The sequence below is a fragment of the Ochotona curzoniae genome, unplaced genomic scaffold (assembly GCF_017591425.1).
Source record: "Ochotona curzoniae isolate NIBS_2020 unplaced genomic scaffold, NIBS_Ocur_1.0 contig_1, whole genome shotgun sequence".
NCBI lineage: Eukaryota > Metazoa > Chordata > Mammalia > Lagomorpha > Ochotonidae > Ochotona > Ochotona curzoniae.
The window spans coordinates 43,976,551-44,048,639 of NW_024464918.1; the positions used below are offsets into that span (position 1 = coordinate 43,976,551).

A 72,089-nucleotide genomic window follows, 5' to 3' on the forward strand; every position below is an offset into this window, starting at 1 on the left:
ATTAAGGTTTTAGGCAGCCACAGCGGTGGCAAGAGCCTTGGAATGGATCCCTATGGAGACGGACGGGGGCACTGTACTGACTCATACATTTGTCTCCCTCCACCCCCAGACCTTTATTGCTCCAAGGCAGGAACTACAAAATCTTCACAGTTCCTGCCACAGACCTAGCTCCTTGTGCTCATGTATCCTCTCTAGTAGGAAGGATAAACAGCATTTTTTCCCACCAGGAATAATAAATTAGAGATCTAATGTGCCTCCTACGAAACCCAAAAATAGAAGGCAGTTTTTCAGGACCTCCCCTTCCCCACCTCTCCACCCTTCTCCCCCCACCTTGCCCAATTCAATCCAACCCTAAGGGTCCTGCTTTGCATGATAAGCAAAGTAAATCCTAAGGCTCACAGAAGTCTTAAAGACTGAACCCCAATTAGGCTGTGGTGTCTGTTAGCGTGCGCAAAGGCCAGGTCTATGGCATGCTGGGATGAGACGTGCCGCAGCACCCGTTGGTTTGCATAAGACATGGGGCTGGGGTGACACTGACCAGGCAACTATAATCACCAGTGTGTGCATAGGCTGGTCTGATGCAGGTGACACACTGAACCGGACCTTGTACTGGCTGGCACATGCAACAGTCAGGTCTAGGGTCACCACAAGGAAGTTTCTTGGGGGGACTTCCCACCTCAAAAATCTGGGCACAGAGAAGATCACAGGATTTCTGGTCCAAGTTGGGACTTCACCACGTGTTGGGACTGGGCGTCTGCAGTTGCTGATGCCTAAGCAGAGGATGGCACGCCAAGGTACATGTGGAGGACAAAGATGACCAGCTCACTTAGGCTCGCAAAGGACATCGAATGCCATGTCAGAAGATGGAGAAAAGAATGGGTTGGGCAACTGTAATGGCTGAGCTTTAGCAGCAAGCGTCTTGATGAGTGGATACACTCACTCTGTCAGCCAATGAAACTTGGAAGGACTGTCTCAGCCAAGGAGCAGTGCAAACAACAGCACGGCAGAGCTATCAAAATCACTCCAGCAAAACTCTCAGATAATTCTACTCCACATCGAGGTTTCTAAGACGACGCTATGTGGATCTCTCCCACCCCAGGCGCTGAGGTAGTTCGACCGCTCGGAGCAGTCCTCTCCCTCTCCTGCTCTCCTCACCCCCAGAAACAGGAGAAAAGGGAAGAACTGGAAAATCAGAGGCATTTGTGCCACCCACCTTCCCTCACGCCTTGATCCTCCCCACTTTAGTGGTCCTCATGGGCATACATTCTTGTCAACTATGTAAACAACATCAAAAACAAAATAAAATTATTTTTTTAAAAAACTGAACCTCCTATCTGCATTTTTCTCCTCTTATTACTGCCAAGATTGAAATCCACAGTGCTGATCTCCAGCTAGCATTTAAAGAATTCTCCTGCGTATATGTAAGAACATACTTTTACACAGTAATGGCAAGTAACTCTAATTTCTGTTTTGCATTTCATTTTTCTTATATCTACTCATCTATAATCAAGCATGACAGTTTTAAAGGTAACTAATAATACTTAAAATGATACTTCTAAGAATAATAGCCTTTGGTTCTCTCCCACATGCAAAACAAGTTATGTCCAGCAGATGGTGCAAAATCCCTAATCCAGAATTAAAACAGCTCTAGAAAGAAAAACAACCCTTACTACCTCAAGAATACCATGAGTAGGGCACCTTTGGAATGAGCCAAAATGGATACTGGTTCCAGAACTTTTCTCTATACTGTACATCTAGTTACTTCATTTTTAATGAAAGCAAAGTCATTCCACAGGGGAGGGGTCTCTGCTACCAGAGACCAACAGAGACAGACCTGGAGAGGCTAAAGCACATGAATCCCCGGGAGGACCCCCTGAGGATGACACATGGATGTCAGTTTGTTGCAGCTCCAGAAAGGGTGCTGGAAATCTAGCCATCCACCAGCTTTAGGAAGGGTTTCTTCCTGTACATCAACTCCAGTATATTAAGCCAAGCAGCATGGAGCTACTTTAACTGCAGCAGGATGGGGAGGGTAGGAGCCACACGGGGCCTTCCCGTTCCTGGCTGGCCCAGCCCTCCGGGAGTTTATCCTAGTCAACATGCATGAGATTCAGAAAATACTTCCAAGAGGTTGCTGGATAAAACCCACCAAAACGCACAGCAAAACTCTCCTCCATGCCACTGAGGGAAGAAAAGCTCAGGGGAGAGCTGCAAATAAAAACACCCAGAAAGATTTTAAACATAATTACTTTTAAAAGAAAACTTCAGTAAGAACAGTTGAAATATTTCTGTAAGGTCACGAACGCTTTTCACAAACATGACATCTAACACAGGAAGTGTCGTGTATTCAGGGGCTAGGGGTTTCACAGCGTGCCTAAGATGCTGCTTTGCAAATGCCCACAGCCCATGTCCAGCACCTGGGTTCGACCTGCATCCCAGCTTCCTGCTGAAGTGCGCCCTGAAAGGCAAAGGGTAATGGCTCACGCCCTTGGGTCCGGGGCCACTCACCTGTGAGGCCTGCCAGGGCATCCTGGCTCCCGACTGATGCCCAGTCCTGGCTGCAATCCACATTTTGAGAGTGAACCAGGGGATCAGGGGATGGGAGGTCTCTATCTTTCAAACAAGTTAAGTTGTAAAATAATTTCCAATGTATAGTTTTCTCATATTAATAACTGACATCCACTCACCTCCATTTTATGGTGGAATATGGTTTACAAATACTGAGAAGCTTGGCAGTTCAGTGAAAGCTAGTTTTCATGTATCAGACAAGCATACTTCTGGGCACTACAATTACATGAAAAAAGTCTCAATCAACAGAAGATCTTTAAAGTGTATTTCCTGTGCCATCTAATTCTTTAAAGGACTTGTTGCTGGAAGGCAGTCACAGGAAGAAACAGATCTTTTGTCCACTGGCTCATTACCTAAATGACCAACATGGCCAGAACAGAGCTAATCTGAAGCCAGGAGCCACTTCCAGGTCTACCGTGAAGGTGGCAGGGGCCCAAGAACCGGCTCCATCCTCCACTCTCCCCAGGCGTGTGGGCAGGGAGCTAGAAGGGAAGTGGAGCAGTTAGCACTGGACCCTGTGGCCACGCGGGATGCTGGCACTTCAGGCTTCAGGCGGAGAATTCCCTGCCCCTGTACAATTTTTTTTTTTTAAAGAGAAATCAGGAATGACAGGAGGCAGTGATCTAACAGGACAAGCCTCACTAAAATGGAGGTGACAACCCAAACTAAGCACACCTTAGTGCGTCTTACAGAAATCACTCCCTAGGAACCCCTAGGGAGGCGAGCCTGCCGGCGATGGCTCGGCCTCAGGCAAGGAAGCGGGGCCTCAGGTGGGAGACGCGGGCGCCCTGCTCAGTCACCAGGGACGGCTCTGCTCAGGCCAGCCACCCGCCTCGGGGACGACCCGCCGCAGGCAGCCTCACGGCCCACTCCGCTGGCCCGGTCACCTCGTGCCTTAGCCTCGGACCTTACACTGACCTGGGTCGCTCGCAGCTACCTCACAGTTCCTGCGTTCCCACGCCGCACTTGGACCCCAGGCACGGGGAAGGACGTGGGCGGGGCTAGCAGGTCTTCCTGTGCCTTACTGCTTCCGCTTCCTGTCCTGGCATCCGCGCGTGGCCGCGGCCGGGATTGGGTTGTTTAGTGCCTTCAGCCGTGGTTGTCAGAGTTGGGTTCGTGTGGCTCCCCCTCAGTGGCCCAGGCGCAGCCTAGCGTGTCCCCCAGAGCCCCTCCTCAAAGGTCTGGCTCCACAGTTCTGTGAACCTCCAGGTTCTGGGACTTGCCAGTCCATCCCACTACCTAGAGGGCTGACCGCAGAGATGGCTGCGTCCCCATACACGGGACGACCTCGAAGGTGATGCGTTCCGTCTTGGTTTTCTTTAACATGGTGAACCAAAGAACTGGTGCAGTTCAACCTGGGACAGGCGTTCACACATTCTGTTTATACTCACGCACAAGTAACACAGCCTTCATGGTGTGTATAACATATATACACAAATATACAAATAACATTTTCACAAAATTAACTTTCCATCAAAGAAACTGTTAGGCTTTTAAGAATTAAGTATAATTAGGAAGTTTCTAATAAGGAAAAAAACGTCTGTGTTACAGTAGCCTCAGCACAGGTTAATCCTCCACCTGCAAGCACTGACATCGCACGTGGACGCCAGTTCGTGTTCCGGATGCTGGCAACCCTCATGGGCTCCACCTCCCATCCAGCTCCTGCTTATGGCCTGGGAAAGCAGCGGAGGATGGCCCAGATTCTTCGACCCCTGCTCTCACATGGGAGAACCAGAAGAAGCTCCTGGCTCCCGTTAAAACTATTGGGAGAGTGAACCAGCTGATGGAAGATCATTCTTCTCTCTATAGAAATCTGCCTCTCAAATAAAAATAAATTTATGTGTACAGATTATATACATTATTTTTGAAATCTTAACATAAGGACCCTTTATTTGAAAAAACAGCACAATATTTACATTTTTTCATTCTGTGCCTGTAAATCTGACTTAGAATTTTAAAGTTCTATTATAGCACCCATGTCATAGTAATTTTTATTCATCTAAATCTTCTCCAGTGAAATAGAGTTAAAGAGGGGTGATGATGTAGAGCTACTCGTTTTTATCATTGCCTTTATTAAGACACTAATATTTAAGAATTTTTGTATCAGGTACTATGTAACATATCACTTATAGACTTACACATCAATTGCCACGGTTAAATTAAATGGAAATATATTATTTAGGTAGTGCTATCATTTAGGTATTATTAGGTAGTACATTTTATTTATAGATATGTAAAGGTCTTCCTCTAAAAAAAACCTTTATGTAAAGTTTTAATGACTTCAGAAGCAAAGATGATATGAACTCACAGAATTTGAGACACTTAATTCAAAGTGTAATGATTTATCTTTATTTTACACTAATGTACTTTCGGATATAAAAGTTTAAAAGTTTTTAGTTCCTCTGATTTAAGATGGAAAATGTTGACTGAAATATAAAATTAAGTCTTTTGGGACTTGTACTTCAACTTTGGGTTTAGTAAAATATTTTATAGGCAACTTAGGCCTGTGCCTTTCACCAACTTTGGGGTGGGGGAAGGTGGTTACATGGCATTCCTGGAGCAGGCCTTCAGCCTCATGGTTAAGACAATGGTGACCCACGTGGAAGAATGTGGATTCAATCCCTGATTTTCCTCTTGACTTCGGTTTCCTGTTAATGCAGATGCAGGGTGGCCAATGGTGACAGCTGAGGCAACTGGATCACCCACTCCCACGCGGGAGACTTGGATTAAAAATCCCAACTCCCAGTTTTGGCCCCAGTAAACCAGCAGCCATTGCACATGTTTAGGGAATGAACAAATAATGCTTGGGAGTGCTTGCTGTCACTCATCATCATCATCATCAATGCATTACAGTTCTGACAACACATAACTTTTTTTTAAGTTTATTTAATTACAAATTTAGAGAAAGTTGGGATTTTTATAATGGCAACTTTTTGTCTTCAATCACTGAGACAACCAGAGCATCTGATATGTGCTGCTGTAATCAAGGTTATCTTCTACATCAATGCAACGTTAACCATCAAAGTCAGAAATTAATGCTGATGCATTCTCAGTATCTGCATCTCAGGCCCCACTTAAGTTTTCCAGTTGCCCCGATAATATTCTTTACAGCACAAGGATCCCATTCAGAATGTTACACTCGTTGTTACTCGTCATTAATGCTTTTCATGTGAGGTAAGCTTCTTCTCTCTTTCTTGAACTTCCACAAGCTTGTCATTCTATCTCATCAATCCGGGGATCTGTTGTTAGCCCACCACGATGATGTCTACACTGACCGTTTGACGGAGGTGATGTGTTCCAGGATTTTCCACTGTAAATTACTAATACACTTTCATTACCAGTCAGGATTCTGTGGGGAAGTACTTTAAAATGATGTAAATACTTTTCTCACCATCAGAATTTGAGTGTATTCACTTTTGGGTAAATAACAATAGACTCCTGGGTTCCTACTTTATTTCTTTATCAATTTTCCCAGAACTGACCCGGGGAGGATAGGGGAGGACTCCAACAAGCTGGTCCTTCTGCCGACCCTCATTCTAGGAAGACTCCCTGGGATATGGATACTAAAGATGATCCATTTCTAGTGGTCTCCTTTCTGCCGCAGCCCTGACACTACGTACTTCTCCAAACTATCTCTCTCCATGAGGAATGGAAGGCAGAGCAATGCTCTGTGTACCAGCTGTACTGAATGTTATTACAGCGGTCTAAGCACTGGCTATTGTAAAAAAAGATCACACAGATGGGGGTTGAGACCCCATACATTTATGTCTCCCATCTTTGGAACCCGGGGAGCCCACTCTACAGATGCATGCTGACTGGTTCCTGGAGAGGGTCCACTACCCGGCTTGACAATAGCTGCCTTCCCGTGGGGACTTCGCTTACTACTGTACGAAAAAGGCATCTGTTCCTTTTCTCACAAGGGCACTAGTCAGATTCAGGGGTCTCCAACCTCACTACCTTACCGGCAAATTTTGGGAGATATAGTGTAGCTCCCAGGCCCTCCTGGTGGCAAAGCCAGGGTCTGTATCTAAGTATGTTTAGAGATCTCAAAACAAATCTACAGGTTCACAGTTACTTATTACATACTTAATTTGTATATGGAGGAAAATGAGTCAACACCAGTACTTCTAGTTCCAACCAGAACAGTTCATTCTAACCCCTTCCTTTTGAATATCTTCATCAACAGGCAGGAACTTGGGTCCTCTTTTCATGGATATATCCTACTCTTTGAACCACAGTCTTACGATAACCAAGATCCCATCTTTACCTTCCTTCTTTCCCAGTGGATGCCCTCTTCACCCCCTTCTGGGTGCCATGCCTCAGGCCACCATCTCCCTGCCAAATCCAGATACCCTCTCTACCCCCAAAGGCCCTGAATGCTCACTCATTCGATGCCCCCTCTTCCTGCGTGGTTCCAGCTCACTGTCACTGGGCTCTGAAGTCCTGAATAAGCTGCTCCTTATTCAGGAAGTTGCTCCTTAATAAGCAGCAACTTCCACGCACATAGGACTGTGGGCTGTTCTCAGCTCACTTCGAGGAGATGCCAAGATGGCTCGAGAATCCAGACATCCTGAAAACATGGTTGGCAACCATGACCTTGTTGAACCTCAGACCACAGCGTGTGTGCTCCACACCAACAAAGGAAAGTCAGGGGACACTTCTGAGCAGGAAAGACACATAGGAGAGTAAGAAAGATGGTCAAATTCTCATTACCAAATTGAAAAAACTGAATGAATACATTGCCCATTTTCTTAGCCACTGGTTTTAGGAGGAATAATATAAATAGCTAAGTATATAAATTTGTCTCAATGTTGGAATGCTGGCAGATAAGCTAACTTCATTAGTGAAAAACCTATCCCAGTGTTTATTGCCTTACTGGTATCATAGCAATCAATTAATAATTACTTCCTTTTATAACAGATATAAGGCATGATATAATAAAATATAATGCTCAGCTGGAGCAAGTTTATCCAAGTAAGATAAAAAGCATGCTATTCAATTTTTTTTAATATTTAGATAAATTAGGAGAAGCTGAATGATGATGGGACTTGAGTTTGCAGCAGGTGTTGCACAGAAACTTGCCTTGTCCTGACACAGTCCTTGGAGTTTGGCATCTCCAGCCCCAGTGTGAGAGCTGCCCACGCCGCGGGCAGAGAAGGTGTGAAAGATGGGCTGGACCAGTGATGCAGCACAGGAAAGCATCTCCACACAGCAGCTGAGGACATGAGGACAGTTCACACCCTAAGAGCTATGTTCCTACATAATACAAATACAGCCTGGGGCCACAGAAAGCTCCTGGGGTTCAAGGCTTCGACTTGGCTCAGCTCCACTGTCATACCATCTGGGGAGTGAACCAGCAGATGGAAGATATCACTTTCTCCTTCTCTCTCTCTGTGATTCTTTAAAATAAATAAATAAATGATCTTTTTAAAAGAATTTTCTTGCGAACTGAGAATAACAGCAAACTTCTGTGCTACATTTTAATTTGTAGCTGCCTTAACTTTTACAAGAAATAGAAAAAAAACTTAAACCACATTGACTTAAGTTCATACGTCTTTAAAGACTTTTCACATCGTTTTTTCTTAATCTGTAAGAGTATCTAAGTAAGTAAACAAGAGATCTTTAGGTTCACCCACATCATACAAAAAGAAAGTGTGAAAGCAGATAGCACGTCAAGTCCGGGGTGGGGGAACAGTTTGCCTAGCTGCCACGCTGACGAGATGTTTCAAGTCAGCCCACGTCACAAGTAGGCTTGATTTGGCAGTGAAATCATGGAAGTAAACCTAAGCACTGAGTGCAAACCTGCAAGAATGATGCTCTGGTTAGCTCTGACCTTGTACTTTCCTTCATTTGGTGATTTCCTTCTGCCCAAAGGGATCTCTAACTGTGACTGGCTTTCGACACCATTATTTTCATTCTGTCATTGGCTGAAAGAGCACCCCCACTCCGCCAGGATGAAAACACATCCAAGACCTTCCGGGCAGAGCCTTCGTCCCCATTTTGGCCATTACAAGGGCACAGCATACAATCACTTAAGAACCATGGAGTACGATGCCAGCAAAACATGATTCAGGTAGCATAGATACAGGAGAAAGAACCAGCCAGACATACTTTCTGCTCTCTGACACTTAATATGACTCATGAGCTTGTCTGCTCTCCCCTCTCTTCCGGTGAATACTCCGTCTGGTTTCTGCTGCTTTCACTATCACGTTACTTTGTCATTGCCATCCCAATACCAAGCTGTGCAAACCCTGAAAACTGCAGACCTATATTTCCCTCAGAAAAGACTGCGCTCTTCAGCAATGCCAATGATTTAATATTCTGGTGGCATTCACAACAGAATAAGCTAGATTTTGTTAGGCAAATTTGCTTTTACAAGACATTCAAAGTAAATCTTGTGGGTTTATTGCCCAATGCCAAGTAAAATCGGCTCCAGAGATCTGGCAGTGCTGAGAGTCCCAGGTGGTGGCTGAGCATGACGCTACAGGAGGGACAGGGCCCTGCTATGTGTGGCTGAAATACAACAATCAACATGTGAAGCGTCCCAGACTCGCAGAGCACCAAAAGAAGGCTGTGAGCAGACTTGATGGTAACACACAGGAGGGGCCAGAAGGAGCCAAGGCCTAGGTGTGCTTCCGTAACCAAGCAGCGATCCTGGCACTCCGCTGTCTGTTTTCCAGGTTTTCGTTCTTTATGGTCTGTAGTTTGGCATGGACTGTGAGCCTCTGGGGCTCCTCCAACATGTCACTGAAAAACTGCTGCAGCTGGAAGGAAGTAGAGAGAAGGCAGATCAAAGTCTGCACCAAAACCCAACAGTGACTGCTGGAACTAGCAGATTGTGTCTGCCCCAATGGATGTGGGGTAGACCAGAAGGCCCATGCTGCATTACCAAAGTATGTGTGGGCAGTTGGTCTCAATGTTTGCTGGATACATACTGGATGTGACAAAAGATTTGCAGACAAAGTTATGGTGAGCATTTTTAAAATCTAAAAATAAACTCTGAAACTATATTTCAAAATCTGTATGTAACATTTGTGTCTTTATAAACATAATTGTTTAGGGACCAATGCAATGGCTCAACAGCTAATCCTCTGCCTGCAATAATCCCATGCGGGAGCCAGTTCATGTCCTGCCTGCTCTACTTCCTACCCAGGTCCCTGTAGATGCACCTGGGAAAAGAGCGGAGATGGCCCAAAACACTGGGACTCTCCCCGCACCCATGTGGGAGACCAGGAAGAAGCTCCTGGCTTTGGATCAGCTCAGCTCCAGCCACTGCAGTATTGTGGGGAGTGAACCAGCAGACGGAAGGTCTTTCTTTCCCTGTCTCTCCTTGTCTCTGTAAATCTGCTTTTCCAATAAATAAATGGATAAATAAAAACTTAATCTAATTTTAAAATAAATATTTAGGGAGTGATTCATCCATTGGCTAAGCTTCTTAATTGGATCATAATAAGCATTCTGTTCTTGGAATATGTGCCAATCATTACACATAAGCTGGATTTCGACAGAAAAATAAGTTACATCTCAAAAGTCTATTAGAACTGAGAACTCATTTCATAATATGTGATTGCATGCCCATAGCAGCTCACCAAAGCTCACAGATGTACCTGAAATCCAACAGTAATACGGCTATCAAGTCTGATTTCAATGTATTCTTTAAAGATTTATACTTATTTGGAATATAAAGTGATAAAGAGGTAAGGCACACACACGTTCCCTCCTCAAATGGCTACAACATCCAGAGCTGAGCCAAGCTGAAGCCAGAAGGCATGCACTCCCCCATGGACATGCGGGTGTGTGCACACAGAGGGAGGAGCCCTGGACTTAGAGGAATGGTTTCTCACAACCCTTCTAGTAATTATTTTGGATACTGTCATGTGAACTGATGTAATATAATAGGGTCACTGGACATTAATACATTGTTGATAAGGCTATTCATCATAGCTGACCTATTTTTACAGTTGGAATAATTTGATAATTGCTAAATTCATTTGTGCATTCTCTAAACTATCAGTGGCTTCAAAATTTTAAAACGGTGAGGTTTACCAAACTTATTCCAACCTTCACTCGTTAACACAACAAAACATGACTGGGTTCAACAGAGGCAAAGATGAACCGATGAGATCACTTGGTCTCCACCCCGAGCCTTCCTCCCAGCAGGCTCTGCGTGTGCCCTCTTCCCCCTTTCCTGACAGCTCAGCCTGACACGGGCCAGAACCCAAACAGGAACAGCACCTCCAAGCTGGCGGTTCTCCTGCTAGCAGCCCCGTGACTGAGTGGCATTTATACGCTGTTCTTGGTTTACTTTGTACAGCTGTGGGTCTTTCTACGGATGTTTGTTCCCTCAGGTTGCTTTCTGGTGTTCCTCTCCTCATTTCCTTCCAGAACGACGCCTCTGCCTGTTCAGTAGCTGAGCGGGTACGGCTGTTTCCCAGTGCTGGTACATGACCTGGCCAGGCCGCCAGAGTGCATGTGCACTACTCAGGCATTGGTGCGTGTGACCCGAGCAGGACCAACCCAAGTCATATTTTCAAGGTGGGAACTTGGAGTTTAGTAAGAAATTTTCCTTCCTTCTGTGGCTCGAATGTCAAGGGTCACGTGGGCCAGGAGGCCATTCCCTCCATGTGGAGAACGCTCAGACTAAAGGAATCTCAGTCCAAAGAGAAACAAAACCAAGAATGTACTACATTCCAGAATACAGGCCTAACTACAACATGGTCACAGTTCACCAGGCGCCCATTGCAGTTCCATGCCATTGACACAGGTCCAAGATAAAGGCAGATATGGGATAATATGGGAACATAAATCAGTTCACTAAAAAATCCCTAGCGTGGGATTTGAAAGGGAAGTTAGGAATCACTTCTAAGGAGGGATGAGGAAGGCGGGTAGTCTCATCCACCAAGGGGATGGGGTGCTGTAGACATAAGGCTAAATGGTCTTGAAACCTAGAAAAGCTGAACTGATGTGAGAGTGAGAAATTGTGCAAGTGGTGCAGCAGAGCTGGCAGGTGCAGGGGAAGGGATGATGAACACGGCTGCGCCTTCTGCTCCCCGGGGCCGGGGGAGAGGGGGGACAACACGAAGCCAGAGCGAGGCTCGGCGCAGGCCACGGGGAGCTGCATGTGCTCATCAACAGATTCTTTCTTTCATCCTTTTTTTCCTTCTCCCCTCCTCCTCCCTCCCTTTCCTTCCTTCCTGAAAGAGAGACAGATGAAAAAGTTTCTATCTGTCAGTTCACTCCCTGACTGCCTCTAACAGCTGGTCTGGGACAGAAGCGGAGACCAGGAATTCATTCTAGGCCACCCTCCTGGGGGCTTCAGCCAGAGCAGGGAACTGAACTGGGCCCTGGGATGGCGGTGTGTGTGGGGGGGGAGGGGGGAGGCCGGGCGGGGATGCAGGCATCTTAACGTCCAGGTGACACACTTGTTCTGAAGCCAAAGACTCTGAAGTCTACACAGAGCTCAGGAAGCCTTGAGAGTGGGGCAGTGGGAAGGTGGGGATGAGCAGGGAGCAGAGAGATAGAGGAGTGTGGCGCCAAAGGATAAAGTCGAGCCTTCAGGAGCAGGACCAGGTGACAAGAAAGCATGGAGGGGAACTGAGTAGGGCTGTAGCAGATGTGACAGTTACGTGTAACTCTCAGCACGTCCAAGCCACACGACAAGCAGTGTGCGGTCTGTCACCGTGCTCCACACCAGTCAGGCACTCACCTCTGTGATCTGTGCGTCTGTACTTATCGTCCTCCCAATCGTGTACATGAGCGCAATCAGTGACTGGGCTCCGTACCTGCAGAGCAGAGGAGGTGATCAGGACGGGTGCCGCTCAGGGACCAGCCCCTGTTCATCCAGTCTCCTTTCTGAGCAAAACATGTAGGAACTAGCTCAGCTCAGCCTTCAAAACAAAAATATGCTGTGTAGGAAAGTCTATTCACACTGAAAAAACATTTATAGTTAAACGCGGATCTGTGTAACTTGTAATATTAAAATTTAATTTGACTGCAAAAGCTCCTCTTTTTAAATGGATTTTTTAAATTATTATTTTTTTATTTTGATGATCTTTACATAGTTGCTTAGGGCACAAAGGGTCAAGGGCTACAGGAAAGTGGGTAAGACCATTATTTCCACATTCTTTCTCTCTCTTTTTTTCTGTATCTGGGGGAAGGTGGGAAGGAGAGTGGATAAAGGGAGAAGCCCTACCCAGCCTCCCACCCATCCCAGGGTCCCCACGTGGGGCATGCTCCAAGGGCACTGCTCAAGTAGCTCTGAGAGTTCAACTCAGCTCCTCTTAAAAGCAAAAATCTACAGAGGTTGGCAAAGTGCTGTAGCAAGCTAATCCTCCACCTGCACACAGCCCCCAGTGACTCCTCTCCATACGGTCCTAACAGGTGTCACGGATTATGCCTAGAATTCCATATTCAAATAAAACTAGGGTTTTCCTGTAGTCTATGAATCCACTTAACAAGGCTGATAAAACAAACAAACAATTCCTACCACATACTATACTACACTTGATCTTAGCCAAAAGGCCAAGAAGCGATTCCTACCACATATTATAAAAGGCCACAGAAATACTCTTGCTTCTCCCTGTTGGTACTCTCACAGGCTCCATCTACAGCAGCATGTCCACTTCCTAAAAGGCCAGTAGAGCCTCCATCGATGGTACCAGTATTCAGAAGATCATCTCTGGCCAACACGGAATAAGTCACAGCAACCACTGCCCAGCACATGGGAATGAGAGGCACAGCCAGGCCAAAAGTGATTTTACTCCACTAAACACCACAGAGCATAACCCTGATTAGGCCTCCTAGGCAGGATTTGGGGCCTGGTAGAGAAAGCAGTGGTCCTCAGATGCACTGGCTGAATACTCAGCTCCACACAGGACCCTGGAATGGGACGGCATCCCCAAGTCCGTGTGTGAGTCACTGTGAGAAGTAACTCCACCAGGGATCTCACAGTAAGGGGTATCTTCAGAGCTGCTGTGTTGTTCATACCATACCTAGGACCAGACCTGAATGGGAGAGGATGTGGACTTTCTTTGTAAGTTTTTTTTTCTTTTCACATTTAGGTGAGCTACCTCTGTCCCTGCCAGACTGTTCCTCACCCACAACCAAGGAACTATCTTCCCAAGGACTAGGTCCCAGCAAGACAGCACCTGATGGGGTATTTCAGAGGCTCTTTGGCCAGGCTCACCCCGGTTCCATTCCCATAGTCAAGCCCCAGCCAAAGCTCAAAGCTCAACACATTTAAACAATGAATCAAAACCTTCTGAAACAGGTAGATGATTCAAGTATTTTCATTAAAAAAAAGAAAGAAAAAAGCTACAGACTGGTGGGGAAAAGGGAAGAACAGACAGGATTCTTAGGGTAGTAGAAAGATTCTCTGCAGGGCACGGTGGAGTAGACACATGCATGCAACAGACCCAGAACGGGTAACACCAAGAGAGAAGCCTAGCCACACCACAGACCTGGGGTGGCAACGATGTGCTGCAGTGGGTTCACCTGGCACAAAATGTTGACAACAGGAGAGGCTATGTCAGAGCAGACAGAGGGTACACAGGAACTCTTTATCCCATGAACTGGTATAAACTTCAAACTGTTCTAAAATTAACTTTTTAAAATCAACTGAAAAGCAAGCTCACTTAACTGCATTAAAATTTTTTTTTCTAGAATTCAGATAAATAGATCACATCACATGATTAGCTTTCCAAACAAGACAAATGGCAAAACTCTAACTTTTGGCAATTCAAATATTTAAGAGATAGAAAGCTATCAAAAATACAGACACTTGGAGTGTCAACAAAGAACATATTCCTGGCTTCCATAGCTTCAGTGGTGTCCTCACAAGAATCAGTGACTAAGACGTTAACACTGCACTATGGCACAGGAACTAGGAAGAGAGCTGAGCTCACAGCCAGCGAGCCAGAGTTCTCCGGTTCCTAGGCACAGACTCTGGGCAAGTTCTTTGCCCTTACTAACAGATAATCACTTCACATGTCATTGTAATTGTTATATATACAAGCACATTGTTCCATTTTACTTGAGAGAGAGAGAAAGAGATTTTCTACCCCAGATCCCGGCAGCAGCTGAAGCTAGGCCAGGCTGAAGCCAGGTTCCTAGAACTTTAGCTGGGTGTACCACCCACATGGATGGCAGAACCCAACTGAGCCCTCACCTGCCACCCCCCAGGGTGCACATTAGCAGCAAGCTGCAACAAGAAAAAGAGTTTTGATTGGAACCAAGCACTCGGATGTGGGATTTTGAGTGTCCCTAGCCAAGCTTAAATCTTGTACCAATCACTCGCCCCTAAACTGTTATTTTAAAGAATCAACCTTTAGGCATATGTATTTTACTTTAAACATAGCATTTCTACACTTCTAGGGACATTATCAGTGTCACAGACTAGAAAGTGAAAAAAATACTGAGAGAAAAAAACAGATTAAGGTAGAGAATAATAAACACATGTACCAATACAGTAAGATAATATTAATAATAATGGGCATTAAGCACTTACCACATCCCCAGCACTGCACTCATTACATGGTTAGATCATGCTAAGCCTTTTATAAACGAGGAAACTGAGGGATCCCAGACTTTAGCCACTAGGCTACTGCTCCAGATCCCTCCACATTTTAAATTAAAATTTACACTTTAGGACGTGATACAATGGCTCAATGGCTAAATCCTCACTTTACAAGTACCAGGATCCCATGTGGGTGCAGGTTCATGTCCCAGCTGCTCCACTTTCCATATAGCTCCCTGCTTATGGCTTGAGAAAGCAGTAGAGTATGGCCCAAGGCCTTAGGGCCCTGTACCCACATGAGAGACCTCAAAGAAGCTCCTGGCTCCTGGCTTCAGACTGACTCAGCTCCAGCTATTGCAGCCATTTGGGAAGTGAATCAGATGGATGGAAGATCTCTCTCTGTCTCTTCATAAATCTGATCTGTTTTCCCAATAAGAATATAAATAAAATCTTTCTTAAAAATCTATGTTTTAACTGAATACTACATACCTTCATTCCACACATAAAAACATGCTTTTTGGTAGTGCAAAGGGATCCAATTAATTTGTAACCATGAAAGAAAGATACTTCATTTTTTTTCTCTACAAGAAAACATATCCAGCCCTGGTTAGGAGCAGACTAGGCTGGGCCAGGCTGTAGTACCTTCTGGCACAAGCAAAAGCCAGGTCCAGGGTTGGGCTGGGCAGGCTGGGGTGGGCTGGGCTGCAGCACCCAGCATCATGCATGAGATCTGGGGCTGGGAGCAAGCCTGGCAGGGGAACATAGGTTCTCCCCTGCTGGGCCACAGCTCCCACTGTGACTCACTGGCAGGTATGTGGGCTGGGTTTGGGGGTGGGCCAAGGTAGACAAGGTTGTAACATTCACTGGCTTGTGGAGCCAGGATGGGGTGTGGGCTGAACCAAGCTAGGCTGCTGCACCTGCTGGCTCACATGAGAGCTGGGAACAGGCCACACTGGGATAGGCTGCAGTACCTGCTGGCCACATCTGGGACTGGGGCCAGGTCATGCCAGGCTGGGTTAAAGTACTAACCAGCAAAGGTCTGGGGCTGGAAGCAGGCCTGGTAGGGGAACTAGGGGAACTCCCCTGCTGGACGGCAGCTTCCACTGGTGAACACGGGAGCTGGAGTAGGAGGCAAATCAGGCTGAACAAGGCTGAGCATCGGCATTTATGTCCTTCTATTGCAAAGGAATGAGCCGGCCTATGGAAACCCTCAGCAATCTAGGCATTCTCAAGCCTTTCGGGTGCTCAGGCCTTAAACGGGCTACTTGGCACCTGCTCCACCTGCAGTTTGTGAGGAGGACTAGGTATTGCGGTGCAGGACACATTCATTCTGGGTTTTCGAGAATCCTTGGTTAAGCAGCGCACTACAAAGACCAGCCAGCAAGGACATGCTCTCTGGTTATCTGATGTTAGTCACACTGTTAGTATGTATTTTATCTGAAAGAAGGAACAGGAAGTGAGCAGATTTAATCTTAAAAGGTGGAAAATACAAAACTTATAGGAATCCAGACTCCAGCTTTGTAAGGAGACCCTGACAAATAAAGAACATCCACTCTGAGGCAGTAATGACTATCGCTCCTAGAGCTACACAACAGATTCCACAGAACAAACAAAGGATCTGTCCAGCAAACACAACTTGCTCTAATCCGTGACTCCTAGGACAAATGCAGGAGTGAGTGCAGTGGAGAAACGGGGGTAGCGCAGTCTCCCACGAGCTCCATGTGCAGACACCAAGCTAGGGCTGGGGTCAGCTAGCTGGTGATGACCGTCAGCGCAGCCGTGACATTCTGCTCAAGTCAAACGACCCCTGGGAGGCACTCGGGCCACAGCTGAGCTTCAGGTCTCACCTTTCACTCACAGCCTGCCAGTGGTTGATTAAAAAGTCCTTGGCGATGTACCGGCCAACTTCGGAGGCAGCCACAGTTTCAATCACATTCGTTTCATTGAAAGCAAGTGGAGATGTAGTGATGGCATATTCCAAATACCTGCAAAAGTACACTGCAAAAACTGAGTGACTAAAAGGAAAATTCCACATAAAGAGTTAACTTCAACGGAATTAAAATCCCACAATTCTCAGTGATGCACAAAAGAACAATGTTTAATTCTCATATTCAGATAAGCACTTTTCTTTTTTAAGGTTATTTATTTGAAAGGCAGAGTGGAAGAGCAGGTGGGAGGGAGAATAGGACAGAGGTCTTCCCACCACCTATTTCACTCATCAAATGGCCACAGTGGCCAGGGCTGCGCCATGCTGAGCCAGGCCAAAGCCAGGAGCCTGGAACTGCCCTTTGAGCCCCCAAGCGGGCAGCAGGGGCCCAGGCACGTGGGCCATCTCCCTCTGTCTCTGCAGCTACGTTAGCAGACAGCTGGAAGGGAAGCTGAGCAGCTAAGGTGTGAACCAGGGCTCTGCTACAGGATGCTAGCTTCTGCAGGCAGTGGCTAACATGCTGCACCACATGCCGGTCCCTTAGCACTCTTCCGTTCTCCCTGCACTTTACTGACCGAATAATTCCTTCCCCAGGCAGGTCCATGGCAGGCTGAGCGCAATCACCTGTTAAGTATCCAAGGGTCTTTACTGCAGCTCAAGGCATAAGCAAACTGCAGCCTTTCTTCTTCCACTGTGTTATTAACATAGGCGCTGAACAGGAAGTCCCATTCTTCATCACTTCCCAAGGCAATGCCATAACACAGAGTCACAGTTTTAATTGGACATGGTATTCTGTAAGATATGACGTGCAATCCTATTCCTCACAGTAAAGATACTGCTTACCCAGGTTGCTCCATATTTAGAAGTTTGCATCTACATTTGAGATCTCAGTCACAGAAGTCAAAAGCAGGGATCTAGAGAAGCAATGGTGTGAACTGTTACTAGCCTTAATATTCTCAGAATAGATCATTGAATTAGTTCAGAAACTTAGCCTTCAGAGAAAGGCCACTCAGGGTCGTACGGTGGGGGTGGATGATGTAGTCTGGTCCCTCATGATCCTATTCCCTACAAATCCTCCAGAGGTGCTGAGTAGTGCTGATGAAGCCAGAAAGACCAGCACAGGCTCTTCTCTGATGAGCTCTACAAGCCCAAGGCAGACACTCCGATGCACTGATAGATACAGACGGGACGCCCCACCCCTGCCAGAGTGGCTGGGAGAACACAGACTCAAATCTGTTGCTACACGCAGACCTACAACAGTCAACTGTTTGAAAAGGTGGGGAGTATTTGAGAAGAATGGACAGGAAAGATTGATTCAGTGGAGGCAGAACTGCCACCCCCCAGGGAGAGCACCCCCAAGGCCAAGAGGTAGAGGCTTTCCTTGTGTCAAGTGGGATGCAACCGAGAGGGATCCCCAATTGACGCTCACTCATCCTGTGGGTGCGTCATCCACTTCCGGAAGAGTTCTCGTGACAGCCCAAGACAGTCTTCAAGGCCCAACCAGCACGCAGTTCCGAAGAGTTTCTCCAGGGATATTCTTCAAGGAAAGGCCAAAGAGAAAGTCATTTCACCACACCTTCATCTTTCGATGGATAGCACCCTTCCAACAACATCAGGTTTCTTAGGGGGAGCAGCTTGTGTAGATGACAAATACGTTTAATACTCAGAGAAATATTTGCTGAAAAGCTCTCCAGCACCAAAAACAAAAAGCCCTTCTGGGTAGCATTTTATATTTTTAAGTGAGACATAAATCACTTTCAGCTTTCACCTCTTTCACTCACACACAGGCGCAATCTACACATCTGCTGTCGAGTTACTTTTTCTCTCTTTTACAATAATGCCTATGGATAAAGAAATGACTTCAGAGTGCCTGATGTAATATGTTTCATCTGAGAAATGGGGAGGGGGTGGTTCATTCTCCCCTTGCGAGGTCATGCTCCCTGCTGGGGCGCTGTCCCTGCCCTACTGCCCACTGGGGCGCTGTCCCTGCCTTACTGCCCACTGGGGCACTGTCCCTGCCTCTTACTGCCCACTGGGGCGCTGTCCCTGCCTCTTACTGCCCGCTGGGGCGCTGTTCCTGCCTTACTGCCCACTGGGGCGCTGTCCCTGCCTCTTACTGCCCGCTGGGGCGCTGTCCCTGCCTTACTGCCCACTGGGGCGCTGTCCCTGCCTCTTACTGCCTGTTAAGGGAAGAATGAAGGCATCTGTTTGCTTTGGCTTTTGACTGGACAGGAGCTCACACTATGGCTCAAAGTAAACTCAGTACCTAAGAATACAATAAAGAAGAAAAGACATCTTGGCAAGTGATGCCTGGCCATGCATGTCTTGAATTCTTTCCATGTCTGGACTCCGAATAAAGGAGCCCAAACTGTCCATCAGCTAGAAAGTGCCGGAGCTGTGCCTCTGTTTCTCCACCCTCCCGCTTGACCTGATCAGTAGACGTGGAATGTTCAGGACAGAGGTCCTCCTGAGACAGTCTGCATGTTTCCACACATGCTCACTCCCTCTCCCCACGCATCCACCCCTGATCCTGGATACATAAAGATGAAGTCCTGTGGAAGCACCGTCTGACTCCCTAAGGCAACTCCCAAGAGAAGAACTGGTCCAAGTGCTGCAAAGTAGAAGCCACTTCAGGGCAACTTAGGAAAGTCAGCTGTCCATCTGGTTAACATGTGTGCTGCCCATGCAGCATGCCTCTGTCTTCCTGTTCACTCACACAGCATGGCTTCCCTTTCTGTGCCAGTATCCTCTCCCGCACCCTCAGCCCCCGGCTTCCATCCACTCTTCTCTCAGCTTTGTCCTTCTGGTCACATGCTCTCAGAAGGCCACTATCTGATAGAACACCTGTATTCTCTCCTGGTCTATTGACCTGCACAGGTTGCATACACATTCCTGCCACTTGTTGGTGATAGGTTCCCTTTCTGCATGTAGAAGCCAAGCGCACACACACACACACACACACACACACACACACACACACACGTGGGCCCAAGGAGGCCAGCCCCACACAACATCTCTCACCAAAAATGTGAAAATCTGTTCCAGTGCTCCCTCCCCTCCTGCTCACACGCAGGCGACTGACACACGTCCCTGTCAACCAGCTTGTTCTCTTTGCATCACAGCAGGATTTCTGTTAGCACTAATGTGCCTGGAGAGTCTCCCCACCTGGCCTTCCCATGGCTTTTCAATCCATTGATCTGTGGTAGCTCTGGCTAGCACAGCTCTTCACCCCAAGGAGGACACACTTGCAGTTCCCACCAACGGCCTATGCTGCGAGAACATCCAGGCTGCTAACGGCTATGTGTACATGTGGTGTTGTGCAGGTCAAGCAGGATCCCAGGGTGTTACCTTCTATGTGGATACACACAGCCCACCTATTCCAGTCACTATGCCCCAACACTATATGACACCTCTCAGGAATTGCTAGGTATTAAGGTTTTATTTTATGAATCCAAAAGCCTGAATGTGAATGAGAATCATTTCATGCAAATATCACTGCTTAAAAATTACTTACAGAGCTAAATAATCATCTTGTAAGACCATCACATTTTCACGGATTATAGTTGAGTAAACAGTCCATATTGACTTGATTCTCTTTAATAGATACTTCTATAAACAACAATATAAACACATTGTTAGTTCCCTCACCACTGAATGTTCACTGCATCTGTACTTATTTACAAAGACATTAGTACGAAAGGCAAAAACAGTTCTTCATAGATTATTTTTGTTAGGCTTGTATTAGTAAATGTCTAATTCAAATGTATAACTGGTCTATTTTTTAACCCATTTAGGTTGTTATCTTCTATATAAAATACCATGTATAATAACAGCAATGTGATCAGGAGGGTTAAACAAAGGACAGTGCATGGAAGGACCCTGCCTGGCAGAGCTAAGTGCTAACTTTCAGCTGTTACTACCAGTTAATATCACTCATTTCCAATTGTCTGAAAAACAGAGAAATCTAACACAAAAAACAATTAACCTCTCCACTTTAGAACTCTCATGCTAAGTATGTATACTGTCAAAGCCAGAGGGAGAACTGGTGTGTGCTCCGGACACCAAGCCTGACACAAAGTTCCTGCAACTGAGCTCCCAGCAGGTAATACAGCTCCAGGAACACACGAGTCCACTTGCTGAAAATTTAAAAATCAAGTCCTTTTCATTTCTTTACACTAGACATGACAAACAGCCAAATTCAACCCCACACATCTCTAAGGGGTTCCTACTGATCGTCACCCCAGTTAACAAGGCTCCCATCAGTTCCTTGGACACAGGAAGGAGGTGCGGCCCTGAGAGGTTGTGATCACACCCTCTGGATGCCCCAGGAACCGCACGCTCTCCTGGCCATTGGTCTTAGCTTGCTCCATTTCTGATCCAGTTTCCTGCTAACGTGCCTGGGAGAGCAGTAGAAGATGGCTCAAGTGAATGGGCCCCTGCACCCATGTGAGAGACCTGGAAGAAATACATCATTCCTGGCTTTAGCGTGGCCCAGCCTTGGCCACTGTGGTCATCTGGGGAGTTAACCAGTAGGTGGAAGATCTCTCTCTTTCTCTCTTTGTAACTCTGACATTCAAATAAGTAAAGGCATCTTTTTTTTTTTTTAATTCCATCTTCATCCACTTCGGTTTCTGAGACACATCTCACATCACCAGGAATGAAACCCTCTTCCAAATTTCATTCACACTCATCTCCCAGTCCAGTTCTGTGACTGATGAATTTTCTTCTAAAAGTAATGGGCTTGGCCCAGTGCAGGAGCCTAGTGGCTGGGGTCCTCGCCTTGCATGCGCCAGGATCCCATGTGGGCTCCTGTTTGTGTTCCAGCAGCTCCACTTTACATCCATCTTGTGGCCCAGGAGGGCAATAGGAGATGACCCAAGGCCTTGGGGCATTACACCCACATGGGAGACCCGGAGGAGGTTCCTGGCTCCTGGCTTTGAATTGGGTCATTCCCAGCCTTTGCAGCCACTTGGGGAGTGAACCAGTGGGTGAGGGATCTTTCTTTCTGTCTCTCCTTCTCTCTGCAAACCTGCATTTCCAATAAAAAGAAATAAATCTTAAAAAATTAAATAAATAAAAGCAATCAGCTGCTCTGGCCACTCAACAATCAGCCACTGCTATTCACCTAACAGACTACCACTTTGGGAAGACCTGTCACAAATGTTGGCTAGAACACGAAGACAGCAAGAGGAGATTCATTGAAAAGCTATGAAACAAAGCATGGGATCACCTTACCTTTAATAACGGGTACATATCATAGTTGCTGGCATCAGAAACAAGATCGCTGGTTACCAAGTTTACCAAGACTGCACGCCATACTATGATTTCATCTTCTTCAGCAAGGTACTTGGTTAAATCAAGTGCCGTTTCGATGCCAATATAATTGTTTCTGTTTGGTTTAAAAAGCACACACTCAAAAAATCTTCAATTGCTAAATGGTTTGCATACTTTCTCTATGTGGCTTCCATCAGGTATGTGTGTAACTCGGGAAGCTGGCAGAGGTGCCACTGAAGGAAAGATGGAGCCCCAGCAACGGTGCTAGAATCTTCATCTCAATTCCATACATTCAAATGCCTACACACTTGGCAACAGAAGAAATATAGGCCAAATGTTGGATTAACTACTAGGCAAGATACGCATTTGCTATGCTTTCCTGCGGGAACACACTTTCCACCTAAGAATGATTCAATCATTCTGTCTGATGTTCTGACAGTGCGAGGTGGGCACACCAACCACCAACTACAAAACTGCTCTGGCCTGCGACTGAGACTCACGCGTGAGAGGTTGTTACTGAAAAGTCTCAGGAAAAGGCAATGAGCATAATACAGCAGCAAAGCAGGAAAGCATGCGCAGGGAAAACAGTGAGAAGGCAGGAGGAAGATGGAAAAGTGTGGGAAGGCCCCATGGAGGAGGGTCCTTGTAAACAGCAATGAAGGATGCGATGGACCAAGATGGGAAGAGGCAGAGGACGCACCCGGGGTTGAGGCAGAGGAAATGGCTGTGACACACACCAAGCCACCGGAGGCAAGGCTTGCTCTGTGTACAGGGACAGATGGGAGCTGACAGGCAGAGGGGCAGGATCAAGTGTTCAGATTCAGCAGCAAGCGCTTTGGGTATTTAAACAACTGGGGTAATATGATGAAAGTGATTCATAAAATTACATTGCAATAGTGCTTCAGAAAACAGAACGAACTTCGAAAGGTCAAAAAGCTGGAGATGAATGCAGTAGGCAGGCAAAAGATGGTGAGAGATTGGCTCAGTGTGAAAGGACTGCAGGTAGTAAGTCCAATGACCTTGCTCAGAATGGGCCTAGCTGAGCTAGAGGGAGGGAGGAAGGGGGAGGGAGGAGGGGGAGGAGGGAGGAAGGGGAGGAGGGAGGAAGGGGAAGAGGGAGGAGGAGGAGGAGGGGGAGGAGGGAGGAGAGGGTCTCTGACAGGAAGGGAAGACAGAAGGGAGCTAGCCCTAGGGATGCTCACAGCAGGAGAGGCGGAGGCTGAGGACAGCAGCAGGTGGCCCAGCAGGAGGCTCCGGGAGCCGCAGAGTACCCAGGAGTGCGGACACAGATGCCGTTGGGGTCACGCAGTGCGTTAGACTGGGGCTTCTGTGAGCACTGGACAGAAAGAGGTGCAGGTCACTGAGGGGAAATGCAGCACGGAAAAAGAGACAAAATAAGGAGGTATTTACTCTAGATATGACAGGCCAAATAAAGGAATAAACGATATAACTGACTATACAACATTATCTCAGAAAGTTTATGGAAAATTAAATGAAACAATGTTTATTTTGCTGAAAAATTATTTTTGGAAATCCATGCAGCTTCTTTATAACACATATCTCTGTGAACTTTTTGAAGATATCTCATACACTTTAATTTTATTGACTGAAAAATTCTGAACACGTATTAATTTACCTGACTAAATAGTTGGCCATGGAGCTTATATTGAAAAAATGTAATCTACACAAAATTGATGATTCTGCAACCTCATGGCAGCTCCATGGAAACCCTCCCCCTCGGCTGACAGACGGCTCAGTCTCCCCACCGATAGCCCTGTTCCTGGAAGCCCTGTTAGTCCATACTGGCATCCATCTGGGAGCAGAAATGCCCCTCTCTTCCCCCGGCTGTGCCAGCACACCCTGAGGATCCATCTGCAGCCAGGAGGCCATGCCCTTCACACAGTTTTGAAGGCACTCGCTAAAAGCGTGAGAAAGAACGTATACTCACTTGGATAAGGAAAAGGCATCATCAATCAGCTGCAGCCTGTGAACCACAGGAATCGCCTGGAGGATTTGAGCCACGTACGTGCAGGAAAAGAAGAGAACATTTTTGGGATTAAAACCTTGAAAATAACAATAACAGCTCAAACATCAGTGCTGCCCACAAAGCACTTGCACATGAACCGTCTCATGTGTGAGAGCAGGCCCCACAGGCCATTCAGCTCACATCTGCTGTGGATACAGTCTCCCTGGACATCAATCACAAGGCTTACACACGCAGGAGGCTCGCCAGCACACTCCCAGAACATGCCACGCTGAAACTAAAAACAGCAACCAGACCCCTGGGCCTCCTCCGAAGCCCAGCAGACGTTCCATGCGTGACAATGGCCAGAGCGAGAGAGGCCCTCACAGGAACACGGAGGGGCTTCACCAATGTCCATGGAAGAAGATGCTTACGAATAAACAATTACACATCACTTCACAACTTCTTGCACCTGAAGAAACTTACAGTGTAAGCTTCATTTTTTCATAATTTTTGCAGTGTTACTTAGCACTATTTCAGTAATGCTGGGGAAGTCTCTTAAGTAGTATCTGACATCTGAGGACTTCATCACTGCGACTCAGCATCACCCACAGAGAAATGGGGGGACAGCGCCAGCCTTGCTCTGCAGACAGCTGTTCAACTGGCATTGCCAGGCGCGAGGCAGCTCATGTCGGCCCTTCACGGCGCCAGCAGTGTGCAAGACCAGCCTCCGGAATCCTCACTCCGCCAGCTGCCTTCCAGGACCCAGCCAGCCGCCCCGCACCCCCTTGGTGGCCCTTGCATTCCTCTTGGCAGCAATCAACCCACATTTTCCACGTCGCCATCACTAGTGACCATGCTCTAGCGCACCTGTTGTGTTATGGAAATAATTTACCTGCTCTTCTCAAAAAGTGAGTCTTACAAGTGGCCTCAATAAATCACTGACACGGTATGGCTCAGAGTGCACTTAGCAACTAGTAAATACTCAGCCACTCGGAAAGAGCCTGAGGAGAAGACAGCACGGCAAGGGCCCAGGAGGTGTTTTGTTCAAAATGTCAGTAGGTTGGACCCGGCGCCGTGGCCTAGCAGCTAAAGTCCTCGCCTTGAACGCCCCGGGATCCCATATGGGCACCGGTTCTAATCCCGGCAGCCCCACTTTCCATCCAGCTCCCTGCCTGTGGCCTGGGAAAGCAGTCGAGGACGGCCCAAAGCCTTGGGATCCTGCACCCGCGTGGGAGACCCGGAAGAGGTTCCTGGTTCCCGGCTTCGGATTGGTGCAGCACTGGGGAGTAAACCATCGGACAGATGATTTTCCTCTCTGTCTCTCCTCCTCTCTGTGTATCTGACTTTGTAATAAAAATAAATAAATCTTAAAAAAAAAAAAAGAAAGAAAAATGTCAATAGGTTTTTGAAGACATCACTGGCCACACACTGCACACAACTCGGGTGATCTGGCCTACAAGACTCCGCAAGACCGAACTGCACGGGGAGTTTCATTGTAGTGTCTGAGCAGCCTGAGGAAGAGGAGCTTAGGGTGCCTTGACGTACGCCAAGGGCCCTCATAAAATAGAATCTATGATTACATTTCCATTTAAAGTGGATAAATGGAAGCAGAACATTTAAGCAATTTGCCCAAGAAAAACAAAACTTATGATTAATAGGGAAATCTCTTCTGCTTCTTACCTGGAAGGTAAGATTGCATGGGGACAGCAGGACTGGCATGAAGAAGCACAGTGCTCGCAGCCCAAATCCTCCCTCGGAAGCAGCTCTCCAGGCCGGGGGCAGCGGGGGCAGTGGGGGCAGCGGGGGCAGCGGGGTGGGGGGGCTCACCCCAGCAGGCCGGCTGGCCCCAGCGGCCAGAGCCTGCTCTGAAAAATGTCTACTGACCAAGATCAAAGACAACCTTACCTTGGGATCTGTTTCAAGCTGTTGTTGTAATTTCTTCCAACCCAAGTTATCATAATTAACTCTGTAATATCCAGTCATGTTTGAATTTAAAATCACCCAGTCATGGTCAGAATCTGTAACTTGCATTTCAGGGAACACTTCTACAAAGAGATGTAGAAATAGTTTTAAATGGTACATTTTTTAAAAAGAGAGAGATTCAGCATTTATACTCTACATGGTTAATGATTAATGCTAAACAATAAGCAAAAAAAAAAAAAACTAAAAACAATTATGAGAATTCTAGGGCAGGAACAGGAGTTGGCCCAGTAGTTAGGACAAGTGGGGGCATCTCACGGGGAAGAGTTTTCGGGGCTCCCGACTCCAGCTTCCTGCCAGGGCAACTGGGAACAAGGCTTCATTCCTGACTCAAGCCCAACCTGAGCCACTGCACGCATTAGGGAGTAAGAACCAGCACATGAGCTTCTTCTAGCTTTCTCTCTCTCTCTCCCTCTCCCCCTTCAAAGAAATAAAACATTTTAACAAATTGGGGCCACCATTATAGTGCAGTGGGTGAAGCTGGCGCCTCAGATCCCACATGCGTCCCAGTTCACTCTGGCCGGTTCCACTCGCGAGCCAGCTCTGGCTGCGACACGGTCCTCCCACAGCAGAGGCGTTTGGGTTTGGGGAGTAAAGCAGCAGGTGGAAGATTCTCTCTCTCCTTCCTCCTTCCCTCCCTCCCTCCTTCCCTCCTTCCTTCTTCCCTCCCTCCCTCCTTCCCTCCTTCCTGGTAACTCTACCTTTCAAATAAATCAATCGATCTTTAAAATATGCATATATCTTTTTAAATTCTACACATATTTTTAATTTTAGGATATAGTTCATAAGCTCTGGGTTTTCCCCTCCCCCTCCTCAAGTCCCCTTCCCACATTGATTTCTCCTAAATTATTACAACAGTATAGTTTATTTTAGATTTAAAAAGAATTCTAAAATGTATAGCTCTAAAGTGTATATATTTTCATATATAATGTATTTTCGTTTTAAATTTTTCTTAAGAGCCTCATGTTCAACAAGAATGACACATTTTAGTTTTAACTGAAGCAACTTTCCAAAAGCTAAACATTACAACCTGTTATTCATTGCCTTTATATATGCATATATGTGAAGATGGCTTTTAAAATTTGTTACTTACTGCTGCTTTTATCTAGCCAGACTAAAGATTGTGCAGTTCCATTTTTTATCCAAAGAATAGGAATAATCCACGTGTCACTTATTGGAAGAAAATAAAACATTTAGTTAATTTCCACACATAACATGCATGCTGAGTCAACATTACAGAGGTGACACAAGAGCAGAAAGCCCTGGGGCCCCTGACCGCAGCCCCACTCCCGGGGCCACACGCTGCTGGGGGCCGGGGTTACCAGGGCTACTGGCCCAAGCCTGCCTCCCGCCAGGCCTGCCTCTCGCTGCATCGTAAGGATCTTCATCTCAGTACATGTCATACTGTCTTCTAACTGAAATCTCCCAGGCCTGTTTACGTCTAATTAGTCACACAACACTCGGTCAGAGGCCGCAGACGGGCCTGAGCTCATCCATGCCCACAGGATGGAAGTCATTTCAGGAGCAGGAGCTTGACAAAGACTTCAAAAATACTTTCCAGCCTTAAGCTTTCTCCCTACCAGGAAAGCATCCCACAGGAGCTGGCTGGGACGTCGGTATTTATTGAATGTCTGTGCTCTCTCCACATTGTGCATGTAACCTGGAGCAAAGAGCTGACCACAGCGGCACATTAGCCACAGGAAGAGGCCCGCCACCCACAGCTTGCACGGCGCCTCCAGTCTTGCACCGACTCCTGCAAGCCGCGGTTCTCAGAGACTGTCAAGTGTGGGTCCATGCTTCCGTGCACAGCTAAGACACAGCTTCATCCCCACTTCACAGGGCGTTACAGGGAGAAGGGAACTTGGAGTCTCCTCTCTCCCCTCCTGAAGGTTCTACATAAACAGGAGGACTGACTGTAAATTTTGGCAACGTCACTTGCAGATTTATTGCTCATTTGTGCTTTGCCTTAAATGCAATGAACAGCAGAAAATTATCTAATAATTGAAGAAATGGAAGGAGAACGTGAGGAAGGAACCCACCATTCCACTTTAATAGCACTCTCCTGGGATGCACGCTACCAGATTACTCTTATAAAAAGGTGACTCAAACTCAGCAAATTTGTTGAATCATGGTGAGGTCAGTATGTGAACCAGGGTCTGACTCAATCTGCTTTGGCTTCAAACACACTCCCACATACCCACATGTGCACGCACACATCCTCATGCTCACAGACACATGCACACACTGCATGTTCACAGGCACACACAGACATGCACACCCCATGCTCACCTCACAGAACTCCCCAAGGACACGGGGCTCTGCCTTCCTGCCTGTCTTACAGTCCTGAAAGCTTATTACTCCTGCCAGAGGGCCAGAGCGGGATTCTTCGGTTGCTCATGAACTGGAACCCAAGGCAGTGGAGAGTGGCACTGCCTTGAACCCCAACTGAAGGCCGCAGGCCCAGCTCAGTATCAGCAGCTTCCCTGCCACCCGCTTAGCCCAAGGTGACGGTCCTGTGGGATCCCTTTGTAAACGGGTGTGTGCCTGGCAAGGGTCCTGCTCCTTGACCACCTCCAACAGAGCCCCACCCAAGGAAGGAGAGTGAGGTAGAGGGCAGAACCACTTACTTATGGGTGACAAGGGTCTGAACCGGGCCCAGATAAAACGGCTCCTGTCGCACAACGCCCGTGGATACATTTAAAGTGACAACTGGAAAACCACTCCGGTGTGTCCAGCTGTCCATTATGCTTTTCACTGTCATTGGCAAGACAACTGTACTCTGGTCCTCTATGGCCTGTTTTTTTTTTTTTTAACAAATAATCACAAAACCAGATAGGGTTAGCAGTGAAACCTGTTGAAGCAGCAGTCTCCTAACAGAAGCTCTGTTTCTGACCCACTCGTGTGCCCTGGCGGGCGACACTTGGGGCAGATGACAGCGAGTGGTGAACTCTGTCCACACACACCTCTGGAGTCCACGCCTGCACTCACTGGATGCATGTTTACAATCTCCTGTTCTGAGCCTTGGGATCCACCGCAGCCCTCCCACAAAGGGGGCACCATGTCCGGGGCAAGGGCTCCCCAGGAACCAACGCTCGCCACAGCCTCCTGCCCTGACTATCTGGCATCCTCCCTGGCATCGAACACAGAGAACAGGAAAGTTACCATTTGGAAATGTCTCCACAAATCATCTTGCTCAGCATTCGAGTAAGAAAAAGCCTTCAGATAGGTCTATAAAAACAGAAAAGATAAGGTTAGGGAAGAAGTCAAAGCAATGGATGTGGCCAAGCTGACTGACAACAGCTTTTTTTTTCTTTTTTGCCAACTCACCCTGAGGGCTGTGATAGAGACACTCACCCTGAGGGCTGTGATAGAGACACTCACCCTGAGGGCTGTGATAGAGACACTCACCCTGAGGGCTGTGATAGAGACACTCACCCTGAGGGCTGTGACAAAGACACTCACCCTGAGGGCTGTGATAGAGACACTCACCCTGAGGGCTGTGATAGAGACACTCACCCTGAGGGCTGTGATAAAGACAGGCTCATCCAGGAAACTGTGGAGCATTCTGGCCAGAGACGCTCCCTAGGGACACAAAGCAGCCGTTATCAGCACCCCTGGGCGCACTTGGAGCTTTCTCCATCCAGTTGGAAGCTGAATGCACATTGCCATCCTCAGAATCTGCACGAGGCGACTGCCCACGAGCACAGAGGGAACCCTGATGGTCCTTACCTTGTGGTACGTGAACAGATCAAAGAGTTCATTGATTTCACTCGTGTCTGTGAAATTCCCCACTCTCGAGGACACAGCTCTGGACACCAAGGCGTGATCTTCTCCAAGAATAATGTGTAAAATGTTGGCTAAAAATATCTCATTCTACAAAGGAGAACATGGAGGCGTCAGTGGTCCTAGAAGAGCTTAAAAACCTGCTGCTGGGCCTGACAGCGTGGCCTAGTGGCTTAAGTCCTCGCCTTGAACGTGCTGGATCCCATATGGGAACCGGTTCTAATTCTGGTGGCCCCATTTCCCATCCAGCTCCCTGCTTGCAACCTGGGAAAGCAGTTGAGGACAGCCCAAAGCTTTGGGACCCTGCACCCGTGTGGGAGACCCAGAAGAGGTTCCTGGTTCCCGGCTTTGGATTGGCACAGCACCAGCTGTTGTGCTCACTTGGGGTGTGAATCATTGAACGGAAGATCTTCCTCTCTGTCTCTCCTCCTCTCTGTATATCTGACTTTGCAATAAAAATAAATAAATCTTAAAAAAAAAAAAAAGCCTGCTGCTCAAGTAGCCAGAGCGCACAGCAGAGAGACATCCATGACTGCAGCGTTGAGGACAAGGCAGGATTCCTGGAGCAACAAAGCTGTAGGACACTGGCTCATTTCATACCTTAATCACCACCAGAAGGCAGAGAGTCAGAGAGGAACGGGAAAGAGAGAAGAGAGAGAGAGATCTCCCATGCGCTGGTTCACTGCCCAAATGTCTGCAGCAGCCAAGACTAGCCCAATCAGAGCCAAAGCCAGACTGAAAGTGGAGCAGCTGGGAATCAAACTGATGCCCTTACAGGACCTGGAGTCACAGGCAGTTAACCCACCACAATAACCCTCATTTTGTATTTCTTAGTTTGATTTTTTAAAAAGTCATTTATATAAGCTAGTGTGCTTTCCAAAAGTCACCTAGATTTCTCCTAGAAAGGTCCTGGCCTCTGGCAAGGCCTCCAGGAGACAGCACGTCTAAGGGGTTGGAATCCTCTAGAATTTTATTTGTAATTTTATTAGTGACTCCTTAACATTGATAAATCTCTCATGAGGACATGAACAGACCAAAAGCATGCCATATTTATAGATTCACAAGCCCACAAACATCATTTATAACTGGGAATAAATTCAAAGACGGGATACCTCAGTCAATGGTGTCTGCATTATGGAAAGGGAATTTATCACATTGTAATGAGGACCACAGAGCTGTTCAAATGACCAGGTCCGTCTCTCCAAGGATGAGCCTCCCTCCCTCTCTAAGGATAAGCCTCCCTCTCCTCCCTCCCCTCTGACACAGGGCGGGGTAGTTGTTTGCTTGAAGGAAACCCCACCAAAAGCCAGAGAGGGGCTGGGCTGCCCACGCCAAGATTCAGGCCCTCCGCACCACTGCGGGTGGGCAGGGGTGAGCGCTGGGACACCTCTGTGCTGCAGTGCCTCATTACTGAAATGGCTGCACATGCACTTAGTGTCAGCCCACTGGGCAGGCACCATGTACTGCTGGGACACCGACTGCCAAGCCAGCACTCGCTTGCTTACAGGGTCTACTCGGCCTCATCCAGAGCTCAGGAAAACAGCCCAACAGTGGTTAGCCCTTGTGGAACACACTCTGTCCGCCATTCCCCGTGCTCTGAACTTCCCGCAGCAAGGACACTGTTGCCCCAAACCTGCTAGTTCCTCTGTAAAGAAGCTCTAACCGTAGGGGACCAGCATTTCAAATAGTAACAAGCTCACTCATGGGTGAGGGCGGAGACAGGAGAGGAGGTCACACACCCAGCTCCAGGAACAGTGGCAGGTGACAAGAGGAAGAAGTGGGAAGGAATGGCTGGAGGACCAGAGAGGAGTGAGGACCAGGAGACGTGAGCCCAGAAGGACCCGCACACTGCCAAGGAACTGAGCTGCACACCAAAAGGTAACATTAAACATGAACATCTAACTACCTAATTACTCTAAATAAATATCACAGTTATGGCCTACAGTCGAAATAGCCAGATCTGCAGAACCAGGACTTCATTTTTCAGCATGTCACTCATTCCTCAAATCAGACCAAACACACCAGCCAGAGTACTTAGTCACAGAAAGCACATTATTCATCACTCTATCTGGTGTTCAGCTTAGTCCAGGCAACAGCAAAAGCAGCCCAAAGCCTGCTGACAGGGCAAGATTATACACCGACACCTTCTCGGGATGCTGGGTGAGGAAACGCGGGCAGCTATCAAATAATCCTGTTTTCAAAAAGGACTCGGGCAGTTGCAGAAATGCTCACAATAGAGCATGAAATGCACATATTTCTATGCAATTCCCACTTTCAAAACTGTTGACAACAGGGAAGGGATCTGGAATAAAAAATTTAAAAATAAATGCACCATCTCTGAAGTGCTTGGGGTTCCCACAGTTTTCCTAACTTTTTTCTGAATTTTACATATTTTAACCATAAATAAACACGCATTACTTTTATATAAGGAAAAAACATTATACTTACTCCTGGGAGTTGGGGGTTGAGGTAGTTAATCACTCCAAGTTCCAAATAAGATGCAAAGCCCTCACTGAGCCAGAGATTGTTCCACCAATCCATGGTAACCAAGTTTCCAAACCACTTTCGGAGATGGGAGAAAAAAGAAAGCACTCTTAAATTTAAGTTAGATGTGTTGTAATTGTATGTTAAGTAAACGTACAATCAAAAGACAGAATTAAACTTGCACTGCCTTCAATAATAAAATGTAAAGATGATGACTCTGCAAAACATCCTGTCGCTTTAACATGTGGAGACACTACAAATACATCCCTGTGGAACAACCGTCTCATGTGCAGTGACTGGAAGTGTGGGCTCAGGCAGAGCCTCTCTCCACTCCCCCTTGCCGACCACTGAGCACCTGCCGGCTCCAGCTCCTCGCATTCTACATATGCTACAACAGGACTCTGCTGGGAGCGTGCAGGCTCTAAGAACACAGCTGGACTTGGCCTGTGCAGAAATTGCTCAAGCCTTCCTTTGTTCCATTACACGGTCCAGCTGTAATTACTTCTAGCTGAGCTTAAGAGGTGGAAAAAGTGTCAAATGGTTGATATACAGAATTAGGAAAGAAAACTGCAGTAACTCCTAAAACCAATAAGTCTGTGCCCTGGTATTCAATCAAAACCAAATAAGTCTGTGCCCTGGTATTCAATCAAGTTCTTGAAGCCACTGTGCTGGCCTAATAGTTGGCAGCCTGTGTTCCAAAACAACACACGGTTGACACTCGGGGTGACAGGTGAATGTGTAGTCAGGCTAGAGTAGGAAATGATACTTCACATGACAGGTGAAGTGTGGCTGTGTGTGTGCTCTGTGTACTTTGGCTTAACCCAACCCTGGCCCACTGCTCCTCCCACGAGGCCTCTAGGCCACCAGCCTCTGGTCACACACATCCTCCCTTCCCTCACTACTCTGCTTTTCTGGGGCAGGACACTGCCAGACGCCTTCCTGAGAGAGAAGGAGGAACATTTTACCACGTGCCTGGTGTCCGATCTCATGGGAGACGATGTAGGTGATCATAGCCTTTCTCTCTGTCAGATGGTCACTGGGCCGCAGCAACAACAGAGATTCATCAAACATCATGAGGCCCCAGTTTTCCATCGCATGCTTGTCAAAAACAGGCAAGGCAATTAAATCTAAGTGGATTTAAATGGGGGAAAAATGAAATCATCTCTTCTAAAAACAACATGGGGTTTCTGGACATAAATTATCTCAAAAATTAAATCATAAACCTAGGAAAAACAAAAGGGAACATTTATAACCAAAGGGATAGGAAGACTGTTCAAAGATAAATATCAAAGACAGCCACCAGGAAATAAACTGTGCAGGCAATACAAGAGTCAAATACCTCCATGAAAGGAATTGCATCCAAAATACACAAAGAACACTTACAAGTCAACAGAAAGGAAACAAGCAATGTCATCACAAAACGGGCAGAGATCCGCACTGATGCCTTGGTAGAAAATGTACAGAAATGGCAGACAAAGACGCCCAGCATTATCAGACACTGCTGATGCTGTCAGAATGGCAAACTCAGACCTGCCAACACCAAGTGCTGACAAGGAGGGGAGGGGAGGCCAGAACAGGGCAGCAAAAGGGGAGGGGAGGGGACAGAAAGGGAGGGAAAGGAAAGAGGAGGGAAGAGGAGAGAGGAGAGGAAGAAGGGTAGGGAAGGAGAGGAAATGGGAGGGAAAGGGAGGGGAGAGGAGAGAGGGAGGAGAAGGGGAAGAAGAAGGGGAAGAAAGAGGAAGACGAAGGGAGGGGAAGGGAAGGGAAAGGAAGGGAAAGGGAAGGGAAAGGGAGGGGAAGGGAAGAAGAGGGGAGGGGAAGGAAGTGGAATATCCACCTGCTCACCTCATGCCTTGTCCCCACATCCTCCCCGCAGCATGGCCCCTCGATCCTCCACCTGCTCACCTCATGCCTTGTCCCCACACCCTCCCCGCAGCATGGCCCCTCGATCCTCCACCTGCTCACCTCATGCCTTGTCCCCACATCCTCCCCGCAGCATGGCCCCTCGATCCTCCACCTGCTCACCTCATGCCTTGTCCCCACACCCTCCCCCCAGCATGGCCCCTCGATCCTCTACCTGCTCACCTCATGCTTTGTCCCCACATCCTCCCAATCAGAATAGCTCATCTGTCCCCACCTGCTCACCTCATGCCTTGTCCCCACATCCTCCCCGCAGCCACTGATCTCTTTCCTCTTACAGAAGGTTCCAGACGGATTTAGCATTAGAACCACACAGCATGTGACATTTCCAGAAAGGCTTCCGTTCTTGGCCTCCAACGACCACCATGACATATTTCACTTCTATAAGATCATAATCTTAAAAGCATGTTCATGTCCAATGTGCCATTTCAAAACTTCTGAGTCTTAAATACCTACCTATACTCCTAAAAGCATTTCACCACTCTTCCAAAACTCACACTGACCTAAGGAGGATCTAACTCTTTTTGGTATTTCGATACTTCAGTTTACTTCTGATTTTCAACTATGGATTAAAATGACTCTAACAGTGGGAGGGGGGAAAAAAGTACTGTCCACATGATTCACATTACCTTGGGTTCCAAAGTTAAGAATTCACTGAGCAAGTTACAAGAGGGTAAGCTAAAGGAATATTGAGGAGGAAATAAAGCAAACAGCTTTCCAAATCACGCTGGTAGAGGAGGAGACTTGTATATGTGGGAAATGCTGCTGGAGAAGGCATTTGTTGTTTTCCATTTGTTCCATCAGTGGCTCAAGCACAGAGTGAAAGTAATTATGAATCACTCATCCCCCTTCTCCCAAAGATCCAGGGACAAGGGTCTCTGTTTTGTTGGTCTGCCAGCAATCACAAGAAGTTCTGGCTGAGCCTCCTGCAGGAGTGCACAGGGCTGGATGAGGCGCCAGGAAGGATGGGGAGGACTTCAATTTCAGAGAACGTGAGGGAGAACCATGAGCAGTGTGTAAGGACAGCACTGGCCCACAGGATGGAGCGTGTGCTGCAAGGGACCTGGGGCCAGAGATGCCTCCAGACCTCCATCCCCCATCCTTAATAACCACAACCAAACGTTCCTGGCTCGGACAAAGGTCATCTGTGGCGCCTCCAGCCCCAGAGCAACAGCAACAGCTGAGACTCCAGGGCTGAATTTTGGCTGTCTTGACTCCTAGAGGACTGGTGTTCCTCCAGGCCCACTTCCCTTTGCTGGAAAGCTGGAGTTGCAGAGGCCCTGGCTTCCTGGCACCCTGGAGGCCCGAGCTCTCAAACATGTGCTGCTCATCTCCTCCTCTGCCTGCCAGTCCAGGCAGAGCGCACTGCTTCTGAGTCTTCAGGGGACATCTCAGAGGAACAAACAAGATGTCCAGATGCCCAGTGTAGAGGGACTTGTGCATTCTATACAGAAACAGGGGAGATGATGGATGTTCATGTCTTCTGAAGGAACTCACGATATTCACAAACGATTCCAATTCTACACAAGGCAAACCCAAATCCTAATTCAACGGCTGACGACTAAAGAATACTTCAAAGACACAAGAACAGCAGGGCTCCCACAGGGACCTGGAATGACACACAAGCCACTAAGGAGATGCAGGGCACAGCACCACTTGCATGTGTGCATGACCAGCAGCGAGGCTAGAGCTTAGCAGGGAGGGCAGGGTCTGCAGGAAGGAAGGCTACACTGAGTCCCCAGCAGGGACGTGTAGCTTGGGAGTTCCTGGACCCACACTGGGCTTGTGCACTCTGGGGACTTGGGGGTGTGGGCTTACAGTGGTCTGGGGATCGCACAGTTGGGAGTGAGTGGGGACTCAAGGGTTCATGTTCAGGTGAGGAATGACTATTAGGGACTTCCATAGTCAAGGCCACTGAGGTAAGTGGGGGCTTAGACTGAATGATTTGAAGGGATAAATGGGAGGACCTTTAAGGGTCAGACTTGAAGCACCAGCACACATGGGAGACCTGAGCTGGGATAGTTAGCACCTACCACCACTGACCACCACTCCCTGGCACACACTAAAGCTAGGACTATGTGGTGGGGTTAGGTTACAGTACTCACCAAGAGATTCAGAACAGGAGACTGGAAATGTTAGGCTGACCCATGACACCAACCAGAATGTGAAAGAATCAGACCTGGGGCAGAATCTGTCAAGGGGTACGTGGGTTCACCACTGTGGAAATATAATCTCCACTGGCATGTTCAAGATCTGTGACCGGGAACAGGCCTGGTGGAGGAGCTAAGCAGACACCCAGCTGGGTTGGGGTTCCCACTGATGAACATGAGAGCCAGAAGAGGGGCAGGGTTCTGGGCTGGACATGGCTGCAGTCTCCCTCAGCATGGGTGTAGACTGGGACTGGGGAGCACCAGACTGGGCCAGGTTCCAGCGCCCAGTGGTACTTATAAGAGCCAGGGTGGGTGTTGAACAAGGTGGGCTAGGTCTCAGCTCCCACTGAGCCACGTGAGAGCTGTGTCTGGGCATGGGCCAGGTATGGCTGGGCTGTAACTACCAAGAGTATCAACCAGAATGGGTGTGGCCAGCTGGATAAGGACACTGTTCCTGCCAGGACAAGAGGCGGACAAAGTCAACTTGGGCCAAGGAGCCACTGGTGTGCACGAGAGCTGCTGCTGGGAGGAGACCTGACAGAGGAGCTTAGGGAACTCCTCTGTCAGGACACAGTGCCTGCAGATGAGTGCAAGAACCAAGGCAAAGAGCAGCCCAGGCCAGGCCAGGTTACTGTACCCACCAGCACACATGCGAGTCAGGTCTGGGGCTGGGCCAGCCTGGGGCAATTCATAGCATTCACTGGCAGATCTGAGAACCAGGACAGAGTGTGGGATTGGAGGTCAGACCACATTCCACATTAGGGCCAGGACTAGGGGCTGGCTGGGCCAGGCTAGGATACAAAACCCACCAGCAAGAGCTGGAACTGGGAGTGAACTAGAAAAACCAGGCTGCAGTACATGCTGGTTGATGCTGGACTGAAGCAAGCCATGCCAGTCTGGGAGCAGTGGATGCCAGGTCGGTGAGCCTTGGGGGCAGGGGACCAGGTGGGGCCTAGTCACCCAGCCTGGATCCTTGGGCCCAGCTGCATGGTGGGTGCAGGATCCATGAATCCCAGGGGTAGGGAGTTCTGAGGGGTCTGGGTCGCCTGACCCAGGTCCTTAGGCCCTCCTGCTAAAACTCATCCTCCTCACTGGAAGAATCCTAGCAGTGACAGCAGGCCGGATACACATGGAGGATGCAGCAGCCCACTGGGCCTGCAGAAGACAAATGGTATCATAGCAGAGGAAGGAGAACAGAACTGGACAACTACCCCAGCCAAAGGAGACAGCAAAAAATATGGTTGAATGGAGACTAAGTTCGACTATATCAGCCAATGGGCATTGGAAAGGCTTCCTCGCTGATGAGAGCTACGACATCTCAGAACTATCAAAACCACCTGGGCAAAACCCTTGGAATACGCACCGCATCAGGACCCCGGGTTGATATCGGTTGCTGCTCCCCATCCCCAGGTACTGAGGCAGTTGGGAGGTTGGGAATGGTCTCTCCTCTCATTTCCTCCCTTCCCACAGAAACAACAAGAAATAGAAAACTTGGAAGCAATGATCATGCCTACTTTTCTCTAACCCTCAATCCTTCGCACCCTCATCAGTTATGTAAACTTCATCAAAAATAAAAAATGTTAAATAAAAACAAAACAACAAAACGAAAATGATCATGGTCATCAAAACACATTTTCCTTTCAATTCCACTTTCCACAAACTTTTGATGTATTGCGGATGATGCGTGATCTAACAGTGAGCGGCCAGGAGTCCAGTTCCAATGCGGCAGCCACATGGCCACAACTGGTGAGCCCATCGGTGAGCCTAAGACCTCCACCCAGCATTCCCGTCCCCACCACAGGAGACCAGCTGCCCTGCGAGGGAAGACCTCACCTGTTTTGGGAAGAGGATAACTGATATTAAACAAATCCTCCAGAAAAGAGAAGATGGGCCCGGTGATGTTCAAGGCAAAGTCTGCATATCCGTCTGTGATGGCTTCCTTCCGCGCCCAGATGCGTACCTGAACCCAAACAGCATGGCGGTGGTTAGGAAGAGCAAGGCGCTCTGGACAGCCTGCCCTCACGGCTTCAACAGCAGCTGCACAGGAAAATGTTGACATGGGAACGTATGCTGAAAGAACCTGGAGGACCACACACTAAGATACCATTGGGGCTGTCCTCAGAAGGCTCCCATTTCAAGTTCTACCAACCACAGGTAGAACGCTGAGACAAAGTAATCCTTGGAATGGTCCACACCACCACCTGTCCCCAGGGAATGTACAGAGTCTGGGTGAAAATGCACTTGGAACTCCGACTTCCTTTCTCAAGACCTATTTCTAACAAGCTGAAACGCAACTATGCCCTCAGGAGTCAGATGCTTCTACATGGGGCTGGTGCTGCAGCAGAGTAGGCTATTCCACCACGTGCAAAGCCAGCATACTGTATCAAGCAGGCAGTCTGCATCCCAACCTCTCTGCTTCTGATCCATCTCACTGCTAAAGTTCCTGGGAAAGCAGGAGAAGACGCCCCTTCCACCCACATGCGATTGCTGGTCTATGTTCCAAGCTCCTGGTTTCAGCCTGCCCCAGTCCTGGTGGCCAGGCCTTTAGGGAGTGAACACAAAGCTGGAAGTCAGTCTCTCTCTAAAGAAGTAGTATAGTACAGACTCAGCAAATGGGAATCACAAACACTTTTAAGTGGTTTAATAATTAGGACAACAATAGTCCCTCTATATTTCCAATAATTCAAATGAGGTCAATTCCCTTTGTTTAAAATCGTGAAGTTTTAAGTTTTTAAAGCTGATGCAGCGAGTGCATTACACTCGGTTAATTCTGTTGCCAATTCTTGGTTAATTCTCAGTTAATCTGTTCCTTCTTGCAATTCAGCAGGAAGAAAGGAGCCTGCCCCGCTCTGTCAGCTGTATGGAACTGTGCTTCTGGCAGGGCACTGGGAAGGTGATCTGTATGATTGACAGGCTACTGGTTAACAGCCATTGTTATCGTCAACAAAAGCATTTTACACCCTACAACACCATCTAAGTGATTTGTGACAGAATGGCCAGTGTTAATGCTAAAAACATAGTGAGAGTGTGAGGTGACAGAACCAAAACATGGGTCCTGATGCAAGAGCTGTGCCATTAACCAAAAAGGAGCTCTCGGGTGGGCAGGCAAGGTCAGCAGGGCAGGCTGCCACTCGGGGGAGTGTGTGACTTCAGTCCTGGCCACTTTGCATCCAATCCACTTCCTGCTCATGATGGCCCAAGTCCTGGGGCTCCCCAAATCCATGTGGGAAATCCAGGTAAGATTCCAGGCTCCTGCCTTCAGCCTTGCCCAGCCTGGTTGTGGGAGGGCACTTGGGGAGTGAACAAGCATTTGAAGGATCTCTCCCTCTCCTCTCTCTTCTCTCCTCTCTCCTCTCCTCTCTTCTCTCTTCTCTCTTTTCTCTTCTCTCTCTCTCTCTTCCTCCTCTTCTTTCCCTCCTTCTGTCTCTGAAACTCTTTCTTTCAAATGGATGAAAACAAATCAATATTATAATGAGAGCTCTTCTGGGAAACCCTGGAGAAAACCGAAGGAAAGCAATCTTAGATCTGTACACTCTAAGGATACACGCCCTGAAAATGTGTCTTGAATTCTGAGTTACACTAGGCTTCAGGAATGCCCTGCCTTCACAAAGGGCGATCACCTGTTTCTGGGGTTCATGCCAGGACTTGTCAATGCTCTCAGCCTTCCTCGGCTGCAGGGGTTCCTCACCCTGGGCAGGAGGGGCCTGGCATTTGGCCCTAGCTCTCCATCCCCTTCCTCCCAGCCACCCTGCCTGCCCCTCAGGTTCTAACTTGAGACCACTCAGGCAGCCTCCTCTCCACAGGCCACACTCCCCCAGAGGAGACAGGCACACATGTGTACCTGTTTCCATTTGCCAGGCTCCTCCCAGAGATGACCGCTCCGGCAGCCACAGGTGAGGTCAGTCACAGGACTTCAGGCTCACGGGCGGCTGGGTGGTCCCCGGCAGGACAGCTAGAAGCCAGGCCAACAAGGACCACTGTGGAGATGTTGGCCCTCGTCCATCCCTGGCAGAGCCCAGGTGTGCTGGTTCTGTCCCAAGTCCCTCCTTTCCACAACCACCCTGGTCTGTTTACCACAGGCCTTCTTAGCTACACGTGGACCAAGCACCAGCTTCTCCAGGTCTGCGTCTCTCACCACATGAGCACTTTGGGGCCTGGCCGGATCCTGCAGCCAGCCTGCACTTTGGTTTCCCTCTAGAGAAATCAGTGAACTTGTTCACCTTGCAGGGCTGGCCGGCAGCCCAACACAGGCCTGGCCGGCAGCCCAACACAGGCCTGCACTGGCAAGCCCCGCTGGCATTGGAGCTTTCTGGTGGGTGTGCACTTCTGCAGGCACGCTGTTTCCTCTGCCTGCAGGGCAGCTGGAGGTCCTCTAGGAAGAGACCATAGGCCATGGCAGCCCTGCCCCGAGACAGGATGACATGGACCGCTGTGCAGCCTCCTGCTGCTGTGTGCTTCTACTGCTAGGCCCACGGCCATTCTGACTCCCCAGCTGAGGCTGAGTGAGCCCCAAAACCTGAGCCTCCTGGGGTGGGAGGGGGGCTGAGGGCGGATTCACAGGGTTCAAAGTGGCCTGGAAGAGCAGGTAGGAAGGGTGGCCTTTCGGAGTCCCCTTAGCGTACAACAGGAATCCTCCTGTCCCCTTCAGCAAGAACACCCTGAAAGCTTTCAAAGGACATAGGAGAGAGAATGCTGGGGACACAGGTGAGGCCCCTCAGTGGGGAAGGCCCCTTCTCCAAAGCCATACCCTCACTTACCTCCTTCCCCCGCTCGGTCTGGCTGACTGAGTCAAAGTCACAGATGGCAAAGGCGACCACATAGGTTGGCATGCGGGGCGAGGTGTGGAAGGTCGTGACCGTCCACTTGGTGCCGTTCACATCTTCCCTTTCCGACTGACCTACAGGAATTGTTTGAGTCAGACCACTGTGAACTGAAATGTCTCCTCTGCAAGTCATTTCTCAAGCCAGTCCTCACCCAAAGGCTCCCCACAGACCTAAGGAAGATTTGGGGACAGCATGCTGGGTCTCAGTGTGCACCTTGAGTGACATAGGCCTGACTGAAGGCCACATCTCAGAGCAAGTGCTTCAGTTTGGTCCCCACCACTCTCTCTCTCATTCCAACTGCTCCCTGGCATTATTCATTTCTCCCAAGGTTTGGACAGTATCGTCAGACAGCAAGGTCTCGAGGGAAGCCAGTTGGGCCTCTGAAGTGACACTGCAGACCCTAAGGCCCACGGGGGCCAGGTTGGTGTCGCTCAGGGAGAACCATGGAACTGTGGCAGTGTGGGCACAGGTGTGGCCTCAGCCGCTGCAAGCCCGGCAGGTCAACATTAGTCCTAAGACTTGCGGGGATACAGACTCTCCTGTGGAATCTCTGCATTGTTAGTTGATAGAAATGAACTCAGAGTTTTTAAAAAGGTACATGAGCCAAACAAAACTCATCTGTGTGCCAGACTGTGTCCCAGGCCGCCCGCCTGCTACCATCAACAGTCAAGGGCGGGAGCTCGGGGGTGATGCAACTACGGCAAGGGGAGTCACAAGAACAGTGGGAGGTTTAAGCATGGCAGCCAGTCCAGGAGCGGGACAGTGCCCAGTGCCTTCCCAGTGTGGCTGTGGCCGGCAGAACCCTCAGAATGCCATGAGGGACTGCCCACAGGGCACCACAGGCAGAGCCAGTACATAGAGACACTACTCACCCAGCACTGGCATGTTGGAGAGTGCCACATAAGCTGGATGGTGGACCACCGTGATGCGGAAGGTGGCCTTTAGAGCTGGCTCGTCAAAACAAGGGAAGACGCTCCGGGCGAACGTGGGCTCCATCTGCGAGGCAATCAGGGCCCTGAAACATGTTTGCGGGGTCAGAGGTGCAACGGGTGAGCAACTGTTTTCCTCTCTGGTCAGAGGAAGCAGGAGCGACTATGGAAGGCCGGAGCTTGTAACCCAGCCTGGGGTACCGGGGCAGCCCGGATGCGCACACCCCAATTTCAACCACATTTGGTGTCCTCCTAAGACCCAAAACACAAAAGACAATATTTGCTTCATTACGTCATAAAACTCTCAAACCTTTCACAAACAAAACAACAAATAAGCAGCCACAGTGGCCGGGTCAGGCTAGGGGGAAGTGGCCCTCCCGACATGGGTCCCTCTGTGCAAAGGCCCGTGCTTCCCCAAAACACACACTGGGTGAACTTGGCCTGTGTCTTCCCTGTCTCCCACAGATCCCCTCTTCTTCCCGCTGAAGCCTATAGGACCTCTTATTTTGGAAACAGGGGTGGGTCACCCCAGTGCGTGACAGCAGAATCAAGCACCTTTCATGCTTCCTGAGCAGATCCGTGGGCTCCTGCTGTTTGTTCAGCTGCACGGACGGCTGGCAGCTTTAGCCCACAGTGCCCTGCAGACTGGCAGGGAGGGGGCAGGGGTGCGATGCCTGATGGCGAGCTCAGCCTCTGCCAGCACAGCCCGGGGCTGCAGCCCACATCTCCCTCCTCAGAGTAAAGCTGCATGCTCATGGCCACCCTCGCTGGGCCCCACGTTACCTGGGGAGCAGTCGCCTTCCGAGGACAACTGTGGATGTCAACCTCCTGTTCAATGACTGTCCTAGGGCTTCATGACTGATGCTCTATCCTGGCTGCAGGTCCAGTTCTTGGGTAAATAAGATGTGATTTCAACAAAGCTGTTTCAAGAATCATCTGAAACCCATTCTCCACCAGGACAAGGCTTTCACTAGCACACAAGCCACAGGCCTTAGGAAGAGCTTAAAGACAGACACTACACTCAAAACCCGTTCCTGGTCCGTAGGCCAGACCAGAGCAGTCTGCTGCACACACTGGCAAGTACAGGAACTGGAGCTGGAAGCATGCCTGCTGGGAGTTACTAGGGGTCACCCAATCTAGGCTGCAGTTCCCACTGGTGTGCACAAGCACCAGGTCTGTGGCTGCTGGGTTGGGCTGGGCACCTGTTGGTTTGCACAGGACATGGGGCTGAGGACAGAACTGAACAGGTAACTACAATCTCCAGCGCGTGTAGGCTGATGCAGGTGACAGACTGAATCGAGCCCCAAACTGGCTGCCACATGGAGGAGTCAAGTCTGGGGTGACCCCAGCTGAGATTTCTGGGGGACTTCCTAACTGTACCACTGGCCTCAAAACTCGGATTTGTGGTCTGACCTTGGAATGCATGTATCAGGACTGGGCCTCCTAGATTGCTGATGCCCATGCAGTGGTTGGCATGCCCAGGTGCATAAGGGAGACAAGGTGGCCAGCTTGTTTAGGTTTGCAGAGGATGTGAAGTGCCACATAAGAAAATGGAAAGCAGAAGGGGTTGGATAATTCTCCCGGACAAACTTGGCAGGAAGTGTCTGGGGGAGTGGATGTGCTAGGGTGGACTCTGACAGCCAATGGACCTTGGAAGGACCGTCTCAACCAAGGAACAGTGAAAACAACAGCATCTCAGAACTATCAAAATCGCTCCAGCAAAACTCTTGGAACATTCTTCTCCACATTGGGGTTTCTAAGATGATATCAAATGTACGTTCTCAATTCCCGGTACTGATGTAGCTTTGGCAGCTGGGAGCGGCCCTCTCCCCTTTCCTCATTCCTGACCCACTTCTCTCCCCCTCCCCTTCCCCCCCCGCCATACAGGAGAAAAGGGAAGAAAAGGAAAATGGGAAGCTTTTGTGCCACCCACCTTCCCCCATACCTCAACCCTCCCCACACTTTTCAGTGGTCTTTATGGGCCTGCATTCTTGTCAACTATGGGAACTACATCAAAAATAAAACTTAAAAAAAGAAAACAACCCTTCTCTATTGGCCCTGTAAGGGGTCCCTGAGCCCATGGTGGCAAAGTGTCCTTGGCTAATAAGCCTGCTCTGTGCGGGCTGCCTTGTCCCTGCTTTCTCACAATTTTGCTTGCATGAGCAGGAAGGTGGCTATGGGCTCTCACCAACCTTTTGCCTGCAAGGCCCAGACCTATGCACCCACTACTGATGCATGCAGTGATAAGACGTTCTCAGTGTCACCCACAACACCGACGGTTGTCTACTGTTGTTGCCACAGAAACCACAGCAAGTTAGGCTTGTAACAGCACTGGCTACCCTGACCGGTAATCTCTGGGGATCTCAAGGAGTCCCAGGTAAGGAGAGGGCAAGAAAGCAGACGGCTCTGCTGAGCGCACACTGACCGTGTGGTTTCAGCAGGCAGGAGGCTGCAGCAGAGGAGTCACCACTCAGGCAAGCCAAACACTGGGGACTCTGCAACTCAAGGCCTTTCTGCAAAGACGGAACGCCACGGTGGCATCTGGGATCTGGAGACGCCACAGCTGGGACTTGGGGGGAGTCTAGGCTGGCTTTTCTTCCTCTCCCCTCTCTGTTCTGGACTCCAGCAGCCCTGTAAGGAGGCCCTGATCTCAGAGAGTGGAGCTGGCCCCTCTCTATCCACCCTCAGAGTCTCCCTGAAATGTACAATGGCGGCACTGATCAGCCTGAGGCCTGAGTGGCCAGCTGGGTAACAAAGAGTCTGGGAGACTGTGTACTGTGACACAGGCAATAGCACCACTGACCCATCCTCTCATCCAGCCCTAGAACCTAGCCTTCCAACTCCCTGGGTCCCTGAGGTTTCGGAGACCCTGAGGATTCAATCCACCACCACATAAACACACCCGCAGCACACCCTCAGAACAGTCATGCCTCGCTGTCTTAGGAACTCCACAAACCTCCAACTCTAGTTGACTCCAAGATGAAATCAAACTCTTGGGAGAGTTGCTGCCCCAATTTCTTACATAAAACACACTCAGCAATCAAACTCTCGGGCAGGGCCAGAGGTTACACCACCGGACTGCGGTCCAGGGCTTGGCTCAGGAACCATGTTTGCTGATTACTTGCAAAGGAACATTTCCACAGGACAACCGAGCAAAACAGATATGCAATTCAAAAGACAGGGGCCAAGCTATGTTGTACACAAGCTGGGACCCCTCTTAAGCTTAAACCAGAGGGACCGAGATGGTGGTGCCGGGAGTGACGACCGGGAAGATCTGAGGTGACACCTGATGCCAGGGCCAGCAAATCAGGAAAGCTGGGGGTAGAAGGCACTGCCCAAGCCCAGTGCTGCACAGCCTGGGGAGCAGGCTGCTCTTGGGAAAGCTGCAATCAGTAGATAGGGAGGTGGAGGAGCAAGGCCACTGACCACTAGGGGCAAGTGCCAAAAGAGTGCAGCTGCTTGGAAACCAGCTCAGTCTCAGGCAAGGGACCCATGGGTGTTCCTTGGAAGAGCCAAGCTCCAAGACAGAGCGAGCCAACATTGGGGCTGTCCCAAGGCTTGTCAGGATAAACACCCACCTGCAGCAAGCCAGAGGGGCTCAGAGCTACATTAACACACGTCCAGGGCCTGCGGAGGGGGTCAGTACCCATCAGAACAGGAACTTGGGGGGTGGGTTTTGGGGGAACGCGCCCTGCGGAGTCAAGGGAACTCCAGGCGGCAAAGCGGCAGGGTAATGCTGAAGAAACCAGGAAAATGCCCTTAGGGGAGGGTGGGCCCTGGGAGGGTGGGCCCTGTGTCTCCAGCCCCGCTCACCCTACTTGGGGACAGAGAGGTGGAGGATTCCACGCACCCTGGCCCGCCACATGGTAGCCTCTGTCCAAGAGACAGCTGGAAGGGTAGGGGAGGCAAGGACAAGGGGCTGAGGACAAGTTCACGATGACTGAGGTTCAACATGCTGAGTGGCACACAGGTGCGTGTTTTACAACTTTTGCAGCTGCCTGGAGGTGTGCTTCCATGGCTGCAGTCATGAGGAGAACGAATGGCCCACTGTGGAGGGAAAGTGGGAAAGGTGGACCCAGGCGGCCACCTCCTGCCCAAGGTTCGTTTTCAGAAGACATTGGATACGTACCTGCTGAGCATGGCCTGTCCCCGGTCGCACCTCTCAGCCCCGTGTCACCTGGGAAGGCAGTGCCGGCATCACCACGCGCCTGGCCCTTGAGCTCACCGACTTGGCTTTGAGACTCCCAAGCTCTTTCTCAATGTTGCTCAACTCTCCCACGTGTTACCCCGCAGCCCCTGCCAGAGGTCTAGCACAGAGTTGCTGTGAGGAAGGCTTTTTCCCTGCTCCACACAAACCCATCATGTTGCTCAACTTGTCCCCCAAAAAGACTCCAAGTTTCTGCCATTACATCATGACACCATCTCAGCATCTTCCTGTTTTTGCTTTTTTCCATAACTTACAAATCTTCCTTGCCTTTTCGAGTGAATGCCATCAACAGAAAAGAGCAGTATTCTTTAAGGGAATCTATGAACAAGGAAAGAATCATATGTCCTTTCTTGCTGGATTTCTAAAGTAGATGACAACTTGGAGAATCTTACAGGAAAGTGACTGCCTGGGGGTGCCAGAACCAGAGCTTAGCTCCCAGGCCCGGATCCTGTACCTGCCCCCACGCCGTCCACTCGAGCTATGTAACGTAGGAAACATGGAAATCAATGTGAGATGTTCAAATGGCTGAAGAACAGGATTAGAATCCACAGCACCAAGGGCAGATGGAATTAACATCTGCAGAAAGAAAATGTTTTAATTCTGAATTGGATATTGGACATTGAGAAGCACCTGGACTCTCAATACAGGAAGAATGAGCAAGGCAGGCTCAACAACCACCTGTCCTGTGTGGAAGAGACGTTTCTGAACTGCAACACGGAGCAGGGGGGCTGAGAGACAGGCCAGCAGTCCGTGCGAGGACGCAGGGATCAGAGCTCAGGAGACACTGACAGTCGGAATCCGAGGGCCAGAGGGTAAGCGAGGGGCGGGCTCTATGGACACACTCCTCCAGGAGCCTCGTGCTGAAGCCCAGACGCTGGGAAAAGACCAGGAGGAGTGACGGCAAGCTACACCACACCCAGAGCTCACACAGTGCTGTGAGAGGTCGCCTGGACTCCCACAGCCAGAGCGCAGAGAGCACCAGACCACAGGACTGCTCCGCCAAGAACAGCTCCAGTCCCAGAGTCCAGGCTCCTGGGAGTCACTCCCGGAGAGAAAGGGCCCTCGACACCGCCGAGGAGCCACTTTCTCACCCAGAGGAGAGCGATCTTTAAAGCATTATAGCGCAATCCAGACTCAGCAGCATGTGTCTGCCCGTGTCAGGCTCTCAATTGAAACATGAAAAACGCTCTGCCATTCACTAAGGAAATAGCACAGTTCAGAACAATCCAGGAGTCAAAGAGGATACCAAAGTGGAAACTGGAAAGTATGATGAATGGAATGAAAATAAAATGACAACATAATGTTATTGTGGCCTGCTGCTAAAGCAAAAAGTTACTAGAGAAATTAACACTAAGCACACTTACTGTGAAAGAGGGTTCTTCAAGTAATGAGCTGTGCTGGTCTTAAGAATACAAAAATGAGGGCCCAGCACGATTGCCTAGTGGCTAAACTCCTCACCTTGCATGTGCCGGGATCCCATATGGATGCCAGTTCATATCCCGTTGCTCCACTTCCCTTCTAGCTCCCTGCCTGTGGCCTTGTAAAGCAGTAGAGGATGGCCCAAAGCCTTGAGACCCGGCACTTGTGTGGAAGACCTGGAAAAAACTCCTGGCTCCTGGCTTCAGATCAGCTCAGCTTCATTGTAACCACTTGGGGAAATATTTCTGTCTCTCCTTCTCTCTGTAAATCTTGCATTCCAATTAAAAATAAATAAATCTTTTTTAAAAAATGCTAAAATGAGGCCCGCATTGTGATATATCAGATAAAACTGCCACCTATAATACAGGCACTGTACAGGGCGACAGGTCATATCTCCACTACTCCACTTCTAATCCTGCTCCCTGCTAACAAGCCTGGGAGATCAGCAGGAAGTGGCTGAAGTGCTTGGACCCTTGCCACCCTCATGGAAGACGCAAGTGAGTCTCCTGGCTCCTGGCTTCAGCCTGGCCCAGACCTGGCTGCAGTCAACTGGGGAGTGACCCGGTGGATGGAAGAGCTCTCTCCCCCTCCCTCCCTATTACTCTGACTTTCCAGTGAAATATTCTTAAAAAAAATAATAAGTAAAAGAATATTGAGAAGAAAAGGAAATAAAACTCAAAATACAAAGGGGAAATAATAAAGGTCAATATGTAATTCACAGAAATTTTTAAAAAAGGACAAAAGTGGTTCTGCTTTTAATAGATTAATAAAACTGATCAAATTCAACTAATATCTTTTAAAGATTTATTTATTTTACTTGAAAGTCAGAATTACTGAGAGAGACACAGAGACATTTTCCATCCGCTGGTTCACTACCCTGCAATGGCTGCAGTGGCTAGAACTGTGCTGATCCGAAGCTGGGAGCCAGGCGCTTCCTCCAGGTCTCCCACGTGGGTGCTCAAGGCCTTGGTCCTTCTTCCACTGCCTTCTCATGCCACAACCAGGGAGCTGGACCAGGAGCGGAGCAGCCAGGACACAAACTGGTGCCTGTATGGGATGCTGGTGCCACGGGGGAATATTAATTTGCTACCAGCAACAGAAGAGACCTCAGAGAGTAAAACATAAAAGCTGAGGACCAGGGGACTATCAGCCTAGTTAGACATAGTAAGCGGCACAGGGGAGGATGTCGGAAGGTCCCCAACTCCTAAAGGGAAAAAGACACAGAGTCACACTATCAGGAATGAAGGGGCAGTGTCACTACAGAACGCACAGGAGTTAGAGAACAAGGAAATGTTTTAGAACTTTACACGTAAGGCTCCGACAACCCTCACTAAACAGGCACCCTCATGAGAGCCCCTCTGCTACACTCTCCAATCAACCAGACCCACCCTGTCCCCATTTCTATTAAACACCTTCCTATGGACTAAAAACCACGGCCAGAAGTTCCAGCCAGGTGCCCTTCTGGGGAAATCCAACCAGACATAAAGAAAGTAACTATGCTTATAGTATACAAATTCCTGCATGGAAACTCAAGAAGGAATATCTCCATCCTCGTCTTCAAGGCCACCATCACCTGAACCCAGAAGCAAGACAAAGCAGGAGACCCTGAACAACTGCAGTTCAGTGTCGCTACTTGGGTGAGGCAGTCCTAACCAAGACGCTAGCAGAGCAAATCTAACAATACCCAAACAGGCTGATAAATCAACAGCAGGCACGCTTTAGCCTAGGAATGACGAACGGCTCACCAATGGAAAATCAAAGCAATTTACCACACAAACTAAAGGAAAACCATGTGATCACCTCAACAGATGTAAAACAAACACATGTCAAAACAGCACATCCCCTAACAAAACTCAGGATATTAGAAACAGAGGGGAACTTGCCAAATCTAGTAAGAGTAATCAACAACAGCCACCAACCCTTAAAAAATGTAAGAGGAAAAGAAAAAACAGGGAAACAATAACCAGTGGTCCAGTGAGCGGGAAAGGAACACAATGGAGTAATCTCCCTCCTAACAGGAAACCAATCATTGTCAGCAAAAAAATTGCTAAAACTAAGAATGTAGCAAGATTGTAGCACACAAGGTAAACACACAGAGATTAGCAATAAGTAACTCAAACTTTGAAAATAATTACATATAAAAATAGTTCAAATATGAATAGGGATACATCTGACAAAATATTTATGGTGTGTACAGTAAAAACTAAGATACTGCTGAGATAAATGAAGAAGGTCATATATACACACACACATACATACTACGTTCATGGGTCAGAAGATTTAACACAGTAAGAATTTAAATTTTTTGTCAAATTTTTCTGTAGGCAACACAACAGCAGTCAAAAACCCAGCAAGTTTTTCCCTACTTTTTTTTCTAATCTGTAGAAATTAATCATCTAATGCTAAAATACATATGGAAATGCAAAGGACTAGAACATCTCAGATAATTTTGAAAAGGAACGAGAATTTGGAGACAAATACCATCTAACTTCAAAATTACTATAAAGCCTAAGAATTAAAATAACGCAGAGTTGCTATGAAGATACAAACATTAATGGGACAAAACACAATTTTAACATATACATATATGCTACTTTTTTTCCAAAAAGGTACAAAGGCAATTCAGTGGAAAAAGAATTAGACCTTACAGCATATAGCGGGATAGTTCAACTTCTATATTCATAAAGAAAAATGTTTCCATTTATGCTTCATATCACACATAAGCTTTAGCTCAAAATGGATCACAGATGTTCTATAAAACTGAAAACTACAAAATCACAGAAGAAAATGTTTATGAGTTTGGACCAGATGTTTTCTTCAATACAGTATCAAAAGCTTGATACAAAAATAAATAAATAAATAACTGAGTGACAGGTGCTGCCTGACCAGTTAAGATGCCCTCTGGGACACCTGCATCCCTTGTAATACGCTTGGCTTGGAGTCCTGGCTCGACTCCCAATTACAGCTTCCTGCTAAAACACACCCTGGGGGCAGCCGGGATGCCTCACGGACTTGGGTCCTTGCCACTCATTGGCCCATTAGGCTCCCAGCTTCGCCTAGTCCAACCCCAGTTATGTGTTTCTGGGAAGCCAATCAGTGGATGGAAGCTTTCTCTGCCTCTCAAAAAAAAAAAAATTAAAAAAGAAAAGTTGATCCATTCAGACTTGTGTTCCTGCAAAGACACTGTGCAGAAAATGAAAAGACAAACAATGAAGAAGATATTTGCAAATCTCATATTTCAGAAAGAATCAACAAAAATGTGCATTAAAAGTTTCAGTAGATCCTTTGCTAAGGAGACATATGGATGGAAAACAGGGATGGGAAATGATGTCCAATGGTGTTGGTCATCAGGAAAATACAAACTAAGACTGCAGTGGGGGCCACATGTACCTGCTGACCTCGCCGGGCCAGCTGCTGGGCAGGATGTGGAGCGCCTGGACACTTTCCAACTGTTGATGGAAGCTCTCAACGGTCAGACCCCTGGGAAAGCAGTTGTGCAATGTTTTACAGCAGTAAACACTCACTTACCTCATGATCGGACCTCTGCAGCCTGGACATTTGCTCAAGTGAAGTAAATTCATGCAAGGGCCTGACTATTGATTGCTGGGAACCATCCAAATGCATTGGGGATTTTTCAGCTGCTGCACACACTGTGGAAGATGTATGCAAGGCAGAAATCCCTGCCACAGGAAACCATGGACAGAAACCAAAGGCTCAAGAAAGCCCACCAGCGGAAGACATGCAAGGGTACAGGCTGCATGGGTCTCTCCAGATGAAACACAGGAAATGCCAACCAGTCTGCCTGGGGGGGAGGCGGGTGACAGAGGTGGGCATGGCAGGAGGGTGGGATTACCAAGGACACAGAGCTTGCAGCACCACCAGGTCTGTGTATGTGAAGTCAACCACATCACAGTCAGGCTGTGTAAGAACCATGGAATGCAAAGCAGCAAGGCAACCTCAAGAAAAAGCCTTCGTCTCAGAAATGATTTACAGCTACCCAGCATGTTCTAGGAGACAGAGGAAAAGATGACACAACGAGGAATGAAATACAAGATATATATAATCTACAATACAATATATGCTATATATTATCATATAATAAAATATATTTATACATTACATATAAATATGTGTATATTTATATTATGTATTATGTCAGCTATATTATATACCATAGATTTATATAATTATATAATATGTAATTATACATATCATATAGTATCTATTACACATAATATTACTTGATATATAATAAAAAGGTATATTATATATTAAATTATATATAACATATATTAAACGGTATATATATTAATATATATTACTTTTAAAGTATATTGTATTATATATTATATTTATATATTACATATAAACACATATTCATATTATATATTGTATATATTATGCTATATATTATTGTATCTGTTATATAACATGTATTCTATATTATATGTGTGGTATATATTGTGCATATAATTATATAGGAGATTATACATATAATACATATAATAATTATACATATTATATATATACATTACTTACAAGATATCTTTTTCCAGATCTCAACCCTTCTATGCCAGCAAGAAAAGGAGGGGATCCCAGCCTTCCCACTGCTTTGAGCTGCGTTCTGTGGCATCAGACACCAGGGCGGCCATGTCTATTCACTGCTTACCACGTCTTGGCAATGATAAGTGCAATGAACAGTGTCATAACCAGAAAAGGTAAACACCACCCCGATGAAGGCATTCCAAGGGCTCCCATTTGGTCATGGGATGTTAGTGACATGAAAAAGTGTCTCATCTTCAAGGGGAGAATGCCACATGGCCCCTAAAAATTCTGGGCACTGGTGTTAACTACATTCACCCTCTGGAAGATGTTTAAGAAGGGCCTCCTCGTGTCTCGAAAATGGTCAAAGACCATTTGTAGTCCAGGACCACTGGAGCAATTTGTACAGCAGAGCATCTGCTATTATGTGACCAAGGGGCTGAGCAGCTGAGCCACGCAATACCCTCTTCCAGAGCAGCTGGCACACAAGGTTTTATGGAGTCTTTGACAACTTAAAGAGTCGTTGATTATTTAGAAACCATGGGTAAACCAGAGTGTTTTGAGTGCAGTTATTCAACTCAGGGAGACTTACTTTACCTGGAGGACAGAGCAAGGGGTCACTGAACCATGGTTACAGGAGCCTGGTATAAACACAGGCCTCCTAACTCATCTCCCTGTGCTAGCGGCCAATGGGGGGACTGCAAGCTTGCCAGTGAAAGGCAATACTACTGAGTCTGCAACAGCATGGTTCAGGCCAAGTCAAAGAACAAACTCCACGGGCACTAAGGATCTTCCTACCCACATGCCACATGGGGAAAGAAAAGACAAGGAGACTCGGAAAGGGAGGGAGGCTTTCTGGGCCTGCCAGACTGGGAAGACTGCACTTTCACAAGTCATTCCATCACAGCAGGCAAGGTTCGGTGGCTCCCAATGGCAACGGATCTCACTGGGCTCTTGCTGCACCATGGGTGCCCTGGGCCTCTGTGCCACCGTTTGCTGTGCTCCATCTCGAGTGAATGCTTTCTCAGCATCCAACTGCAGCCCAGACTCTTCGGCCGTTAGCACAGCGGCTCCTCGGTAGCCCCTGGCAGAAACTCTTGATCCCCTAGGTCTCAATGGATTGCAACCTCCACTGTCCAGGGCCTGTTGGCCTAAGACACTAGTGTTCCAATCTGAGTGGCTCTGGCTGTATTGCCTGCCCATGCTAAATGAGAGGACAGTGCTCTACAGGCCTGAACAGCAGAGACCTGAGCACCCACCTGCCCCGGGGTGGGGTGAAGAGCAGTCAAGACCAGGTGGGCGAGTAAGGCCCTCTCTGCCTTGCCAATGACAGACTCCCATTCCCCAGATCTTTCCTTCCTGGGACTTGGCCTGACCTCGCGTCCTGCCTCCGTCCCTTCCCAGTCTCCTGCTCTTTCTCTGTGAATGTTTCCTAAGAAATGACTTTCAGAAGAGAGTCTGTGTGAGAGTTGTGTGTTGTCTGAAGGAGAATGGGCAACAAAGACAACTGTTCTGTCAGTCCAGGCTCTGCAACACCTTCCTCCCTGCCTGGGGAGGGAACTCTGCTGGCCCTTACTGTACAGCAGCTGCCCTGATCAAAAAAAGGTAGATACTATGGCTGGCTCAAAACTTGATAGTCAGTCACTGGAATACACCACAATAACAGGCAAAGAAAACAGAGTTGGTTTTGTGCAGAGTGGGTTAAGCTGCAAGCTTGGCATTCATAGTGGAATGTTGGTTCAAATCCTGGCTGCTCCACTGTGATCCCACTAATTTCCAGTGTGCCTAGGGAACCAGGACCACTGGGAGAGCCTGATGGAGTTCCGGGCTCCTGGTTTCACTGCAGCTATGTGAAAGGGACTCGCCAGGTGCATTAAGGTCTGTCTGTCCCTCTGTCACTCTCCCTTTCAAATAAGTGAATCTTCGAAAAAGAAAATCACATGACTGAATCAACTGGTGCAGAGAAACTGCTTGACAAAATCTACTCATGCAAAAATCACCCAAGAAAAATGTGAATACAGCAGAACATTCTCAACTTGATAAATGGCAAACAAAATCCTATACCCAATATTATTTCATGCTGAAAGGTGAAGGGTTAGAAGTGGAGGAACAAGAGGGAACGTCCATCCTCACCCTCCTGTTCAGCACCGGCCTGGAGGTTCCAGCAGCAGCAGACAGGAAGGGAAAATCAGCAGCACATGGACGGGAATGCGAGCACTGAAAGCTGCTCTTTCCAGATGGCATGAGGTTTCACACAGGAAATTCCAAAGGATCCACCAAAAACAACAACAAGCAAATCCACAATTTCTAGATGTAGTAAATTCACACAACTCGAATGGACCCCATCTCCATTCCCATCAGAGATTCTAGTACACACATCAATTCTGAAAGCTTCTATACTGCATAATTCCACATACACAATGTTGTCAGAGTGGACAAATGAGAGTGGTTCAGGGGTTAGGGTGCTGGGGGGACGTATGCGCACATGGAATGGTGGAGGCAATCTTGGAGGCAGGTGGAGACCATGTTAGCGGTTCAGGGGTTAGGGTGCTGGGGGGGGTACGTATGCACACATGGAAGTGTGAAGGCAGGGGACAGTGTGATAAACAAAGTACCCACGCGACAAGCAGCCAGACTGAGAGCACACAAAGAAATCACGTCACTTTCCTGCGTCCGTCCACACTGCACTACGCTATGGAAGATAAAGCTACTAGGGGGGTTGGGGAGATGCGATGCCATTGGCTAAACCTTTGCCTGCAGTGTCGGCATCCCATGTGGGTGCTGCTTCCTGTCCCAACTGCCTGCTTATGACCTGGAGAGCAGCTGAGAACGGCTCAAGTCCTTGGGACCCTGTACCTGTGTGGGAGACCCTGAAGAATCTCCTGACTTTGGATCAGCTCAGCTCCAGCCACTGCAGCTACTTGGAGAATGAACCAGCAGATGGAAGACCTCTCTCTCTCTCTCTCTATCTCTCCTCTCTGTAACTAACTCTGTCTTTCACATAAAAATAAAATAAATCTTTCTTAAAAACTATTTGGGGGTATTGGGTGGAGGGTCTAAGAAGCTCTCACTTCCAGTGATTTTGTAATCTCTTAAAAACCGAAGTTGGAATGACATAGGAGGCACTGACTGTGGATATTAAATTAGCTGAAGCGATATGTACATTTCTGAGCCCCATTCGAAGCTCACTGACGTAGAACAGTTCCTTCTTTCTAAATTTTTAATTGTGAAATTCATGTAACATGAAATCTGCTGTCTGCATGTTTTTAAGTGTGTGGTTCAGCAATGTTAGCGTAAGTCACATTGCTGTGACCAACTTCAAACTCTTTCCATCTCCCCAAACTAAAACTGTACCCAAGCCCACGCTGCGCCAGAGCAGCTCCAGGCGCCCTAGAGCAGGGCTCCTTCCTGCCTGTGGGCTCCTTGCCGACTTCCCCTTGTTCTAAGTGGGGACAGCAGTCAGGGCTCAGACAGCAGCCGCTCATCCCGGCTGTGTACCACCCTGCTCAGCTCCACCCGCGTAGTCTGACACCCCCCCACCCCCGGGCAAAGACTCACCTCACACAGCGAGGATCACATTGAGGCCTGTGGGACCACACAAACCTGCCCAGAGTCCCTGGAACCCAGGGCCGCACACGCCCAAGGGGCTATCCTCCGACTTCCCTACAGCCTGGCCCTTGCAAAGGCAGCACAACAGCGGGGCACTTTCCTTGCTGCCTGCGGCCGGTCCAGGCTGCACTCGCAGGGTTGGGCACCTTGAGACTCACCCAGCCTGGGGGCACTGGGACAAAGCGCATCTGCCCTGAACTGCTACACTAGGCTGTTGAGAAACTTCCCCAGAGGCTTAACTGCGACACAGCATCCTGACACAGCACAGCGCCCCTCGGAGCAAGAGTTTACAGATCGCGTCCTCCAAGGCGCCAGTGATGCTCCCTGCGGAGCTTGAAAACCAGCGGACGGTTTAGAGCAACTCTGCGGCTTCCTGCCCTCGCGGCGCATCTGAGAACACTTTCTCTAATAATAAAGGGCACAGTAGGTGCAGTTGTGTAAACTGCAGATGCTGCAGCCAGGGCTTCAAAAAAGAAAACCTTCTGTTACCTTGCTCATGCCCTGAGGTCGGTAGCCGGGGAGTGTGGAAAGGGAGAAGGAACGCGTGCACATCACGCAGCGTGCACATCACGCAGCGTGCCCGCCCAGGGCAGGCCTCCTGCTGTCGCCCTCCCGGCTCCTCTACAAAGGAATCCCTTCGGTGCCCTCGCTCTGGCCCGCAGTGGGTGGGCGTAGGAGGCTGTGCGGATCCTGGGCGCGAAGCCGGGATGAATAATGGCAAAGCCCGGGGTCCTGGTGAAACACACTGCGGCGTGGGTGCACTTCGTGCAGGGGCCGCGGTTCCAGGACGCCTAGATAAAGGTAGAGCAGGGAGCCCCCCCGCGGCTCCACCCTTCTGGTCAGCCTGACCGTCCCCAAGTGCCAGGGGCCAACCTCAGGTAGCAAGGACTCTGTCCCCGGAGGGGAACTGAAAAACTGCAAGCTAGAAACTTCGTAAGGGGCTTTCTGGAGGATCCCCCAGTTCCGCTGCAGCAGAGACCTTCAACAGGGACAGCGATAGAAAAACCTGGAGGAGCGGGGACGTGGCGGAAACCGGCCATAAGAAGCATCTGAGCTCCACACCTTTGCCCTGAGCGGGGCCGGGAGAGGCGGGAGGTACGCCACTGCAACCCGCTGAGCGGCGGTCCGGCCCTTACCTGCGCTTGCCTTGGTCGGTGTAGACATTAAGGAACAGCCCTTCTCTGGCGTCCACGAACACAGGGCCCGAGAAGTCAAGCCGCAGCTCGTAGCGGGATCCAGGCTGCAGCGCCTCTCCCAGCTCCAGCACCATATACTGCGTGTCCAGCGCGAACCACATGTGGTTCACCTGCACACGGCCCACGGAGGTGCCCCTGGTGCCTGGAGGCAGGGGACCGAACACTTCAACGAGGTCATAGTCCAGGAAGAGGCTGTGCAAGAGCAGCCGCGTGGTGGCCGCCGTGCAGCGCACGGTGATGTTCACGCAGCCGCTGAATCGCAGCCCCGGCTCAGGGAGCGCGTCGGGCTGCAGCCGGGGCCACAGCTCCAGGTCGTAGTGCAGAGGTACGACCCAGGACGGCAGGCGCAACTGATCCCAGGGGCCCGGGGGGCGCCACTCGCTCGAGGGGGTCATCGCCACCCTCTCCTGGGCAGAGCCGTATTTCGGAGTCGGTCGGGTTTCCTCTTGCCGGCTGGGAGGGGAGGACGCAGAGCCGGGGACGCCCAACACTTTGGGCTCCGACAGCGGGGTGCGCGCACAGTGCCCAAACAGGGCAGCCAGCACGGCCAGCGCTAGAAGGAGCGCCGCGACCAGCCCGGCCAGCAGCAGGGCCACCACGCGGCTCAAGTAAAAGCCGGGGCTGGAAGGGGACCCCATAACGCGCCTGGCTGGAACCGGGCAGAAGCCTGGAGTCGGAGGCGGCAGCTGGATCCGCGCCTTCCTTTCTGCTCCTGTTCCTCCTGTCCCTCCAAGGCTTTCCCCTCCGAGCTAATCAGATCCAGGCCCCTGCTTACCCACCCCCACCCTCCAGAACCAAAGAGGAGGCGGAACGCAGCGCACCAAGGGGCACGCCCCTGGGGAGTGCAGGGCAGGACCGCACCGCTGCAGCTTCTGAAGGAGAGGCGTGGGGAGCAGGCGGCTGGACCACTCTGAGAGCTGGACCCCTCCGACTGGGTTTCTGACCTAAAGGGATTTGCTGAGGTGTGCCTGCGTTTCCTGTAGGAATCGGTCCTCCTGGACCGCTCAAAGGGCTTCCCAGTCATGCACCTGCTAGACTCCTACCCTCATCGGATACTGACGGGTTGGTTGGGGCCTCAGGGTCAGGACATTTGGGTCATGCGCTGCAATGACCCACGAAGGGTGGTTATGCTGTCAGAAGGAATTTTTAATCCTTTTAAAAAGATTTTATTTTTATTGGAAAGGCAGATTAACAGAGAGAAGGAGAAACAGAAAGATCTTCAACGCTGGTTGACTCCCAAAGTGGCTGTAATGGCTGGAGCTAAGTTGATGTGAAACCAGGAGCCAGGAGCTTCTTCCAGGTCTTCCACTCGGGTGCAGGGTCCTAAAGCTTTGGGCCATCTTCAACTGCCTTCCCAGGCCACAAGCTGGGAGCTGGATGGGAAGTGGGGCAGCTGGGACACAAACTGGTGCCCATACAGGACCCTGACACATACAAGGCAAGGATTTAGCCACTAGGCTACAGAACTAGGCCCCAGAAGAATTTTTGAAAACAAATCCCTGGCCGTAAACTCACCTGTGGAGGGAGGCCGGACGCATGTGGTGCAGGTAGCTAGTGCAAGAACGGAAAGGAGGCTAGAGCCCTGGAGCCTCGGTGGAACTTGGGCGGGGGGGGGGGGGGAAGGAAGGTAACAAGGGGATGGTAGTATGCTAACCAGTATCACGCCCCGTACCCCAGGTGTCCCAAGGCAGGGGCTCGGCTCCTGCGAAGCTTCCGCACAGCCCCATGTGTCCAGAGAGAGGACACCCCGAGTCCAAACCAGGCAGAACTGACGTTCAAGTGCAGGTGCATGTGGTGAGGCACTGGACCAGCCTTCCCCGCCCGCAGGACACACCCCAGGACAGGCTCCGAGGGTTCCGAACGGTTTCACCCCAAGGGAAGTCCACCCGGGGACGTGAGGACTCAATTCCACTGCCCTAACAGCATTAAGCAGAGGTTGACTGCCACACAGAGAGTTACAAAATCATAAAATCATACCACATGAGAATCTAATTAAGAAAAAACTACTTCTGACAATCATTAATGTCACTCGAGTGTTGCAAAAGAGCATATTGGCTGAGAAAGAAACATGACAAAAATAACTGGAAAAGTATTATGTGAAATAACCGACATTTCAATGAAAAAGTAGTTCTGGAATAAACATCAGCTGTCAGGAAAATGTTTCCTACATTTTTTTTAGTATGAGCTATGGGGTCAGAGCACTGGAGTAGCATGCCAACCCGCTGCCTGCAGTGTTGGTAGGTTTGTCTTGGCTGCTCCACTTTTGATCCAGTGGCCCAGCTTACACCTGAGAAAGCAGCACGGGATGGCTACCAAGGGGACCTGCACCCATGTGGGAGACCAACACAGAGTTCCTGGCTCCTGGCTTCAACTTCACTCAGCCCTAGATGTTGGCAGCCATTGGGGAAGTCAATCAATGCATGAAGATTCTCTCTCTATCACTCTGCCTATTAAAACAATGAAATATCATCTTTTTTGTTTGTTTGCTTGTTCGGCTGTATCCCATGTGTTTTCATGTTTGTATTTCAGTTTTGTTTATTTCAAATAATTGCTTTTCTCTTGTTGGATTCATCACTGACTCACAGATTACACCGTGGCGTCATTTTTCCCAAGAGACTTTTGTGTTTCCTTTTTGTCACCCGTGTGTTGGTTACTCAGTGACGCGTTTTTCCATGGTGCTGTAAGTTGTTGTTGTTGTTGTTGTTGTTGTTGTTGTGGCTGTTCTAACTCATACCGGTTGTTGATCTTGTTTCATGATTCTCACTTATGGAAATGTGTAGTGATGGAGTACTGGGGTCTATCATATCCAGATGTGGGGGAATAATGGAGCATGCATCTCTGCTTCCAGACGAAAGATGGATTCCAATGAAACTGTTGGACATGTGTAGACAATGGGACACTGGACTGCCTGACATTGTACCAGCAATGTCGGGGTACACTTAAATAAGAGACTGACAGAATGATGATTCCTTATGAAGGACTACATCACTGTAGTAAAATGGGCAAGATCTGTCAGGGGGTGGGAGTTTGGGGGGAATCCCAGCCTGTACGAAATTATAGCACATAATTCAAAATTCAAAAAAAAAAAAGTGATGCTAACCCTGTAAAAAAAAAAGAAAGAAATATCATATTTTTATAAAAGTGTGCTCATGCACACAGAAAAAGCAAAAGAAAAGATCCCTGAGGAATTACAAAATCAGACAAAGCCACATAGAACTAGCTATTTTAAATGTGGTAAAAGAATGAAAGGAAAAGAAGTGTATGAATAATTTCTCAGTAGAGAATACCAATTAAAAAGCAGGTTATTTTTGAAAGAACCTGTAGAAACTCTAAAATTGAAAGTAAAATAATTGAAATAAAAATCCACTAAATGGTCTTGACAGTCAGCTTTATCAGAAAGACGAAGGAATGAGTAAATAAAGACAGGCAAATGAGATTATTCAGTATGAGGAAGAGAACAGGCAGGAAAGGGTAAAAAAGAAAAACCAGAGCCTGAGGAACCTGTGAGACATGGCCAGGCAGACCAGCACAAATACGGTGGGAGTTCCAGAAGGAAAAAGGGGGGATGGAAGGCTAGAGACTGCATGAAGACACAACTGCCAAAATGTCGCCCATCTGGTGCAAGACATGAATCCACAAATCCAAGAACTTCAACAAATTCCAAGCAGGATAAAAACAGACACATTGCAATAACACTGTGCTAGCTGAAGTCCAAGAGAGACTCTGACAGCAACAAGGGAGAAGGAACACATCACACACCAGCCCTCCTCGGGTTTCCCGTCAGAAACCCTGGGTACTACAAGACAGTGGATCAACATAAGCTAAGTGCTAAAGAAAGATTCTGTCAACTGGGGATATGATGTCCCACGAGAATGTGAGGAAAGTTAAAATGTCCTTGGTTTATCAGAAGCTCGGTGAAAGCAGACTGCAATGAAAAGGCACTGGGGGTGGGATGTTATAGTGCAAGGGTTAAGTTGTTTCTTGGGACTTCTGAAGCCCATGTCAGGAACCCACAGCTCCAGGCTGAGAGCCACTTCCAATTGAGCTGATGCATGCTCTGGCAGGCAGCAGGGGACGGCTCAAGAGGTTGTGGTTCCTGCCAATCATGTGGGAGACCCAGACAGACTGCCAGGCTCCTGGCTTTAACCTGGCCCAGGCTCCATTTTAACGAGTGTTTTGCAAATTAATCGGGAAACAGAAAATCAGTCTTGGTGACTTTCAAATAAACAAAATTAAATTAAATATTTGCATACATGAAAGGACACAAGATAGTAACTGAAAGCCATATCAAGATATAAATGTCTACAATAAAGACAAATACGGAAGCAGCTGCAAGAGCTGGTGTTTTTCTAACTTTGTTTTGTAACTCCACTTTCTGCGGTGGGATCTAAGATAAATGCATACAAAGTACTGCTTTTTATTATAAAAAATATACACATGTAATCTATGAAATCAATAACAGAAAAGAGAGCCAGGCATTCCACTTTGCACTTCAGACACTACCAGGGATGCTTATATCCAAATCAGAATGTTCCTGGGTGTGAGCCCCTATTCCACTCCTTCTTTCTTATTTTTTAACATTTATTTATTTTTATTGGGAAGGCAGATATACAGAGAGAAGGAGAAAGGGAAAGATCTTCCATCTGCTAGTTCACTCCCCTGCTGGCCACAACAGTCGGAGGTAAGCCAATCTGAAGCCAGGAGTTAGGAGCTTCTTCCGGGTCTCCTTCATGGATTCAGAGTGCCAAGGCTCTGGGAATCCTCTACTGCTTTCTCAGGCTGCAAGTAGAGAGCTGGAATGGAAGTGGAGCAGTCAGTACATGAATGAGCGCCAATGTGGGACCCAGGCAGTTGCAAGGTGAGGACTTTCGCCACTAGGCTACTACACCAGGCCCCCAACTTCACTCTTAATTCCAGCTTCCTGGGTCTCTGCCCCAATGGCAGGAGCCCTGGATGGAGTTTGCAGCTCCAGGCTTCAGCGCAGCCCAGTCTTGGCTGCTGCAGGTGTTTCGGTAGTGAACCAGAGTGGGGACCGTCTAGATCTATGCTTCTGTCTCTCCCCACTGAGACAATTCATTACATGTATAACATGTAATAAAGAGGCTGTAGGCTTCCACGTACTATGCCAACATCCCACAGATGCTAATTCAAGTCCCAGTTGCTCCATTTCTTCTTTTAAAAAATAATAATAATTTCGGGCCCGGCACGGTGGCACAGTGGTTGAGGTCCTCACCTTGCACGCCCGGGATCCCATATGGGCGCCGGTTCTAATTCTGGTGGCCCCATTTCCCTTCCAGCTCCCTGCCTGTGGCCCGGGAAAGCAGTCGAGGATGGCCCAAAGCTTTGGGACCCTGCACCCACGTGGGAGACCCGAAAGAAGTTCCTGGCTCCTGGCTTCGGATCTGTATAGCATTGGCCGTTGTGGTCACTTGGGGGGTGAATCATCGGACGGAAGATCTTCCTCTCTGTCTCTCCTCTCTGTATATCCGCCTTTCCAATAAAAAAATAATAAAAAATAATAAAAAATAAATCTTTAAAAATAATAATAATAATTTCATTTTATTTTTGATGATGTTTACATAGTTGAGAGGGATACACGCCCATGTGGACCACTGATTAGAGTGGGAAGGGTTGAGTGATGGAGAAATTGAATGAAGCAAGTTCTTCCAATCTCCTTTTTTCTTCTTGTATCTGTGGAAAGTGGGGCCACAAGGGGAGCATGCTGCCCCCAAGCCCAACCACATCGGTACCCAGGAACAGTCACCTGACGCCATCCCAGGGTCTCCAATGTGGAGCATGTTCTAGGAATGCTGCTTCAGTGGTTTTGATAGTTCTGAGATGCTGCTGATTTCACTGCTCCGAAGTTGAGGAATTCTTTCAAGGTCCCCCGCAGAGTCTTGATTCGTTCACATACTTGCTGTCAAAGCTTGCCCAGAAGCGCTGTCCAATTTGCTCTGCTCTCCATGGTACTAGATGTCCTTTGCAGGCCTCAATGAACTGGTTGTCGAATTGCCCATGAACATCTGGCATGCTGCCGCCACATTGTGTACAGCAACTAAGAAAGCCCAGTTCTGACAAATGCACTCCTTAGAGCACAGATCCTGTGATTTTCACCATGGTGGGAGTTTTGAGTCCAGTGATCCAGTTGGGGGTGGGGGAGGCGCAAGAAAACTCGCCAGAGATAATTCCAACCTAATCCCTGTGTGTGCCAGCTAGCACAGAGTCTGGCTCAGTCTATCATCCACACCAGCCTACACACACTGGCGTTTGCAGTCACCTGGTCAATTCTGTCTCCAGCCCTACCTCAAATGCAAACCAATGGATACTGCGGTCCAGCCCAACCCTAACCACCACATATGTGGCCCTCACACTCACCAGCAGGAGCTGTAGCCGTCAGAGTGACTCCCAATTTCCCACCACGTCTGCCGAGAGCCCAGATTCCTGTACATGCCAGTATGTATCACACAATCCTATTCGGCTTCCATACCCATCAACAGGAGTTGCAGCCTAACGCAGCCCAACCAACTCCACTATCTAGCCCACACTCATGAACTCATGATGGCAGGTGCCACCACCTGTCCAGCCAGGCTCAGCGCCAGCCCTGGTTCCTATGCTCACCAGTGGAAGCTACAGCCCATCAGAGAAGTGCCCACACATTTCCTTCTAGGCCCACTCCCAGTCCTGGGATCTTGTACTTTCCAAGTGGTTCCATGGTCTAGCTTGACATGACTTGCTCCTAGTCCCAGCATCTGCTAGCCCAACCAATCTGCACTTACTGTGGCTCATGCATGTACAAGTGGATACAGCCTGGCTCTCCCCTAACCCAGCTCACATGCACTTCAACTGGTTTTGTAGCCCTTCCCAGCCTGTCTGCCCCATTCCCAGCTCTCACGCTCACCAGGAGTAGCAGTGGCCCAGCAGGGAAACCCCCCCTACAGCTCCCCTATTGTATTTGCCACCCCCATCCTGAGTGTTATGTGTGCTTGTGGTGCTGCAGCATAGACTGGCATGGCTCGTCTTACCTAAGCATTCACCAGCTGATGCTATATAGTCTTGTTTGGCCCAGTCTATCTGCAGTTCCAGCTAATGTTAGCAGTGCTACAGCCCTGACCAGTCCAACCAGAACCCAGTCCCAGCCCTAAGATGAACTGGCTGGTGTTGTGACCCAACCTGGCCTGTCTTGCACCCTGTTCTGGTTCTCTGAAATGCCAGTGGGTGCTATGGACTGGCCCAGCTTGGCCTGCCCCCAGACCTGACCCACACTTGCCTAGCAGCACCTGGCTTTGTCTGGGCTGCTCCCAGCCTTGGTTCTTACACTCACCTACAGGGATTACATCCTGACAAAGGAGTCCCCCAAACTATTCTATCAGATCATCTCCCAATGGCAGAGTTTGTGTACACTGATAGGTTCTTAGTCCAGCCTGACTTGGTCCACCTCCTGCCCTGGCAGGTACAACTGTCTTGCCCAAAGAGCCCATACCCATTCTGGCTCTTATTGTTGGGTAATACAGCCTAGCCCTGCTTGGTTCACGCCCAGACCCAGGTTTCACATGGTTCAGCAGGTACAGAGACCTAACCCAGACTGTCCTGCACCCACTCCTATGAGCAACAGCTGGTGCTGGAGCCAAACCCAGTCCAGCACATCCCAGAACAGGCTACACCCAGGCTGAGGAATGCCACAGCCATGTCCAACCAAGATCGCCGCCCTCATTCTGGCTCTCATGCTCACCAGTGGGAACGGCAGCCCAGCCAGAGCATTCCCTTAGCTCCCCAACTCACTCCCAGCCACATTTTGCGCATGCCTGTGGTTGCTCTGACCCAACCCAGCATAATCCGTCACCCAACTTGGCCTTTGTTATCAGATGCTGCAGCCTGTCTGGCCTGCCCCGCCCCCAGTCCCAACTCTTGCTGATGAGTGCTGCAGCCTGGCCCTGCCCAGCCTGCACACATCCCTGGCTTTCGTGCACACAGGGAGGGGTGACAGCCTAGCTTAGCCCAGCATGGCCCACACTCCAGCCTGGCCTCCATGCATGCTAGTGTGCTATGGTCTGGCCTGGCCCTGGCCAGTCTGCCACAACCCTCAGCCCCAGAGCCAACCCACACACCTGCTGACAAGTGAAGCAGCCTTGCCAGGCCTGACCAATACCCAGTCCTGACTCATATGCTCACCAGTGGCAATAGTGGCCCACCAGCGGAGTGCTTCAAGTTCCCCCACCAGGCCAACTCCCAGACACAAATCTCATGTGTGCCAGCAGGAGTTAGGTCCTTTTGCCCAGCACAGTCTGTCCCCTAGTATCGGTCTTTGTATATGCTCTTAGATGTTGTGTATATGCTGGTAGATGAGTGTGCCTGTTGGTGATAAAGATTGGACCAGCATTGTCCTGTTCCCAGCCCCAGTACCCATGAGTGTTGGTGAGTTCCATGATCATGCCTAGCTTACGCCCATCACCACCCCCAGCCTTTGAGCAAACCAACTGGTTTGGCAGCCCCACAGGGGTGAGTCCACAATCCCCCCACAGAATCTGTTCCCACATCCTGTTCTCTCGTGAGCTGGTTAGTGTCATGGCCAAGTCTAACAAGGTTCACTTCCTGCCCCAACACTCAGGCAGGCCCCCAGTCACAGTGTGTGCCAGTAGGTGTTGGCTGATACCAACAATCCCAGCTCAGGTCTCCCACGTGGGTGGGTGTATTCATGTAGCCCAAAGGGTCCTGCCTGGTTTCCTTCCTCTACACCACCGGGTTTCAGCCTCCTTGTTTACCTACAAGTGCAGTAGCCTGGTTGGTGGAAGTCCCCTGGAAGTCACTCCTCACCTGTCTTGTCCTCCCTCAGCAGTCCTCCCTCCCACACATCTCCAGACCCCCTACCCTGGATAACCCACAGCCCCCTGCCTGTGAGCAAGCAGATCCCCAAGCCTGGTCCTCCAGCAGTGTGCTGTGCCAGCCTAGCCAGGGTCCACACACACTTCATGCACAGGACCCCAGACCCTGTCCGCTGGCATGTCAGTGTCTGCCCCACACAGATCTTTTAAAAACATAGAACAGGCTAATACAAATTTGGCATTAACCAGGCCCAGGATGCCTGGTAGAAATTAGCTGCTTTTCTCCCAGCAGTGTAATATTTGCCTAAGTACAATGCAACCTAGGCAGCTGCCTACAGCTAAGGTATTCCTGTTTTTTTTTTTTTTTAAATTGTTTATTTATTTGAAAGGCAGAGTTACAGAGAGAAAGAGATCTTCCATCTGCTGGTTCATTCCCCATGTAACTGCAATCACTGGAGCTGTGCCAGTCCAAGTCAGGAACAAGGAGCCTCTGCTAGATCTCCCACATGAATGCGGGAGGCCACATACTTGGACCATCCTCTGCTGCTTTTCCTCATGTGTGACAGCAGGGAGTTGGATGACAAGTGGAGCAGGGGTTGCCACTATGATATAGCTGGTAATGCTACATGATATATGCTGTCATGTTAACTTCATACGGATTCAAATTACATTATCACAACCTTAAGATGTCAAATGTGGGAGCTGGTGTTGTGGCACAGTGGTTCAGCCTCCGCCTGCAATGCCAGAATCCCATGTGTGTGTCCATTCAAGTCACAGCTGCTCTACTTCCAATACACCTGCTAACAAAGTACCTGGGCAGCCACCAACCATGTGGGAGACCCAGACGGAGTTCCAAGCTCCTGGCTTCAACCTGCCCCAGCTCTGGCTGCTGGGGCCATTGGCGAGTGAAGGTTCTCTCTTTCTCTTTTACTCTCTCTGTAGCTCTGCCTTTTAAATAAATAAAGGTTTACATGACAAAAATTAAAAAAGGTTTGCAAAACAAAGAATGATAACCACAAAGAAAATATTGATAGAATATACACATAAAAATGGGAAGTCAATCAAAATTTTTCACACAAAAAACAATCAATTTCATACAAAGGTAGTATGATTGGATGAAATGAGCAACAGAAGAAAAACCTATAACGCAGAGAACACAAAGAACCAATATGGCTGCACTAGGCTCTTTATAACTGGTCATTCTAAATGTAAATGTCTTAAACACTCCAGACAAAACAAACAGATTGGCAGAACTGATTTAATGACCTAACTATATGCTGTCTACAAAAGACACTTTAGATCCAAAGATCGAGGCTGAAAATAAGCAGGAAAGGAAATGTAAATATTAACCAGAAGAGATCTAACGCAGCTATGCTAACCTTAATGTAATACACCTTCCATTTTTAAAAAGATTACCAGGGTATTGGCCCGGTGCGATAGCATAATGGTTAAGGTCCTCGCCTTGAATGCGCCAGGATCCCATATGGGCACCGATTCTGATCCCAGCAGCTCCACTTCCCATCCAGCTCCCTGCCTGTGGCCTGGGAAAGCAGTTGAGGACAGCCCAAAGTCTTGGGACCCTGCACCCGTGTGGGAGACCAGCAAAGAAGTTCCTGGCTCCTGGCTTCGGATCAGTGCAGCACTGGCCGTTGCGGCCACTTGGGAAGTGAACCATCGGATGGAGGATCTTCCTCTCTGTCTCTCCTCCTCTCTGTACATCTGCCTTTCCAATAAAATAAATAAATCTTAAAAAAAAAAGATTACCAAGGTATTATATATTAATAAAAGGCTCCATATGGCAAAAAGATGTAATTAAATGCCATAGACTCAGAACTGACAGGAGAAATAGACAGTTCCATAATAATACTTGAGGCTTTGGTACCCCACTTTCAATGATACTACATGGAAATGGCAACCCAAAAAGGCAACCTTGGTTCTTGACTTATGCAGAAAGATTTCCACTCAGATAAGGCAGCAAGCAAAACAAGATCTATTTAAGTCAAAAATCTGCCACTCAGACATGCCCAAGGTCCCAGGCCAGGCAACCCAGGCCTCACTGGACCCACTGCCCCTACGGCTCATGAACCCGACACCCACTGGGGGGTGGGAGGGTGGCCCAGGGGGGCTCAGGTCACCTGGGCTGAGTCCTTGGGCCTGCCTGTGGAAACTCATCCCCCTCACTGGGAGAGAGCAGTGGACAGCAGGCCAGATACACATGTAGGATACCGCAGGCCACTGGAGTCTGCAGAGGACATTTGGTACCACAGCAGAGAAAGAACAGAGCAAACTTGCCCAGCCGAACGATGGCAGCAAAAATCAGGGCAAATGGAGACCCTAAGGTCAACTGTGTCAGTCACTGGACATTGGAAGGGTTCCCTCATTTTTCAATCAGTGAGATCAAAAACATTTCAGAACTACTGAAACCACCTGGGCAAAACCCTCAGAGCATGTGCCACATTGGAACACCGAGGTGAAATCAGGTGGTTATTCCCCATTCCTGGGTACTGGGGCTGTTGGGAGGCTGGGTATGGCTTCTCCCCTTATTTCTCCACACCTCCCAGAAATGGGAAGAAGAAATACAAAGTTTGGAAACAATGATCACACCCACTTTTCCTTAACCCTCAATTTCCCACCCTGATCAACAATGTAAGCATCACCAAAAATAAAAATAAAATTTATATAGAGGGCCCGGCGCGGTGGCGCAAGTGGTTAAAGGTCCTCGCCTTGCACGCCCGGGATCCCATATGGGCGCCAGTTCTAATCCCGGCAGCCCTGCTTCCCTTCCAGCTCCCTGCTTGTGGCCCGGGACCCTGCACCCACGTGGGAGACCCGGAAGAGGCTCCTGGCTTCGGATCGGCATAGTATCGGCCCGTTGCGCTCACTTGGGGAGTGAATCATCGGACGGAAGATCTTCCTCTCTGTCTCTCCTCTCTGTATATATCCGCCTTTCCAATAAAAAAATAATAAAAATAAATCTTTAAAAAAAATTTATATAGAGAAAAAGAAAGAGAAAAGAAAACAAAAGAAAGAAAAAAGAAAAGAAAGAAAAAGAAAGAAAAGAAAAGAAAAAAAAATTTGCCATAGCAATTGAGCAGGCGGAGGGGAGGGGGCTCTGAGAGAGGAAAATCTGAGAATCTAGTCAAAGTGGAGTTTTCATGCACAATTTGAAAAACAATGACAGGGTGAGGACAAATTAGGAGAAGGGGAATTGTAATGCTATCTAACTAAAAGCCATCAGAAGGGTCTGTAGAAGCCTCTTCTATTCTCAAGATAAGCTAAAAACCCAGAAGGGTACAATCATTGCCCCTTTGCTGTTCCCATCCTAAGACTCTGAGTGGGGATGGTATTTTGTTTTTGTAAAGCAACTTCTGGGAACAAGACGCCCTTCTCATGCCAACAGGCGCCTGGTCCTTCTGCTTAAGCACGCAAGATGAAAACAGGACATGACCAACACAGTAAACCTCTGGACCTAACAGACGTGTGCACAGCTCTCTCCCAAACAACAGCAAAACAAACATTCTTCTCATCTCCCTGGACAGCATCGATTCTTTCCAGGACTGACCATATGCTCATTTGGACAAATCTCAACGGATTTAAAAAGACAGAGGCCACATGAGCCATGTTCTCCAACCACAATGGAATGAAGGTGGAGATGGGCAACAGAAGGAAAACTTGAGATAAATATGTGGAAATAAAAAAAATACATAACCAATTGGTTATAAAAAAAACTTAGGAGTAAAACTGCAGGATATGGTGAAAGCAGTAATTCAAGGGAACTATTAATGCCTACATCAAAAACCACGGAAGATCTCAAATGAATAACTTAACTTCATACCTTCAGGATTAGACAAAGAAAGACCGACTAAAGTGAAAGCTAGTTGAAGAAAGGACTAATACAAGTGGGTAGAGATAAACTTAACAGAAGAACATCAGAAAACTCAAAGAAACCAAAAGGTTTCTGGGAAAAGAATTTTAAAACCATCAACAACTGAGTACCCTGATAAACAAAGAGAATACAAATAACTACAAATCAGAAGTAGGGTGTGACTATTGACTTACGGATAAAAACAAATGGTTATTAAAAAAAACTTAGGGATAAAAACAAATGTTACTCCAGAACACTACCAATAATCATATACCAACAAATGAGTTCACCCAGAAGAAATGGATAGATTCTTTGAAACACAAATGATACACACTGACTCATGAAAACCTCAGAGCTGACTCGGTAGACAGCAAAAGGTCCTGGCCAGACGGCTGCTCCAGTGAACTTCAGCAAAGACTTCAAACCAACCCTTCAAAACTCTTCCAAATACTCTGCTAATAAAACTAGACAAGGACATCATCAGGAAAGAAAATCGCAGACCTATCCTTAGGAACACAGATGCAAAATCCTCAACAGGAAGTTAGGAGAACAAACCCATCAAATCAAAAGGATTATTCCCCATAACCAAGCTGGGTTTATCCCAAGAATCCAAAAGTGGCTTAACAAAGAAAAATAATCTGGGGTGGCTCAGAGGTTCAACTGGCTCATTCTCCAGTTGCAAGCATTTGTACCCCACACGGGTGCCAGTTCACGTCCTGGCTGCTCCACTTCCAATCTAGCTCCCTGCTTGTGGCCTGGAGAAGCAGAAGAGGACGGCTCAAAGCCAGATCCAGAGCAGGCTCCCGTTCCTGGCTTGGGATCGGTTCCAACCATTGACGTCATCTGGGGAGTGAACCAGCAGATGGAAACTCTTTTTCTCTCTGTCTCTCCTCTCTAAATCTGCCTTCCCAATAAAAATAAGTAACACATAAAAAAAGACTTAAAGTTTCTAAGATGGAGAAGAGACAAGGATTTCTGCTTTTATTCCTGCTATTTGACAATGCTATATTCGAAGAGTTCCCCAGAGCTATTACAAAAATACACAAAAATATACAAAAGTCATCAAAATTGAAAAAAAAAAGGTAGAATTGTGTATTTGCACATGACATAATCATGTATGTAGAAAATCCCACAGGGTCCATTAAAAAATGCTACTAAAAGTAACAAATTTGACAAAGTTGCAGAGTGCAGGGGCAACACAAAAACTAGTTGTTAGAATGGGTCCAATGAAGATGGTCAAACACTTTCCTGCTGAAAAAATTAAAAAATACTTCAATCAATGGCTAGACATCTCACGCTGGTGAATAAGAAAGCAAGGCAGGAAGATGTCATTATCAGCAAATGCAGACTTGATCACAGACATGGCTCTGGTAGGGCCTCGGTGGGAGCCATGCCTCCTTGTGGAAGGTTACCCACGCACCTGCTGGCCCAATAAGCACTTTCCCAGGATGTATATCTTTTCCATCAACCACTCCCCTTTCCAAACTCCTGAGAGAAAGGTAAGTGGGAGGGCCTCTCTCCCAGACCATCCTTCCCTTCCCAGTCTTTATTCTTGAACAGTGTCAGTGTGTGCGGTCTGTATGGTGTGTGTGTCTTCCTCGCCTTTTGAATAAACTTAAGGACTCAGTGCACCAGATTTGTGCCTGGGAAAAGTCAAGGGACTTGAATGCAGATTCAAACTTCACCTTGTTCATACAAGTTTCAACACCATTTCTATAAACATTCCAACTTTTTTTTAACAGAAGCACCCCTAAAATGAAAATCTGAAATCCAATATCCTAAACTCCTTGTGCACCTCAATGCTCAGGTGGAAAATTCCACATCTGGGCCACATGTGACCCATCCCAGTCAAAACACAGACACAGAACACAGTTTGTTCAGCATCCGCAAGGGGGAAAAAAAAGACCTTCCTGGCCCTTTCAGCTGCAAGAAGAAGACTGTGTTTCATGCATAGAATTATTAAAAGTAAGGTTTTCCACTTGCTGCTTGGAGTCCATATGTGACTGAGTGTGGCAGGGATGCTAACCAAAAGGCTGCAGAGCACTTGGCTCGCACTGATCTGTGTCTGGGAAACCTCCTGCTGGCCTGAAGGAAACTTTCTAGCCTCTGCGCCT

The 72,089-nt window shown here is 48.5% G+C and overlaps 1 protein-coding gene and 1 pseudogene across 1 annotated transcript; both read right to left on the bottom strand.

Annotated features, from left to right (window-relative positions):
* Positions 1-9,066: 9,066 nt before the first annotated feature.
* LVRN (laeverin) lies at positions 9,067-57,929 on the bottom strand. Its single transcript, XM_040977076.1, has 20 exons — positions 57,232-57,929; positions 42,262-42,404; positions 41,324-41,463; positions 38,400-38,526; positions 33,469-33,623; positions 32,461-32,574; positions 29,959-30,102; positions 29,746-29,811; positions 29,392-29,457; positions 28,857-29,023; positions 27,323-27,399; positions 26,155-26,294; positions 24,232-24,287; positions 22,245-22,398; positions 20,524-20,618; positions 18,439-18,546; positions 17,634-17,801; positions 16,930-17,067; positions 12,275-12,350; positions 9,067-9,332 (listed from the first exon to the last, which is right to left on the bottom strand). The coding sequence occupies exons 1-20, from the start codon at positions 57,927-57,929 to the stop codon at positions 9,192-9,194; spliced, it is 2,973 nt and encodes a 990-aa protein (XP_040833010.1). The 3' UTR covers positions 9,067-9,191.
* Positions 12,954-13,101, bottom strand: LOC121154449 (annotated as a pseudogene).
* Positions 57,930-72,089: the final 14,160 nt, after the last annotated feature.

Coding starts and splice junctions, on each gene's coding strand:
- LVRN (XM_040977076.1), bottom strand. CDS start 57,929: ATGGGGTCCCCTTCCAGCCCCGGCTTTTACTTGAGCCGCGTGGTGGCC. Junction 38,527..41,323: donor AGACCGAGCGGGGGAAGGAG/GTAAGTGAGGGT, acceptor GTTTGGGTTCAG/GTACGCATCTGGGCGCGGAA. Junction 20,619..22,244: donor ATATGTACCCGTTATTAAAG/GTAAGGTGATCC, acceptor TGTTGTTTATAG/AAGTATCTATTAAAGAGAAT.